General features: G+C 36.0%; 3 protein-coding genes across 3 annotated transcripts; 2 read left to right on the forward strand and 1 right to left on the reverse strand.

Moving 5' to 3' along the window:
• Positions 1–29,134: 29,134 nt before the first annotated feature.
• On the reverse strand, positions 29,135–29,936 carry LOC131644621 (uncharacterized). The gene is made up of 2 exons (XM_058915174.1): positions 29,799–29,936; positions 29,135–29,709 (listed from the first exon to the last, which is right to left on the reverse strand). Exons 1-2 carry the CDS (start codon positions 29,934–29,936, stop codon positions 29,437–29,439), a joined length of 411 nt encoding a protein of 136 aa, XP_058771157.1. The 3' UTR covers positions 29,135–29,436.
• A 153-nt stretch (positions 29,937–30,089) lies between these two features.
• LOC131659060 (uncharacterized) lies at positions 30,090–30,470 on the forward strand. The gene has a single exon (XM_058928304.1). The coding sequence runs from the start codon at positions 30,090–30,092 to the stop codon at positions 30,468–30,470; it is 381 nt and encodes a 126-aa protein (XP_058784287.1).
• Positions 30,471–31,537: 1,067 nt separating this feature from the next.
• LOC131659071 (uncharacterized) lies at positions 31,538–35,158 on the forward strand. The gene is made up of 4 exons (XM_058928312.1): positions 31,538–32,768; positions 32,943–33,709; positions 33,842–34,009; positions 35,033–35,158. The coding sequence occupies exons 1-4, from the start codon at positions 31,538–31,540 to the stop codon at positions 35,156–35,158; spliced, it is 2,292 nt and encodes a 763-aa protein (XP_058784295.1).
• The last annotated feature ends 36,931 nt before the right edge of the window (positions 35,159–72,089 follow it).

A 72,089-nucleotide genomic window follows, 5' to 3' on the forward strand; every position in this document is an offset into this window, starting at 1 on the left:
CAATGCTGAGATGACAGAATTTATTATGGCTGTAGAGGTCCAAGTCGTTGAAAGAGACCCTGTTACTGAACCTTTGACACTCAGGAGAGCTCTCAAGAAAAGGAGATCAAGAAGAAGAAAGGTAAAAAGGCCAGTCATCATCGATTCTGATGATGATGATGATGAAGCAGATAATACTTGGTCAAACTTTCTCTCAGTCAAAGGATTTAGATATGATTAATAAAAAAATGACATTTTTTAATTTTATTTAATGAAAGTTTTATTCTATGGTTTCTTATCTATCAACTTAAGGTTACAACTAATTTAGGGCTTTCATTCTATGATTTCATACACATTAATCTATCAGCTTTCATCCTATGGTTATATGATACTAAATCTGAATAAAATCAAAATATGGTTACAGAAAAACAAAAATAAAGGAAATGTGAATGGCACACTAATGCTTCATACACAAAATCTAAAACATAAAAATTATAACTTACAGTAAATTATCTTGATTTCTTTCCCATATTCATTCTTGTTGTCTTTCCCAAATTCTTGATGCACAGTATTCAAGGCAGTTTGTAGGTTAACCAATATTTCTTCTTATAAAAATAGGCATTTGCATAACCATCTAAAACACCAAAACCAAAACCTAAAACAACCTAAATTTATTGTCACAAAATTTGAATAAGAAATGAACATAGCGAAGATGCTCAACTACGATCCATAAAATAATGCTTCTCAACAACAACAACAAGAACAACAGCAATGGAGAACAACAGCAACAACAACAACAACAACAACAACAATAACAACAATAGTAATGGAGATCAACAAAAACAACAAGAACAATAAGAAAAACAGTAATAGAGAACAACAACAACAAGAACAACAGTAATGGATAAAAACAATATGAACAAGAACAACAGTAGTGGAGAACAACAACAACAACAACACAATAAGAGTAATGGAGAACAACAACAACAACAACAACAATAATAACATACCGCAAAAAATAGTTTTTAGATTAATGTTGAGAGAGTTTTTTCGTTTGCTACGACTGAAGGATAGAAAAACACTTAGAAAGGGGGGGTTTGAATAAGTGTAGCTTTAAAACTTGTAAGATAAAAACTATTTGCACAATGATTTTTATCCTGGTTTGTTGTTAACTAAACTACTCCAGTCCACCCCCTTGGAGTGATTTACCTCACCTGAGGATTTAATTCACTAATCACACGAGATTACAATGGTTTTCCACTTAGACAACTTCTAAGTCTTCTAGAGTATACTGATCACAACCTGATCACTCTAGGAACAAACTGCTTAGATACCCTCTAAGACTTTCTAGAGTATACTGATCAACAACCTGATCACTCTAGTTCTTACAACTTAATGTAAACAAATGCTTTTAAGAGTTACAATGCTTCTAATAAAGCTATTATCACAACTGTGATTTTCTCTTAAGTTTAAGCTTAATCTCACTAAAGTATTACAACAGCAATGTAGTGAGGTTGATGATGAAGTTTGAGAGCTTTTTGAATTTGACAGCGTTTCTACAAGTTGGTTCAAAATTCGTAACTTAGCTTCTCATCAGAACTTCATATTTATAGGCGCTTGAGAAGATGACCGTTGGGAGCATTTAATGCTTTGCGTATTCCGTACAGCATTGCATTTAATGTTTTACTCTTTTGTCAACTGCCTCGAGCCTTGCTTTCGTTGTGTCTACTGACGTTGCCTTTAATAGCTTCTAACGTTCCTTTTGTCAATCAGCGTAGCCTGCCATCTAGTACTTGCTTCTGATCTGATGTTTGTGTGAACAACGTTTAAATATCATCAGAGTCAAACAGCTTGGTGCAGAGCATCTTCTTGTCTTCTGACCTTGAAGTGCTTCTGAGCGTGATACCATGAGAACTTCAGTGCTTCTACTTCTGATCTCAAGTTCTTCTGATGCTTCCATAGACCCATGTTCTGATTCTGCTTGACCATCTTCTGATGTCTTGCCAGACCATGTTCTGATGTTGCATGCTGAACCTTCTGAGTCAGTGCTTCTTGCGCTGATTTTGTGCATACTCTTTATATAATTCCTGAAATGGAAATTGCATAGTATTAGAGTACCACATTATCTCATACAAAATTCATATACATTGTTATCATCAAAACTAAGAATATTGATCAGAACAAATCTTGTTCTAACAATCTCCCCCTTTTTGATGATGACAAAAACATACATAAATGATGTGAATTTGCGATCAGAAAATCAGACGGCTAAAGACAATTACACAGCTATAGCATAAGCATATAAACATAGTGTGTGAATATGTCTCCCCCTGAGATTAACAATCTCCCCCTGAGATAAATAATCTCCCCCTGAAATAATTACTGGAAGAAATTTATAAATCAAGGACTTCCCTGAGTATTTTCCATTTCAGTTGAGACGATCACATATGCTTAGATCTTCAGAACATTCATAACTTCTGATTCTTGCTTCCATAGGACAGCTTCAGAGCTTGAATTTCTTCTTGAATCATTGCATGCTAGATTGTATCAGAACATTGTTGAATGTACCAGAGCATCATCAGAGCATCTCTACATCCTGAAATGTTACAGAACAAACTAAACGACAAAAGTCAAAGCATGAATGAATCAGAACATAAAATATGTATCAGAACATATAATTATGTATCAGAGCAAACAATAATGTTTCAGAGCATATTTTAGAACTAAAAACATGCATCAAAACATATAAGGAATGAGAATGAGTTAGAGCATATTCTATCATCAGAATATCAGAACATTCTTCCTTCTTGCTTCTGATCTTGAAGCTTTACAGCACTCAGCTTGCTTCAATTTTAACGAGCTTGATTCCATACAGAATTGATTTTCCTCATGTCCTTGCTTCTCATGTTGAGCTTTTAAGAAGATTTTCACTTCCTGCAAAACACTCAAAGACATAGAACTTGCAAGTTCTGTTAGAGATGTGGAGACTTTCTCCCAGCAACTGATAATATAAATCAGATCATTTATCACATTTTTCTCCCCCTTTTTGTCACAACATCAAAAAACATAAAAGATTCAGATGAAAAACAAACAATATGAGAGAAGAAAAGATAATTTTCATTGATTAGCAAAAGGAGAATTGTCAGAAGTACAAGGAGAATGCATAGAAAGCAGATGCAAGAAACAAAGAAAAACAACTAAGACTCAAATACTAAGATGACCCTAGCTTAGACATAATCTTGGCCAGCATGTCATGAATCCCAGCATTGCTCTCAGTCTGCCTCTCCATGAAGGTGCGGAACTCAGTGTAACACCCCAAATCTACCCGACGAATATTTAATAAAATCAGAGTGCGGAAATTCAACATACAATTGGGATGTCACATTCAACGTAAAACAACAAACAACTTAATCACATATATCTTAGATACATAGCACATAACTCGGATGAACCGATAAAACCTGTTTACTCTTTTAAAAAATAAAACAACTTTTATTAATAATAATAATATCAATTATTCAACTTCACTTCGCATAATATTTTTATTAAACTAAAACAACTTCACCAACATCATATTACTTCATAAATTCCACTTAAAAGTTAACAACTTATAGTTATAACAACAATAAAAAGACAATCGTTCATCCCCCGAGTGCTACGTATCAGAGCAAGACCAACTCGAACTAACAGTAACCAAAGACTTCATAAAGTTACTTCACTTCCACAGCTATTCTTGAGTACCTGCTCAATTACCCATAATAGGTAACATCATTACAGAAGGGGTGAGATATCTAACAATATAAGCAAGCGTATGATAAATAATATATTAAGATTAGATCATGCAATATCACCACTTCATACTTATTCAAACAACAGTTATAATAACAAATAGTAACAACGGTTATAATAATTATTTACCAACAATAATTATGATAACAATATTCAGTTACAAGTATAACAACAATTAGTAACAACAATTAGCAACAACAACTATAACAATAGTTATAATAATTATTTCACAATTTAAATCATCATAACTTAATGACAACAACCACTTATAACAACAACAACTTACAATAACGACAACTTATATCAACAACAACAACATAATAACAACAACAACGAAACAACAACAACAACTTCAAATGCGACTCAACTGTGCAAATGCATGTGGTATCATTTGGAGTAAAACTCCCAACTTAAACATATGCCAGGTTATCGAGGCATTTCAACAAGGCGTAAGCCTTCAACGTGGTGCCATTAAGGCCAAGGCATAAGCCTTCAACTTTTCAACGTGGTGCCATCAAGGCCAACTTAAACAATGCAAATGTATGCATGCAACAACAACCACAACGTCACAACACAACAATGCAACAACCGCAAACAACTTAATCAACCTTGGTCATAAGACCTGCAACTTAATCAACGCATCATCAATAACTTAAAAAACATTGGTCATAAGACCTGCAACTTAATAAACGTATCAACAACAACAACCAGAACAACAAAAACGAAAACAACAACTTAAACATGCATCAATTGCATCAACTTAATCATTACAAAACAACCCCTAAACATCTAGGTACTAATTCTTCAATTCTACTATTCGTTAATTCTATTATTAAATCCAATTATGCTACTAATTCAGCCTGCTACATATATCATCGTTATTACTACTGCTATTTCTTCTTCACGCCAATTCCATCTTTATACAACTTAATCCATTAACTACATATCTCATCACTAAGAATCATCACTATAGTTTCTACTAATTAAATTAATCAATTCCAACGGTACAATATTCTAATTAATTTAAACCAATTTCTTCACTAATAATAATTATAATTCTTCTCAAGTTAATCCTACTAAGGCTTGATCCTAACAACCAACATAAAACATCAACAGCCAGAAATCAAAACATATTTCTAAAACTCGTATAGCACGCACCGCGAACCTCTCTTTGCGTCGCGAACACCAAATAAACCTTCAGTTCGCGCCGCGTCCAAACCTTGGCGCTTACCTGCGCTGACAGCATCTTCCAACAAAATTAAAACTCAATTTTCTTCCTTCGATTCCAGTACAATTCAATTTCGACCATCACAGAAACATAGCAATATTATAGTTATACTCCACCAACATCTATCAATTTTCTACAACTAATTCCTCAATAATAATAATTATAAACCCTAGGTTAATTTCCCACAACCATTGATTGGACTTTTATAACCTTATTCACAGACATCAATCAATTTCAACATTCAACAATACAATCACAACACACAAAACAGAGGCAATCATACAACCATAACCCCCACATATCATTCATCATAATCCCGTTTATAGAGCTAGAACCCCACCCTTACCTTGGATATGAGATTGCTCTACTCTCTCGGTTGCCATAGCTTATGCCGCCGCTTCCAACTTTTCTCCGAAAATCTTTTCTAACAACGTGCAGAGACGCACCAAAAACCTGTTCGGAAATCGCTTTGGCAGACGAACTTAAAATCATCAAAAAGAAAATCGCTCCGGTCAGAAGTTACCTCTACGAGTCTGGAACATTGTGTCCAAGAACCGCGACGATCCAACGGTTGGATTGGGAGAAACGTCCGTTTTACTAAGGTGTTTCACTGCAGAAACTTGCTGCGAAAATTGGACTTCCTCTAGCTTTTCTCTTCCGCCATGGCTCTCTTCTGCACCTCTCCTCTTTCTCCAACTTTTCTTCTTTCTCCACATCTACTGAGACCTAACTTCTCTTCTTATTTCTTTTATTTTATTATAATTATTATTATAATTATAATCTTCATTTGGGCTTACTAATGAACACCCCCATGATTACTATCACCAACGCAACGTCTAAGCCCACTTAAATAAAACACTCTCATAATCCATAATATTAATTATATTATTATTTCTCTCCACCAAATTGACTAACTACCGACTATAAAATAAATCGTCCGAACCACCAACTTAACATATTCAATATCATTCTCTACGGCTTAAATCAACTTAAATTAATAATAGTCCATTATAGTAATATTATCTCTAATATTATTCTCCGATTAAACCGACTAATTTCTCGATCATTAATTTATCCGCCCAACACAACGTATAATTCCAATTACGCCTCTTATAATAATGTCAATAATTCTAACTTCGAATAATTCCAAAAAATAATTTCCTTATACAATTTAATTAAATAAATAATTAAATTCCGGGTGTTACACTCAGCATTGATCGTGCCTTGCTCGTCCATGCGAGAAGCTAGCTCAGCCTGATTCTTCTGAATCACCTCTAGAGTCTTCGCCAGAAGAGAGGCTTCACCAGAAGAAGCTTCACAACTTCTGTCTAGAGGGAAAACATTCTGAACCGCAGCTTCCATAGTCAGATCATCACCTTGATTTTCCTCAACAGGAATAGTCCCAACAGGATGATCTTCAGCATCAGCTTCTTCCATAGAAGCATCTCCTTTATATTCTGCAGCAGGCAGATCAGAATCTCCATTCTCAAGAGCTTGAAGAATGGCAGCAAGATTCCTTGGGGCAGAAGGACCTTCAACTTCTGGAGGATCAGCAACTTCTGGAATGACCAAGTTAGGGTCTTCCTCAGAAGGATTTTCCCTCAGAAAGTCAAACAGAGATTTGAAGTCTCCAGTCAGAACTGGATACTTAGGTCTCCATACCACAATACCTCTGCAAGGATTGTCCAGCAGCTCATCAACAAATATCTTCTCCTCAAGAACTCTCCTGTTTCTGATGGGATGATAATAGACACCATTATCAACCTCAAGAAGATAACCAGCATAACCAGAAGCAGCAACCACTAGTCTCTTCTGAACAGCCATAGCTCTAACTTGAAAATCCTGGCGAAAGCTTCTTCAAAGGTTTCTAGTAGAAACATCATCAAGATCATTGAAGAAGGCATCCTTCAAGAGATCCAGCCTACTGATAACTTCATTTCTGAACAACTCCAGGTAAATATGAGGTCCAGGTTCAGGAGGGTTGAAGGTGAATTTGTAGTCAGGGTAGAGAAGGCAGTATGGGTTGGATTTTCTGGTAGGAAGGAGATGGGATATCGAAGGTGGAGGTGCTGTGGTTGAAGAAGATGGAATATCTGTGGAGATGGTTGATGAGGATGGTATATCAGTGGGAAGGATTGATGAAGATGATGGGATATCAGAAGGTGTGGGAGGACAGACATTTAGTGGAGTGGGGTTCAAAACAGGTGTAGATAGAGATGGTGGAGGAGGATTTGGAATGGTGAAGGTGTTTTGTGGTTCAGAAGGAGGTGGTTGAATAGAAGATTGAGGTTCAGAAGGAGGTGGTTGGTATACTTGCCTGGAGAAGTTACCAGTTCTTATTGCTTGAAAAGAATCTACTTTAAGAGGATCATAAGTGACCTTCTGCCTCTTAGCTTCTCTAGCAGCTTCTTCTGCAACCTTTCTTTTCAGCCTTGCTTCTTGCTTCCTCTGAGCCTTCTTCTAAAGATCAGCTTGAGAAGGAAGCACTCTTCCACGAATCCATGCAGGATCAACAGAAGATTGATTTCTAACAGAAGCTTCCAAGTAACGCTTAACTGCCTTGTGAAGTTCTGCTTCGAACAATGTAGCAAAGTCTTCCACAGGTGTTCTTCTAGACATAATATCTGGGAAGCTTGCAGGAGCAGAAGTTACATCTCTGATAAGTTGCAGCCTTAACAGATCAACACCATTGAAGACAGGACCTTGAATAATTCCAAAGAACCTAGGTGTTCCAATAGTCCTTAGAGAATCCATCAAATCACTTTCTATCAGAATATCTGAGATCATTCTGGCGAAAGGAATAGTATATCTGGGAAGGTGAGGGTACTTATCACGTTCTTCATCTCTTGACTCTTCAATAGCCAACTTCAGATTCTGAAAAAGAATGTTGGAGATATTCAGTTCAATTCTTCTTCCAATGCAGAAGAGAGTGTATTTGTGATCAGGACTGATGTAAGAGGAGGAGAATGACTGCCTTCTGTGATGAAGAGAACCCAGAATAATTTCAGCCCACACTTGATAAAACGCCCTCAATGTACCGGTTTTATGAGATTCAATACCAGTAGCAAATGAGATTTGTTTTTCAAACTGTAGCCAATTAACTCTACCATGAAGAGGACCAGTGCATCCTTCTTTATCATCCAAGTTATACAGTTTCCTGATCAGTTTCTCAGTTATCACAACTTCATGCCCTAGCACGAAGGAGATGATAGCAGTTGGAGTGACGGTTGCATGAGCCCAGAAGTCTTTCACAAGAGTTGGATAAATTGGTCCAACCAATCTACCAAGATAATTTGACCAGCCTTGTTCCAAGATCCTTGCATCAGGATGGAAACCATTTGCTTTCAGATTATCAAAATCCACAGCAGACTCACAAAGAACTTCCAACTCTTCAGTAGGAATGGAGCAGGTTTTCAACGGAGCAAAATCACGCTTGCTCAGAACCAGTTGAGTGGATGATACTTCTGTTTGGCTTGCATAGCTTGATGAAGGATTCATGGTGAAATGCTTGGTTTCAGAATAAAGCTAGGGTTTGTGTGATGAATGCAAAGAGAGAGACAAATGAATAGAGAGGGAGCGAAAAAGATGAAATGAAGATAAAGCGGGTATTTAAAAGATGAATAAAAGAAAATAATAAATGCAGTATAGTTTAATGAAATGATTACGGAAAAACATGACATCAATTTGCATTTAATGAGAAATGACGTTAGGAGAGATAAAGTGACAAAATGAAATGATTTGCACAGTTACCTAGGGCGGCGTCTCCTCAACTGCACGCATGTTTGTCCAGAAATAGTAAACACGTGTTCGTTTTCTGGAAAGACTGGTGACAGCTGTTTTGCTTTAAAAGAGCTTCTGAATCAACTTAGATAGTGAAACATTAGCAATAACAGAATCAGAACTTCTAATTTATCATTATCAGAACTTCTTATAAACACATAATCCTAACACATTTCAGAATATACCCATACATAAGATCTTCTTATCTTCTCATTCTGGACATAAATCCATACTGATATTTTTCAGAATGAACTTAAACCTATCTTCAGCAAGGGGTTTTGTAAAGATATCAACCCATTGATGGTCTGTATCCACAAAGTTTAAAGAGAGAACACCCTTCTGAACATAGTCCCTAATGAAATGATGTTTAATCTCAATATGTTTAGCTTTGGAATGTAAGATAGGATTCTTTGATAGACATATGGCATAAGTATTATCACAGAAGATAGGAATGTTACTCTCATATATTTGATAATCTTCTAGCTGACTCTTCATCCAGAGCATTTGTGTGCTACAACCAGCAGCAGCAACATATTCTGCTTCTGTTGTTGAGAGAGCAATGGTAGCTTGCTTCTTGTTGTACCAGGAGATCAGGTGACTTCCTAGAAATTGACAACTTCCAGAAGTACTCTTCCTTTCAATTCTGTCTCCAGCATAGTCAGCATCACAAAATCCTACTAAGTTGTATTCTTTAGATCTTCTGTAGACTAAACCAACATTAGTAGTACCTTTCAGATACCTCAGAATTCTCTTAACAGCAGTTAATTGAGATTCTCTAGGATCTGATTGGAATCTAGCACACAAACAAACACTAAATAGAATGTCAGGTCTAGAAGCAGTTAAATATAGAAGAGATCCAATCATACCTCTGTACAACTTCTGATCTACCTTCTTACTTACCTCATCCTTACCTAGAACACACGTTGGATGCATAGGAGTTTTGGCTTCTTTGCTTTCAGAAAGGTTAAACTTCTTCAGAAGTTCTTTCACATACTTCGTTTGATGAACATAAGTTCCATCAGAAGTTTGATTGATTTGAATCCCAAGAAAATACTTGAGTTCACCCATCATACTCATTTCAAATTCAGCCTGCATAGACTTAGCAAACTCTTTTCCATGTGAAGCATTAGATGTTCCAAAGATAATATCATCAACATAGATTTGACAAATTAAGATATCCTTCTTAGACGTTTTACAGAAGAGGGTTGTATCCACTTGTCCTCTAGTGAAACCATTGTTCAGAAGGAAAGAACTTAATCTTTCATACCAAGCTCTAGGAGCTTGCTTCAATCCATACAATGATTTCTTAAGTTTGAAAACATGTTCTAGAGACTTAGAGTCTTCAAAACCAGGAGATTGGTGGATGTAGACTTCCTCATCTATATAACCATTTAAGAAGGCACTCTTAACATCCATCTGATATAGAATGATGTTATGTTGAGTGGCAAAAGAAATTAATAGGCGAATAGATTCTAACCTGGCCACTGGTGCAAAGGTTTCTGTATAGTCAATCCCTTCTTGCTGACTATATCCCTGAGCCACCAGTCTGGCTTTGTTTCTTACCACTTCTCCCTTCTCACTAAGCTTGTTTCTGAACACCCACTTTGTACCAATGATGTTGAATCCTTTTGGTCTAGGAACCAAATCCCATACATCATTCCTTGTAAACTGATTTAGTTCTTCTTGCATGGCAATTATCCAGTCTGGATCTTCTAGAGCTTGATCAACAGAAGTTGGCTCGATCAAAGAAACAAGACCTAATTGACATTCTGCATTGTTCTTAAGGAATGCTCTTGTTCTGATAGGATCATCTTTCTTTCCAAGGATCACATCTTCTGAGTGAGCTGAGGTGAGTCTAGAAGATCTTCTGACTGTTGGCACTTCAGAAATTCTGAGATTTTCTAAAGATGCAGCAACTTGATCTTCTGATCCTTTGCTTCTGAGACTTTCAGCTTCTGAAACTTTTCTTCTTGGCTCTACAGCTTCTGATATATCAATATCTATATTTGCAAAGTTCTCAAACTGCTTTGGCTTTTTAAGACCAAGCTTATCATCAAATCTGATATTGATTGATTCTTCTACAACCAATGTTTCAGTATTGTATATTCTGTAGCCTTTAGAGCGTTCAGAATATCCAAGAAGGAAACATTTTTGTGCCTTAGAATCAAACTTACCAAGATGATCTTTAGTATTCAGAATAAAACACACACATCCAAAAGATGAAAATATGAAATGTTGGGCTTTCTGTTCTTCCACAATTCATAGGGACTATGTTCAGAAGGGTGTTCTCTCTTTGAACTTTGTGGATACAGACCATCAATGGGCTGATATCTTTACAAAACCCCTTGCTGAAGATAGGTTTAAGTTCATTCTGAAAAATATCAGTATGGATTTATGCCCAGAATGAAAAGATGAGAAGATCTTACGTATGGTTATCTTCTGAAATGTGTCAGAACTAGGTGTTTATAATAAGTTCTGATAATGATCAATTAGAAGTTCTGATTCTGTTATCACTAACGGTTCATTATCTAAGTTGATTCAGAATCTCTTTTAAAGTAAAACAGTTGTCACCAGTTTTCCAGAAAACGAACACGTGTTTACTATTTCTGGACAAGCATGCGTGCAGTTGAGGAGACGCCGCCCTAGGTAACTGTGCAAATCATTTCATTCTGTCACTTTATCTCTCCTAACGTCATTTCTCATTAAATGAAAATTGATGTCATGTTTTTCTGTAATCATTTCATTAAACCATACTGCATTTATTATTTTCTTTTATTCATCTTTTAAAATACCCGCTTCATCTTCATTTCATCTTTTTCGCTCTCTCTATTCATTTGTCTCTCTCTTTGCATTCATCGCACAAACCCTAGCTTTGTTCTGAAACCAAGCATTTCACCATGAATCCTTCATCAAGCTATGCAAGCCAAACAGAAGTATTATCCACTCAACTGGTTCTGAGCAAGCGTGATTTTGCTCCGTTGAAAACTTGCTCCACGCCCTTGTGGAGTTCTGAGGCCCTATGAAGATTTCTGGTTCAGTCGTCTTGGAGGGAGATATATCTTTGAAGAGAAGGAATTCACTGATGAGCTTGTAGAAGCAAGGATTGCTGCAGCAATGGAAGCTAATCCCTGCAGAGATATTGTGGTATGGAGACCTAAGTATCCAGTTCTGACTGGGGACTTCAAGTCATTGTTTGACTTTCTGAGGGAGAATCCTTCTGAGGAAGACCCAAGCTTGGTCATTCCAGAAGTTGCTGATCCTCCAGAAGTTGAAGGTCCTTCTGCCCTAAGGAATCTTGCTGCCATTCTTCAAGCTCTTGAGAATGGAGATTCTGATCTTCCTGCTGCAGAATATGAAGGAGATGCTTCTATGGAAGAAGCTGATGCTGAAGATCATCCTGCTGGATCTATTCCTGTTGAGGAAAATCAAGGTGATGATCTGACTATGGAAGCTGCAGTTCAGAATGTTGTCTCTCTGAATAGAAGTTGTGAAGCTTCTTCTGGTGAACCCTCTCTTCTGGCGAAGACTCTTGAGGTTATTCAGAAGAATCAGGCTGAGCTATCTTCTCGCATGGACGAGCAAGGCACGATCAATGCTGAGTTCCGCACCTTCATGGAGAGGCAGACTGAGAGCAACAATGGGATTCATGACATGCTGGCCAAGATTATGCCTAAGCTAGGGTCATCTTAGTCTTTGTGTCTTAGTTGTTTTTCTTTGTTTCTTGCATCTGCTTTCTATGCATTCTCCTTGTACTTCTGACAATTCTCCTTTTGCTAATCAATGAATATTATCTTTTCTTCTCTCATACTGTTTGTTCTTTCATCGGAATCTTTTATGTTTTTTGATGTTATGACAAAAAGGGGGAGAAAATGTGATAAATGATCTGATTTACATTATCAGTTGCTGGGAGAAAGTCCCCACATTTCTAACAGAAATTGCAAGTTCTATGTGTAGCAACCTGCCCTAAAAATTAAATTTAGAGTCGCCACCTATTCTGAAGGGCGAATAGGAAACCCTACGCAGTTAAGAGATCGGGGTAAGATTATTATAATCAGGTCGAGGTCGAGGGAAGGTGTTAGGCACCCTCAACCCTTTCCTATGGCTTTGAATCTAAGGCAACAGTTTATGGCTAAAATATTTAGGGTAATAGCTAAAGAAGTGAAAAGGGCAAAATTGAGATTTTAAGTGAATTGAGATTTTAGGGAGGGGGACTCGCCTTGGTTATCCAAGTGCCTACGTATCTCCTTATGGAGAATCAGAGTCAACGTAGTTCGGGCACAGGGTTGTACGCCTTTGAATTGATATGAGTGTGTTGACGGTATTTTGAATTACCGTTTCGTAGTTTTGAAAAGATATTTTGAGTTACCTTCGTAGTTTCGCAGTATCGAAGAGATGAAAATCCGTGGTTTGTGGTTTGATGTGTTTTAAGTGTTTGGGCGTACAACCCTGATTTAGTATGTCACCGTTAGATGCGATGACCAATGGATTTGGTCAGTATAGCTAACGGATTAGTGGGGCATTGCTGATTACTCAGATCGATAGATTGATCGTCGCGGGCAGCAAATTAAATGTATTTTAATTTTATGTACCTTTTTATCTCTCGTCTAATGCGACTAATAGATTTAGTCGGGTCGAGGAGAGAGTTTAAATAAAGGATTAATTAATGTTTTGCCAAGTGGCAGTGGGATTTGACAAACCCCAATACTTACACCTTCATAGGGTTTTTATGATTTAATATTAATTAATTAAAATTAATTAAATCAATTAAGTAGAATAATCGACATAATCGAATAAATCGGGAGAAATCCTAAACCCTAGTCATTAGCCTAATCCTATTTTATTATACTAATCTAAATTAAAATAGATTAATTAGATTATATACAAACAAATATCATTTAAAATAGATAAACAAATAAATAGAATTGTATAGGAACCTGGCTTGGATCTTGTATTGTGCACCTGGGAGGTGTATGGTAGATGTTCGACTTTATGTGCGTTGGATTAGTCCCCTGTGAGATCTGATGGTCGCTGGTTGATGGTGCATGATGACTCTCCATGGAGCGCGCGCACTGGATCTATGGATTTGTATTTCATCAAAAAAAATAAGGTTGGGAGTGGGGATCGAACCCCTCCCCTTACCATTGAACGCCTTAGGACGCATAGCTCCTTCCACCAAGCCATTGTCTGCGCGCTGTTTACTCAACCATCATCAAATAACATAAGGGTTTTTTTTCAAATTTGAAACTGACGTGCGCCAAGCACTGTAGTCTCGTCTTCTTCACGTTTTTTTTCAGAAAATAATATAAACTTATGGCAACGGTTTTACTCCGTTGCTAAAACCCTGTCCCATTCAAACCTGAAAATCTCCACCAATAAATACCAACCAATAGCCCAGATTTGTTACCCGCGATCTCACAAACACAATAGCACCATTAATCTAGACTGATTTTGCCTCTAATTCAAAAGCCCCAATTCACAAGCTATGAACCCTAACAATGGTGAAATAATGATTCCGCACAGAAACTCCAATTGAGTTATTCTAAAACGTCCCAGACATGATTGTGAACACAAATATATGATTAAAATACGTCCGCAATTCGTGAATAACCGTAATCGGGAAAAAAACGTTAAAGCAAACCGAGGCCCTAAAGCTCGTGATTCTGAATGTTTGGGAATGTTGTGAGGGTTTGGAAAGAATCAGAGGGCTCCAAGGAACGTGATGGAAGTCTTTATTTGGCCTGAATCAGTATAAACCTCCGGCTGCAATTTGCTCGAATCTTACGAACTTTTTGGAGTATGGCTAGGATTCGTGCCTCCGATCTCTGTCCCCCCTTTTCTTACCTGCAAATCCTTATATATATACGGCAGTAGTTTTTTTAGGTTAACAAAATTCAAGGCAATCTTTGGAATTAACATGGAGATTTGATTTGCAAATTACATGAGAATTTTCCTCTTTGGTCAATATTTGCTATGAACGTGAACAGTGACTTCTACAATTGGGCCAATTTGATTTTTTTCTTTTTTCTTTTTTATTATTATTATTATTATTTTTTTTAGAAGTAATAAAAATTACTAATAATAATCCAAAAAAAAATGCAAATGTTAGTAAAAGAAAAATAATATTAACAAATGATGAAACCCTTGAAACACCTGTTAATCGCACCCCATTTATTTCTCAGGATATTTTATAAGAGGGCGGGTTTGACAATAGGAATGTCAAACCCCATGACTCTTAATTTTGACCCTTGATGAATTAAAAGATATAGATCTGATCGGGCAAATTTTGGGGTATGACACTATGTCTTTGAGTGTTTTGCAGGAAGTGAAGATCTTCTTAAAAGCTCAACATGAGAAGCAAGGACATGAGGAAAAGCAATTATGTATGGAATCAAGCTCATGGAAGCTGAAGCAAGCTGAGTGCTGTAAAGCTTCAAGATCAGAAACAAGAAGGAAGAATGATCTGATATTCTGATGATAGAATATGCTCTAACACATTCTTAGTTTTGATGATAACAATGTATATGAATTTTGTATGAGATAATGTGGTACTCTAATACTATGCAATTTCCTTTTTATGAATTATATAAAGAGTATGCACAAAATCAGCGCAAGAAGCACTGACTCAGAAGGTTCAGCATGCAACATCAGAACATGGTCTGGCAAGACATCAAAAGATGGTCAAGCAGAATCAGAACATGGGTCTATGGAAGCATCAGAAGGACTTGAGATCAGAAGCAGAAGCACTGAAGTTCTCATGGTATCACGCTCAGAAGCACTTCAAGGTCAGAAGACAAGAAGATGCTCTGCACCAAGTTGTTTGACTCTGATGACATTCAAACGTTGTTCACACAAACATCAGATCAGAAGCAAGTACTAGCTGGCAGGCTACGCTGACTGACAAAAGGAACGTTGAAAGCTATGAAAGGCAACGTCAGTAGACACAGCGAAAGAAAGGCTCAAGGTAGTTGACAAAAGAGTGAAACATTAAATGCAATGCTGTACGGATTACGCAAAGCATTAAATGCTCCCAACGGTCATCTTCTCAAGCGCCTATAAATATGAAGTTCGGATGAGAAGCAAGGTTACGAACTACGAATTACGAATTCTGAACCAACTTGCTGAAACACTGTCAAATTCAAAAAGCTCTCAAACTTCATCATCAAACTCACTACATTGTTGTTGTAATATATTAGTGAGATTAAGCTTAAACTTAAGAGAAATCACAGTTGTGATAATTGCTTTATAAGAAGCATTATAACTCTTAGAATTTGTTTACATTAAGTTGTAAGAACTAGAGTGATCAGGTTGTTGATCAGTATACTCTAGAGAGTCTTAGAGGGTATCTAAGCAGATTGTTCCTAGAGTGATCAGGTTGTGATCAGTATACTCTAGAAGACTTAGAAGTTGTCTAAGTGAAAAACCATTGTAATCTCGTGTGATTAGTGGATTAAATCCTCAAGTGAGGTAAATAACTCCAAGGGGGTGGACTGGAGTAGTTTAGTTAACAACGAACCAGGATAAAAATCTTTGTGCAAATAGTTTTTATCTTACAAGTTTTAAAGCTACACTTATTCAAACCACCCCTTTCTAAGTGTTTTTCTATCCTTCATAGGTCTTATAGAGATTCTATTCTGAATATAACATGCAGTGTTTATTGCTTCTGCCCAAAAGTGCTTAGCCATATTGGTCTCATTGATCATGGCTATGGCCATTTCTTGTAGAGTCCTATTCTTTCGTTCTACAACTCCATTTTGCTGTGGAGTTCTAGGGCAAGAGAAATCATGGGCAATACCATTTTCTTTGAAGAACTCCTCAAAGAATCTGTTCTCAAATTCGCCACCATGATCACTTCTGACCTTTATGATTTTGCACTCCTTCTCAGATTGAACCTGAGTGCAGAATTCAAAGAACATTGAATGAGACTCATTTTTGTGTTTTAAGAACTTTACCCATGCCCAGCGGCTATAATCATCTACGATGACTAATCCATATTTCTTCCCTCTGACAGATGCTGTTTTGACTGGTCCAAACAGATCAATGTGCAGGTTCTAACGACCTTGAGGAAGAGACAACATTCTTAGATTTGAATTCAGGTTTGGAGAACTTGCCTTTCTGACATGTTTCACAAAGAGCATCTGATTTGCATTTCAGATTTTGGAGTCCTCTGACCAGATTTAGTTTGTTAATCTAAGAAATCTTTCTCAAACTAGCATGTCCTAATCTTCTGTGCCAGACCCATTGCTCTTCAGAAACACACATAAGACAAGTCACCTTCTGCTTCTCAAGATCTGAAAGATCAATCTTATAAATGTTGTTCTTTCTCTTTCCTGTAAATAGGATTGAGCCATCCTTCTGACTTACAGCCTTGCAAGACTTTTGATTGAAGATTATGTCATAACCATTGTCACTTAATTGACTTATGGACAATAAGTTATGCGTTAATCCTTCTACAAGAAGTACATTAGTTATGGAAGGAGAGTTACCAATACTTATGATTCCAGAGCCAATAATTTTGCCCTTCTGATCTCCTCCAAACTTGACTTCTCCACCAGACTTAAGCACCAGGTCTTGGAACATAGACCTTCTTCCCGTCATGTGTCGCGAGCACCCAGAGTCTAGGTACCATGACATTTTGTGCTTTGTCTTCTTTGCTGCTAAGGATATCTGCAACAGAAATTATCTTCTCCTTAGGTACCCAAAATTTCTTGGGTCCTTTCTTGTTAGTTTTCCTCAAGTTCTGATTGAACTTGGGTTTAGCATGATAAGTAACAGGAGGAACAGCATGATATTCTTTAGGTTTGGAAGCATGATATCTTTTAGGTTGTGTCACATGCTTCTTGGTGTGTGTAGTGTGAAAACTCTGTGCATGTGAGGTGAGCCTAATATCATGTGAGTGGCCATATTTGAACTGATCATACAATGGCTTGTATGTGATTTTCAAATCATCAATGGGTTCAAATTTATGTGAGGTATCACCCTCATAGCCAAAACCAAACCTTTTGTTTCCAGAAACACCATATATCATAGAAGCAAGAAGACTTCTGCCAATACTTCTAGATAGGAACTTTCTGAAGCTCGAGTCATATTCTTTCAGAATATGATTGAGACTAGGAATGGATTTTTCTGATTCAGAAGGAGATCCAATATCTTTGGATAATTTTAAAACTTTTTCCTTCAGTTCAGAATTTTCCACTTCCAGCTTCTTAGTTTCAAATTCAAATTGCTTTTTCAGCTTTTTGTATTTGATACTGAGATGAGCCTTGAGTTCCAGAAGTTCAGTTAAACTGGAAACTAACTCTTCTCTAGATAGTTCAGAAAATACCTCTTCAGAATCTGATTCTGATGTAGATTCTGATCCATCATCCACTTTGGCCATCAGTGCAAGATTTGCTTGCTCTCCTTTAGAGTCTGATTCTGTTTCTGATTCAGAATCATCCCATGTTGCCATAAGACCTTTCTTCTTATGAAACTTCTTCTTGGGATTCTCCTTCTGAAGTTTTGGACATTCATTCTTGAAGTGTCCAGGCTAATTGCACTCATAGCAGATGACCTTCTTCTTGTCAGATCTTCTGCCACTAGAAGATTCTCCTCTTTCAAGCTTCTTTGAACTTCTGAAGCTCTTGAACTTCCTTTGTTTGCTCTTCCAGAGATGGTTTACCCTTCTGGAGATCATGGACAGTTCATCTTCTTCTTCTGATTCTGATTCTTTAGAATCTACTTCTTCAGCCTGAAAAGCGTTAGTGCATTTTTTATAATTAGATTTTAATGCAATAGACTTACCTTTCTTCTGAGGCTCATTTGCATCCAGCTCTATCTCATGGCTTCTCAAGGCACTGATTAGCTCTTCCAAAGAAACCTCACTCAGATTCTTTGCAATCTTGAATGCAGTCACCATTGGACCCCATCTTCTGGGCAAGCTTCTGATGATCTTCTTTACATGATCAGCCTTGGTGTAGCCTTTGTCCAGAACTCTTAATCCAGCAGTTAGCGTTTGAAATCTTGAGAACATCTTCTCAATATTTTCATCATCCTCCATCTTGAAGGCTTCATACTTCTGGATTAAAGAAAGAGCTTTGGTCTCCTTGACTTGAGCATTTCCTTCATGGGTCATTTTCAATGACTCATATATATCATAGGCAGTTTCCCTGTTAGATATCTTCTCATACTCAGCATGAGAGATAGCATTCAGCAAAACAGTCCTACATTTATGATGATTTTTGAAAAGCTTCTTTTGATCATCATTCATTTCTTGTCTTGTAAGCCTTACGCCAGTAGCTTTCACTGGATGTTTGTAACCATCCATCAGAAGATCCCATAAGTCACCATCTAGACCAAGGAAGTAACTTTCAAATTTATCTTTCCAGTATTCAAAGTTTTCACCATCAAATATTGGTGGTCTAGTATAACCATTGTTGTCATTTCCATTGTATTGCTCAGCAGAGCCAGATGTAGATGAAGTTGATGGATCTTCACCAGCCATCTTTTACTAAAGCGTTTTTCTCTTCCTGAATATTTTCTAAACACGGTTAAGTGCTTGCACCTTAGAACCGGCGCTCTGATGCCAATTGAAGGATAGAAAAGCACTTAGAAAGGGGGGGGTTTGAATAAGTGTAGCTTTAAAACTTGTAAGATAAAAACTATTTGCACAATGATTTTTATCCTGGTTCGTTGTTAACTAAACTACTCCAGTCTACCCCCTTGGAGTGATTTACCTCACCTGAGGATTTAATCCACTAATCACACGAGATTACAATGGTTTTCCACTTAGACAACTTCTAAGTCTTCTAGAGTATACTGATCACAACCTGATCACTCTAGGAACAAACTGCTTAGATACCCTCTAAGACTTTCTAGAGTATACTGATCAACAACCTGATCACTCTAGTTCTTACAACTTAATGTAAACAAATGCTTTTAAGAGTTACAATGCTTCTAATAAAGCTATTATCACAACTGTGATTTTCTCTTAAGTTTAAGCTTAATCTCACTAAAGTATTACAACAGCAATGTAGTGAGGTTGATGATGAAGTTTGAGAGCTTTTTGAATTTGACAGCGTTTCTGCAAGTTGGTTCAAAATTCGTAACTTAGCTTCTCATCAGAACTTCATATTTATAGGCGCTTGAGAAGATGACCGTTGGGAGAATTTAATGCTTTGCGTATTCCGTACAGCATTGCATTTAATGTTTCACTCTGTTGTCAACTGCCTCGAGCCTTGCTTTTGCTGTGTCTACTGACGTTGCCTTTAATAGCTTCTAACGTTCCTTTTGTCAGTCAGCGTAGCCTGCCATCTAGTACTTGCTTCTGATCTGATGTTTGCGTGGATTCGAGGGAGAACTCTTCCATCTCTGGATGAGTTGAGAAAGAAAGAACAGAAGAAGAAAGAAAAGAAATTGAAGAGAAAGGCCTTAGAAGAAGGACCTAATGCTAAGCCAGCTAAGAAGCAGAAGCAATCCTTCGACCCTCTCAAAGTACAATCTGATGAATACCTTGAGAAGCGCATTAAGAAAGATTTTTGTGCAGATTCTTCTGCCTGTTCATCTCAGAAAAAGCCTCCTACTTCTGAACCCCAAAATTCTTTCACCATTCCAAACAGTTACCAATCACCTCCTTCTACACAAATTCTGAACCCTCAATCACTAAATGCCATTCCCCCAACACCTTCTGAAAATTCATCTTCATCCACCTTCACTACATATTCTCCACCTTTTTTAACCCCTGCTTTGTTCTCAAGAAAATCCAAACCTTATTGTCTTCTGTACCCTGATTATCATTTCACCTTTAATCCTCCTGAACCCTCTCTTGATATCTTCTTTGACCTATTCAAGCTTAAGTTTAGAACAAGGATGGAAACTTTGAGAGCTGCTCATGACTCCAAGTTGGATCATGTTGCTATTCGAAGCTTATGGAATATCTTTAAGAAGGACTTTCAGTTTGATGCTATGAACATCCAAAAGAGATGCGTGGCTGAGGCATCTGGTTCTCCTGGCTGTTTCTTAGAAGTTGATGATGGTAAGTACTATCATCCAATCAGAAATTGGAGATCTCTTGAGGAGAAGAAGTTTGTAGATGAGCTTGAAGATGAACCATGCCTTACAATGGTTGTGTGGAAACCTCAATTCATTGTTCTGACTAGAGACTTTCAGTCTTTGTTCAACTGGCTAAGGGAGAATCCCTCAAAATACGCACCAGATATGGTATATCCAGCTATTGAATATCCTTCAGAAGTTGCTGCTCCTACATCTCCAAGGAATCTGGCTGAGATCCTTCAGGCTCTTGCAAATGAAGATTCTGATATCCCTGTTCCAGAATATGCTGAAGATGCTTCTATGTCAGAAGCTGATGCTGAGAAGCAAAGTGCTAAGAATCATCCTGCTGAGAAAATTCCTGTTCAGGAAAATCAATATGATGTTCTCATGATTGATGTTGCTGTTGAGTATGCTACTCCTTTGAACGATAGCTGTGAAGCTTCTTCTGATGAACCTTCTGTTCTAGTGAATGCCATGAAGGCTCTTCAAAAGAATCAAGCTGATCTTGCTTCTCGTTTGGACAAGCATGAAGATACTCACAATGAGTTTCGCTCATTCATGAAGACGCAGACTGAAAGCACTTCTGAGATTCAAAACCTTCTGGCCAAAATAGTTTCTAAGCTAGGCTAGTCGTATTGTGTCTTGGTCTTAGTTGTTTTCTTGTTTCTTGCATCTGTTTCTTGCATCTGCTTCTATTTTTTTTTGTATCTTCTGATATTTTATTGAATCAATGAAATATTATCTTCTTCACTCATATTGTTTTTCATATGGATCTTTTAAATGCTTTTTGATGTTATGACAAAAATGGGGAGAAACATGATAATTGATTTGGTTTACTATATCAGTTGCTGGGATTAAGTCTCAACATTCCTAACATTATTTGCAAGTTCTATGTCTTTGAGATTTTTGCAGGATTGAAGATATTCTGAAAAAGCTCAACATGAGAAGCAAATACATGAGGAAAAGCAATTCTATAAAGAAACATGCTCTTGAAATTTAAAGCAAGCTTAGTGCTGTGAAGCTTCAAGATCAGAAGCAAGAAGAAAGAATGTTCTAATATTCTCGTGGAAGAATATGCTCTAACACATTCTTATCTCTCATATGTTCTGATACATATTTATTTTAAGAACTTATCAAAGTTTGCTCTGATATTGTTTAGCATTGCTCTGATACATGTTCTCTCTTGAAAGAATGTTCTGATTCATTCATGCTCTGACTTTTGTCATCTAGTTTGTTCTGAAACATTTCAGGATGTAAAGATGCTCTGATGATGCTCTAATACATTCAAGAATGTTCTGGTACAATCAAGCATGATATGAGTCAAGAAGAAATTCAAAGCTCTGAAGTTGTCCTATGGAAGCAAGAAGCAGAAGATCTGAATGTTATGAAGTTCTAGGCAAATGTGAACGTCTCGACTAAAATGGAAAATACTCAGGGAAGTCTTTTATTTATAAATTCTTCCAGTATTTATTTCAGGGGGAGATTGTTAATCTCAGGGGGAGACATATTCACACACTATGTTTATATGCTTATGCTATAGCTGTGTAATTGTCTTTGATCATCTGATATTCTGATTGCAAATTCATATCAATTATATATGTTTTTGTCATCATCAAAAAGGGGGAGATTGTTAGAACAAAAATTGTTCTGATCAATATTCTTAGTTTTGATGATAACAATGTATATGAATTTTGTATAAAACAATGTGGTACTCTAATCCTATGCATTTTCCATTTCAGGAAATATATAAAGAGTATGCACAATTCAACGCAAGAAGCACTGACTCAGAAGGTTCAAGTATGCAACATCAGAACATGCTCTCGCAAGACATCAGTAGATGGTCAAGCAGAATCACAACATGGTCTATTGAAGCATCAGAAGAACTTGAGTTCAGAAGCAGAAGCACTGAAGTTCTTATGGTATCTGTCATACCCCAAAATTTACCCTCCTTTGTTCGTCTTCAAGGGTTCAAGGCTCAATGGTTAAACTCAAGTCACTCTCTCCTAATCAAAGGTTCAAATCAGGGTTTTTTAACTAAAAAGTCAACTCAACTTTGACCAGTCATAACTCTAACATGGTTTGTCAGAAATTGTCCAACCCAAGCCTATTCTCAAGGAAATTATATTATCTACAACTTTGTCTCTCACAAGCCATGCCCAGAAATGCTTCGTTTGAGAGATATAGTGCAAGAGATTATAGGTCCTCAAAAAAGTCAACGAAAAAACACCTTTTAGGTCAAGACTCATAACTTGAGCATGGAAGGTTCAATTAAGATGAAATCAAAAAGGTCATTTAGAGGACTCTTTGAGCTTTCTAAAAGTCCTAGAATGCATTCATATGATTAAAATTGAAGGAGATACAAGGCTTAGAAGTTGGTCGATTTTGGAGAAATACACAAAAGTCAATTTGAGCAAAATCACTTATTTTGACTAATGGGCCTAGGTTTGAGTTTCTAAACATGGTCATGAGTGCACTATGAGCCCATAATTCTATTCTTATCTTTTTTACTTATTTATTTTTATTATATTGGATTTTTATTCATAAAAATCAATATAAACTAAATAAATTATGAAAATAATTAAAGATTGGAATGAGATCTTGCTACTATCAAATTTGGAGGAATATTTTAAGAATAAATCAAGGGAATTTCGTGGAGAGAGAAAGAGATATGATAGAGCCAAAAATAGAAAGTTTTTGTGCAAATTTCACAATCAATGTTCTCATGATTTTCTCTCAAGACCAAGCCCATCTCTCGCCCTAATTTCAAACCACATATATTCTAAACAAAGTCCAAAGGAAAAGGGGGACGAAATTAGAAGACAAGGAACTAGGGTTCACTTTGCAAAAGATAGAAGAAATTAGGGCTTGCGTGAATTTCCCTTGGAGGAGGTTTCAATCAATCCCAATCGTCCATTCAGTTTCTTGAAGGTGCCAGGTACGATTCCCAGTTATTTTTGGACTGTGCAACACAACAGATTGCTCCTGCTCATGTTGCACCATTGGTAAGAACTTCCATAACTACAAATTCACATATCACGAGTTATGCTTCAGATTGAGCCCCATATTTACGCTCAAAATAATGTTTAGAATCATCTACAATCATCGTTTTTAAGTTATAACGCAGAAACCCGATTGTGCCATTGTTGAGACCTTGAGCTTCGGCTTCTTCGTTCTTATAATTACAGGCCGTTTTAGTCAAAACTAATTGCACCAATGGATTCGTAGCACCCAAATCAGTGGATCTGGGTTATTTGTTTGCGTGTTTTGGTTAAGTTTTCGCAGGTGTGCCACCACGGGACTCGTCGGAGAAGAAGCACCAGTCCGGCGCCGGCGGAGGGTTGAAGGGGTGAGACTGAGTCAAAGCTTGCATGGCGCTTCCTGAGATTCTGAGTGGACAATCGTTTCTGCAACTCTCTCTCTTCACACGTGCCGCGACTTCATTGGGGAGTCAAAAAGTCTGAACCACCTCCCCCAATCTCATTGGTTATCGCTGCAAAGGGTGGGCCCGAGTGGACCATTCGTTTACTTTTCCCTATGGTTTTTTTTGTTGTTTATATTTAATATTTGTGTTTGCAAATAAAATCAACAAACGTTGATTGCTTCCCTGGCCACAAGAATTATTTGATAACCTCATGCACCTGTGTTCGATCCCCAGGATTTGCAAGTATTTTTTTAGAAATATTAAAACATTGATCCGGTGTTTCCCCTCTACGCATGGTCACCATACGTCCTCATCTCCCCGTCATCAGATTGTCACATAGTTTGATCTAACGCCCAAGAACGGGCAGGCGCACCATGGACATCAAGGAGCGCAGCGCACTGGATTACTACCAGGTTTTTCTATACATTTTATTATTATTAAATGTTAATTAATTGTATTTGATTTAATCAATTTATTTTAATTAAGATTAGTATAATAAAATTAGGATTAGGCTTTAGGATTTCTCCCGATTTATTCAATTATCTCGACTATTCGATTTAATTGTTTTAATTAGTTTTAATTATTATATCACAAAAACCCTATAAAAGTTACCAATACATTAGGGTTTGCCCAATCCCATTGCCATTTGGCAGAACATTAACCCTTAATTAATTCTCTTCTCGACCCGACTAAATCTATTAGTCGCATTAGACAAGAGATAAAAATATAAAATTCATTCTCTTCTCGACCCAACTAAATCTATTAGTCGCATTAGACAAGAGATAAAAAATATACAAATCTAAAATACATTCAATTTGCTGCCCGCGACGATCGAATCTATCGGTCAGAGTAACCAGCAATACCCCTTTAATCCGTTAACTATAATGATCAAACCTATTGATCATCACAACTAACGGTGACATATTAAATCAGGGTTGTACGCCCAAACATTTAAAACACACTAAACCACGACACTACGGATTTTCATCTCTTCAATACTGCGATTTTCAAACCTACGATAAGGTAATTCAAAATACCTTTGAACTTCGCATTTCAAAACTACGATAGGCCATTCAAAAAGCCTTCAAACCATATCAATTCTAATTCAAAGGCGTACAACCCTGTGCCCGAACTACGTTGACTCTGATTCTCCATAAGGAGATACGTAGGCACTTGGATAACCAAGGCGAGTCCCCTTCCCCAAAATCTCAATTCAGTTCAAATCTCATTTTTCGCCCTATTCATTTCCTTAGCTATTATCCTAAATATTTTAGCCATAAGCCTTAACCTTAGATACAAACCTTAGGAAAGGGTTGAGGGTGCCTAACACCTTCCCTCAACATGATTATAATAACTTACCCCGAATCTCTTAACTGCGTAAGGTTTCCTATTCGCCTTGGTAGAATAGGTGGCGATTCTAAAAAGTCTATTTTTAGGGCAGGTTGCTACAGTATCACGCTAGAAGCACTTCAAAGTCAGAAGACAAGAAGATGCTATGCACCAAGCTGTTTGACTCTGATTAATTCAAACATTGTATCTACAAAGATCATATCAGAAGCAAGTACAAGATGACAGGCTACGCTGACTGACAAAAGGAATGTTAGAAGCTATTAAAGGCAAAGTCAGTTAAAGCAGGAAAAGCAAGGCTCGAGGTAGTTGACAAAAGAGTGAAACATTAAATGCAATGTTGTACGGATCACGCAACGCATTAAATGCTCCCAATGGTCATCTTCTCAAAACGCCTATAAATAGTGAAGTTCTGATCAGAAGAAAGTTTTTAAAACCAATTTACGAACAACTCTTTCAATCTTGCTGAAACGCTGCTGAATCAAAAGCTATCAAACTTCATCTTCAACCTCACTTCATTTGTAATATCTTAGTGAGATTTAAGCTTAGAACTTAAGAGAAATATCACAGTTGTGATTATAGCTTATTAAGAAGCATTGTAATACTCTTGTAAGAATTTGTTTTACATAAACTTGTAAAAGGTTCCTAGAGTGATCAAGGTGTGATCAGAATACTCTAGAAGACTTACAGGGTATCTAAGTGGAAAACCATTGTAATCAAGGTTGATTAGTGGATTAAATCCTCAGGTGAGGTAAATCACTCTAAGGGGTTGAACTGGAGTAGTTTCGTTAACAACGAACCAGGATAAAAATCATTGTGCAATTGTTTTTATCTTAAGAGTTTTTAAAGTCACACTTATTCAAACCCCCCCTTTCTAAGTGTTTTTCTATCCTTCAATTATCAAGAGTAAAGAGTTTGTTATTTAAAAGGGGAGTTGTTTTTCAAAATTTTCTTTGTTGAAAACCCTATTCAAACCCCCCCTTTCTAGTGTTTTTCACACCTGTAGATGTTTTTCATGTTGGCTGCATTTGTGGTAAAACATACTTGAGTGTTTAGTGTCTTGACTGATGTCATAACATGTTTTATATTGTGCTATGCAGGTTGCATATGTGTTAAGCTAATACAGGTTATGTTAGTGAATGTCATGACCGATGTCATGACATCATTGTCTGACAGCAGGAGTTGTTATATTTTATTAATTGTGTTTCCTAATTTCTCTAAATCTACAATTTATGAAACCTTTTATTGTGTGTTGAATATTTTGTCCAGAAGATTTCACTGACAGCACATTCTGTAACAACTAAATGGCGTGTAAATTAGGTTAACTTGGTTAACCCTAATTTGTTTCTAAAAAAGCCCAAGGCCCAAGATTTGCATATAAGAAGACTGCAATCCTAATTTGGAACGTAGAGAGAGTAAATTGTTAATTGTGAAGAACCATAGTTTTGTAGCTGTCTCTTGTACTCCAAGCAATTGTCTCTTGATGATTGTATTGGATTAGGTTGTGTTTGTTAATTGTCACTCTAAGCTTTTAAGCACGAGTGTATGTCTCTTGATTGAAGCTTTTAAGTAGATCAAGGTGTGTTTTTGAAGTGCGTCTTCTCTCTGAATTTGTTTAATGTTTATTTGTAATCACTGCTGTGATTGAGAGGGAGTGAGTGGAGATACTCAGGTCTAGGAATAGATTGGAATTACATTGGGTAGGTTTTAAGTGAGGAGTTGTAAATGGGGGAGTTTAACTCCAAATTAATTCTGCTTATATTGGATTCCCTACCTGGATTCCCTCCCTGGCTTGGTAGCCCCCAGAGTAGGTTGTTTGAAACGAACTGGGTAAACAATTCTGTGTGTTCTTTATTGTTTATGCGTTTCTGTTTTAACGTTTTTGTGTTGTGTAATTGTGGATGTCACAACATCTAGTAAGACATCCAGCGTGAGTTACTAGAATTTTCAACACCTTTAGTTGGCATCGGAGCTCTGGTTTTGAGTGGTGATAAAGAGTTTGAATCTTTATCAGGCACTTAACAGTGTTCAGTACCGATCCAAATTGTGTGAAAAGCAATGGCTTCTTCCACAGAAACTCATATTAACAATGTTACTGTTGATAGTGCTAAACCTCCTATGTTTGGTGGAGAAAAGCTTGAATATTGGAAGGATAGAATTGAAACATATTTCATGGCATTTGACTTTGATCTTTGGGATCTGGTAGTTGATGCCTACAGATGTCCACTAGATGCAAATGGTGTCAAGATTGCAAGAAGTGAAATGAAGATGACCAAAAGAAAACTTACAAGAATCATTTCAAAGCTAGGTCTATTTTGTTATTTGTTATTTCTCATGTTAAGTACGAGAAGATCATTGATAAAGAGACTGCTAAGTCCATATTTGATTCTCTCAAAATGACTCATGAAGTCAACAAATGGGTATTAACATCACGCAGATGAAACAATGGATAGGTATAAACATGCTGACTTCACAAGTTCACCATAGCAATTCCATGAAATGTGTTCCTCATAAATATTTCTGAATTTATTTCAGAAATATATTTTTAGACTATTTTTTTTTTTACCAAAATGAGAATGTAACTCATTTATGCATTAATTTGACGAATTTGGAATGCGTTTAGAGATGTACCTCTGAAATCTATGAGTATTTTTTATTTTTCATGAAAGTGCAGTAACAAAATTTAGGCTGTCTTAAGTAATTCCCAAAGTATATTGGTGGTTGTTTGAGCTGTAACAAACTTCTCTGCAACTTGAACCAACTTGTAACCAACTTGAACTAAGCTATAAATCTTAAGTCAAAAGACACTAAGATAAAAACTACATAACAGAAAAACAAAGGCTATATCTAATACTCATAAATCTTGAATTTCTTCTTTGAATTTAGTTATCATGTTTTCCGTGAATCAACATAAAAAATGTTGTAATGATCTCAACCCTAAGAAATTTTAATGATATTTTCACAAAATTATTACGTGGGGCTTTTTATGTTTGTGATGTATGTTACTGAAAAATTATCTAAATTTTTTTTGTTTTTACATTTTAAACACGTTTGTAGCAGAAAATGTCACAGATTAAACCAGTTAAAGTCTTGAAAAGGTACACTGATAAGGTGAAATTCCCTTATGAGAGAATAGGCCAAACCGTAGATTGTCTATGTTTCTTTCTTCTTCATTTGTTTAAGAAGACATGATTTATTAATGTAGAATGTACAGGTCTTTTTGGGCCTGGTTCAGAATTACATTAGGGTAGTTTTGTTGTCAAATAGTGTTTGTTTCAACAGTAATATCTTGAATCACATAGGTTACCTCTGTTTCTTTGAGGATGAAGAAACAATGGAGTTATCGAGTATGGAACAACTGTAAAGATGGTTGAGAGTAGATGAGAAGAAAATGCAGTGTAATGAGTTTAAGATTTTTTTAGCAAACCTTTGTCATTCAATGGTACAAAAAAAATAGTATCGCACACATCCTAACATGCTACACCAAAATAAGTTCAAAGACTAACAAACTAGTAACTACACACTTGTGTAGTAACTTGTAATGTACTCCAATGAATTACCTATACTATCAATCTATCATCCATTACCCTACTTCAATCAAGTGAAAACATTACATTGTTCAATAGGAAGAAACTGAAGATGTGTCAAGTGTCCGACATATGTGAGAATCCAACATTGGGACGACGTTTTTACGCAGCACACCATTAAATTATTGAAGTTTTAAGATTATTATAGAACATGTACATTAGTTACTACCGCAATCCAACGTTACAATAAAAACATGTATTTCCAAACAGACCTAATAATGTAGAGATCATGCATATCAAGGGAACTCACAATCACGAGTACTGGTTGAAGAATAAAATCAAACAGTTGGTTTGCGTTGGAAACCAGCACCAGGATCATCTTCATCACCGCAGGGGAAAACCTCTAGCCCAGTGACAACAGCTTCCGACGGACCACGACGACACCTCTGCTCCATTTCCTTCACCGCATCAAAACTCCCTGAGAACAGAGCCTCCACAGAACCATCCCTCCGGTTTCGAACCCATCCCTTTAGCCCCAATTCATTCGCATTATCCACTGTCCAGTTCCTGTAAAATACTCCCTGCACCCTTCCCTTTACCACCACCCTCTCCTACACACAAAAAAACAATAACAATCACATTAATCATTTTCACCATAAATTAATTAATAAATTAATTAAAAAGTCTCTGCAATACGCACCGTTTTGGTTGAAGATGAGTCTTGAGAAGTTGCCATAATAGAAATTGAATGTCGACGGAGATGGAAGATTCTAGAAGCAGTGTTATTAGAAATGAATCTGGGTTGCGTGTGAATCACTCTAATAATGTTTGATACCATGGCTATCAATAAAACTGAAGCGATAAGGGATATGATTGTAATAGCATCTTGTTTTTTCTAGAAATTGGTATAGTGGAAGTATATTGGGCCTGGGCCTGGACATGGAAAGGCCCGTGTTTTATATAATGGATAATTTGAGCCGTGGGAGGGTTAATGGCGAGGAGGTTAGTTTTGAAGGTGTATGTATCAGCGAAGCACATGACGGCGAATGTGGTGGATTGGAACCACAAGAGGGTGGTGGCGAGTGCATCCACGGTGGAGAAATCGATAAGCGACGCGTTTGAGTTGGGGAAGAATTGTGACAAGAAGGCGGCGGGTTGTGTGGGTGAGGTATTGGCGATGAGGCTGAAGACGGAGGAGCCGGAGATTGTACTTGGAGGTGGAGGTGGGGTTTATATGGATGTTGAGAAGGAGATTGAGAAGAAGAGTGTGGATACTGGAACTGAGGTTTGGGCTGTTGTTGATGCTTTGAGGAGAAGAGGCGTCAAGGTCTTCGTTGACAATGAGGATAGTGTAATAAGGTCAAAATCGTAAATTCATTTTGCATTTTTAGTATATATTTGTTTGTTTCCCTATGTATTTCTGGGATTGTATTGTGATGACTTTTAAGTTGGGCCTTATTTGGCTAGAATGAAAAATAGCCCAACTAGAATTGTGAAGGAGGATAACTTTCCATAATGTATTTTTAGTTAAGAAAACATTTTCAATTTTTATGGATTGAGATGTAAAGAAGCTGAAATATTGTGAATATGTTTGTGTTATTAAAATTACTTTTTTTTTTCAAAGTCTTGTTAGTTGTTATTCCATAATTATAATTGTTCTAGGTTGTTAGTGATTAATGACTTAACAGTTAATTACGTTAGTTAGTTATTTAGTTGGGTTGGCTATTTGACCAACAAACTATATAAAAGTTTTTTTTTATTTATAAACAAGATTCAGTACTAAACGAGTACTAGGGATACTCGAACCCGCATACAAAAATCGAGGCCGGAACCCGGAATAGGAAGATTTCCTACCAACTGAAACTTATCCTAGATTTTCCACCGGATTTTTTACAAAATTCATAAATCATTTCATCAATTCATAAATCATTCATATTCAGGAATAATCATGGATCTAAAAGAGATGAAGGATAGAAGAATCACACAAATAATTACGACCAAAGTTTTTACACAGGCTTAGTTTAATAACCTAATATCAATATTTTTACAAGTTCAGCTCAATAATTTTAACTAATTTTATATAGGTTCAACTAAATAACCTAAAACCAAAACTTTTACACAGGTTTAATTCAATAACCATCACCCAAACTTTTAATAAGTTTAGCTTCTAATCTCGAAATTATTAAAAAAAATCACTATAGAAGCATTATCCTTTCTGATGATTTAATCGTTTAAAATAATGTACTAATTGGTTAACCAAGCCAAAATAAAAAATTTTAATGTTCTACGTCACTTAATCAATTACTAGTCTCCTTAATTGATTATGAAGTATTACATTTTGATTTAATCGATTAGAAGGACCTCTTAAGCGATTAGCTTGTGTATTTTTGTCTTCCTAATTAATTAAACAAACTTCTAATCACTTAAACGAAAGAAAGTATGTTAAGACTCAAATCTAGGCAATTGTGGTTGAAGGAGGGAGATAAGAACTCTAGGTTCTTTCATAATTCTATTAAAGATAGACAAAGAAAGGGAGCTATTTCGGTGTTGGAGGGAGCCGAGGGTAGGGTGGAGGGATTTGAGGAGGTCAAAAAGGAGGTAAGGGATCACTTTGAAGGTTTTTTCAAGGAAGAAAATCATGATAGAGCTGTTCCGAAGGGGCTGGACTTTCGCTCTTTGACCAAAGAAGATAGAGAGTGGTTGGAAAGGCCCTTCTCGGAGGAGGAAATTAAGACGGCGGTGTGGGATTGCGATGGAAATAAAAGCCCGGGCCCGGATGGTTTTACTTTGGAATTCTTTCAACAATGTTGGGAAACGTTAAAGGCGGATGTGGTGAGATATGTGACGGATTTCTTTGACAAAGCTAAGCTTACGAAAGGTTGTATATCGTCCTTCATTACGCTTATTCCTAAAGTCAAGCACCCTATTAAATTGACCGAGTATAGGCCGATTTGTCTTGTGGGTAGCCTTTATAAGATAATTTCTAAGCTTTTGGCGGGAAGGATGAAGAGTGTGCTTGGGAAGTTGGTTTCGAAAAATCAAACGGCTTTTGTTCCGGGGAGAAACATTGCGGGCGGTGTGTTGGTGGTGAATGAGGTGTTGGATTTAGCCAAAAGAAAGAAGCGGAGGTGTTTAGTTATAAAGGTGGACTTTGAAAAAGCTTACGATCGGGTAAGTTGGAGTTTTTTGAGGTTTGTTCTCATCAAAATGGGGTTCGGAGCAAGATGGTTAAGGTGGATGGAAGGATGTGTGTTCACTAGTAGTTTGTCCGTTATCATTAACGGGAGTGTCACAAAGGATTTTAAGGTGGAAAAAGGCCTTCGTCAAGGAGATCTGTTGTCCCCGTTTTTGTTTGTTCTAGCCACGGAAGTGCTAACGGGCCTAATGGAGAAAGCTATCTCGTTAGGAGAATTTAGAGGCTTTATGATTAAAGACCAAGAAGCGATAAGTATGCTCCAATTCGCGGATGATACAATTATTTTGGCGGAAGGTGATCTTGCGAATATTTGGAGTATCAAATCAATTCTTAGAGGTTTTGAGATTATGTCGGGGTTGAGGGTTAACTTCAATAAGAGCAATATTTTTGGTGTTAATGTGGGAGATTGGTTCATCGAAGCGACTTCGACCTTCCTTGTGTGTAAAGTTGATAAGTTGTCGTTTAAGTTTTTAGGTGTGAGAGTGGGCGATAGTCCAAGAAAGACTTCGATGTGAAAGGACTTGATATCTCATTTAAAAAGAAGATTAGCCGTGTGGAGAGGATTGAATCTCTCTATAGCGGGAAGGGTGTGTTTGATTAACTCCGTTTTAAACGCTATTCCAATTTACTCTTTGTCCTTCTACAAAGCACCTACGAAGGTTCTCAACGAAATTCGGTCTATCCAAAGTTCCTTCCTTTGGAATGGTAGTGAAGACAAAAGGACCATCCATTGGGTTCGATGGGATACGGTTTGTAAAGAAAGAGATGAAGGAGGATTAGGCGTAAAAAACGTTGAGGTGGTGAATTTAGCGTTGTTGAGCAAATGGAAGTGGAGGATATTGACGGATGAGGAGGCGGTTTGGCGCGGAATTCTTATCTCTAGATATGGAGATGTGAAGAGAAAGGTGTTAGTTGGGGATGTTTCCGTTACTGAGAAGGCCGGTTCAATTTGGTGGAGGGACTTGCTCTTATCTGACAATTATTTATCTTTTTTAACTCACAACTTTGCAGGTGCTATTTTCTGTAAAATTGGGAGCGGGACTGACACTCCCTTCTGGCACGGCTGCTGGGCAGCCCAGCAATCATTGGTAGCAGCTTTTCCAGAATTATTTGTGGTGGCTGGCAGCGACATTTTGTCAGTGGCAGAGGCTGGAGTATTCAACAGCCATGGCTGGACATGGAATGACAGTGTCATCTTCGACACTCAGGCATCGGTGGATAATGATTTGCGGATAGAATTGCAGCAGCTTATCCAGAATTTTGCTCCTTGCGATAATGCTGCAGACGTGTTCCATTGGACCCCTTCAACGGATGGAGAGTTCTCGGTTAAGTCATGCTACAAGAGATTCTTTGAAAAGCTGTCCGGACCACCTCTAGATCCTAACATAGTCAAAGCGGCTGCTCTCTTATGGAAGGTAAAAACTCCGTCTAAACTTCTTTTATTCGGATGGAGAATCATTCATAATCGTATTGCTACCAAGGACCAATTACATAAGAGAGGTATTCTGGATTCTAGTGAATTGCTCTGTGTCTTTTGTAATGAGTAGGAAGAGAACTTATCTCACCTTTTAGGTGGTTGCGAGGTCGTGAAGGGTGTGTGGGCGAAGGTTTTCAAGTGGATTGGTACTATCGATGACTTATCCTACAAGGATTTTGTTAGGTATCCTTTTGCCATGCACAAAGTGAAAGGTTCGGTTGTTAGGGACACGGTAGCGGTAATTTGGTTAGCATTGGTGTGGGGAATTCGGTCTGTAAGGAACGCTATCATTTTCAAGCAGGAATCTTTTATTTTTAACGATTGTTGGGCCGAGGTGGTTTCTAATTCGTGGAGGTGGCTTTGTTCTTTCTATAGGCTCAAGTCTTGTTGTAATTATTACACTTGGAATATTCTTCCGCTCTCTTGTTTTGAGCGTTAGAAATTTTCCGCTTTGTATCATCGGGTGAGCACCCCTTATGCTCTTTAGTTATTCCATTGCCTATTCAAAAAAAAAAAACTTAAGCACTTGCCAGGATTGATTTTAAGAAGTTTTATCAAGAGTAAATAGAAGTTCTTAAATATTTTGTGTGTGCACATTGTCTTAGTACCTCAAGACTAAATCTTGTTTCTTTTAAAATTAGCTGATTAAAATTAGGTAAAATGCTAAGCGCATGAACATGCGAGCTTTCATATCTTTGAGGTCACAACTTCAAGACTTCAAGTTCATTTTCTTGATGAAACTTTGTCTATACCCTTCAACTGGAACTTGGCACATTTGACTAATGAGGCTTATGATATCTCTTCTTGTTCTAATGTCATCATCATGAACTTTTGAAAGAGTTGTCGTGATCAAAACCAATTGATAACTGTCATCAAGATAATCATTTTGACAGTTGTCATCATAAAAAACATTTGTTGATATTACATGCACAACACAGAGAACCACATTCTCCTCTTTATTGATAATGCCCAAACATCTCTCAGAGAGTTGGTAAAACAGAAAGATACTTGCAAGCAATTTCGACTAAAGCGGTGAAACTATGAGCAAATGTCAAGCCAAATGATGAAGAAGTGAGCAAAAATAACCAAAGGTGAAGAAAGTTGGGACTTAGAAAAATGAAGAAGAAAAAGGAAGAAAAAAAGAATATTTTTCTCTAGTTTTCTCGCGGTCGCGATGCCTTCTTCATGGGCGCAATGAGCTCACATCGCGATGCTTGTTATAACAATAACGATGACGCGTTTTCCTGAAACACATGTGCAGCTTTTTAAAGGGAACTTTGCTACTTTTGGGGGGTTAGGAATTCTAGGCAGAGAAAGTGACGACAAAGAGCTTCTATTAGCGATTTTGGAAAGCATTAGAGCCACTGTAAAGCTTATTTTGTATTGATTTTGATTATTACTTCTTATCAACTCATGGAAATTGTTAATTTTACAATGAGTAGCTAAGCTATTATAGATTAGGTTTTTAGAGATGAACATAATTTTACTCTTGTTGGATCATATGAATGTTTGAGATTATTTGAATACTTTATGTTATAGTTATTATTCAATATTCTTGTTTTTACTTCTCTTTGCGTGTTGACGAGCACACAAAATGATTTTAGATGAGTACATATTATTGAATGTAAGTCTGATGATCTGAATTAGAAAAATTGTTTAACTTAGTAATTAACTAGGGATAAGTAATTATAAATTGCGGTTGTAGAATTAACGAACTTAGAAACGCTTAGTTTTGCTTTGAATTCGCCTAAGGAATTAGGAAATTATATGTTAAATTAGTGAGTTACACACCGAGGAACTGGGTACAGTGATCTTGTTAATTTGTCGTGTAATTATCGCGTAATTGTTATTCATCTTATACACATTCATTAAAAGGTATAATTAGGGGATCGGAAAGAAAGATCTAATCGCTTTTTTTATCGAACTTTACTCTAAAAAATTTCTCGTACTTGTTTTCGTACTGATCCTAATTGAAAATTCCCATTCTGGTTTAATTTAAATCGCATTATTATAACCTTGTTTAAATTCGCAATCCCTATGGAGACAAATTATTTTATTACTTTGACAAGACAAGTACACTTCCTAGTTTAGTCAACAAGTTTTAGGTGTTGTTGCCAAGGATTGTTGATAATTTCAAAAAGGCAATATTGTGTGACGTTTTGAGTTTAGTTTTTATTTTGTTTTATTTTGTCATTTTTATTTTAAATTTTAAATTTTAAATTTTAATTTCTACTCTTATTATGTTCGGTTTGGTGCAAAGCTACTAAGGTATTATTTGTTTGTTTATGCAAGGTTCAAATTTTACACTGATATCGTTGGATTCAGAAATTGAAAGAACACCACAAGAAATTTGTAAAGAGAAACAATAAGCACCACAAGTTATGCAAGAACCCAAAGAAGAAAGATAAGGGATGGCAAATCCACCACGACAAACATTGGGGGATTATTCTAGGAGGACTGATGCTGGACTGATATCCTTAGAATTTCAGTCAGCTAACTAGATTTAATATTAAAAATGTTATGCTTTCAAGTTTGTGACATAACGCATTCGATGGGAAAGCTATTTGAGACCCTTGGGAACATTTAGCTAAATTTTATGAGATGTGCTCGATGTACAAGCCAAATGAGGTTACTGATGATTAGGTAAAATTATGTTTGTTTTGTTTTTCTTTTATACGTCGCACTAAGGATTGACTGTAATGCATTCCAAACAGAACTATTCAGACGTGGAAGGAATCGGAAGTAAAGTTTCGTGGAAAGGAAAGTTGAATTTTCAAACTTTGATCAAGGTGAATCTGAGTCATTATCTAATGTATGGGAGAGGTTCCAATTGATACTTTGAAGGTGTCCCAATCATAATATGAGTGGTATGAAACAGATGACACACTTCATTAACGGTCTGAAAACTCCAACAAGAATGCTTCATGATGCCTTAGCTAGAGGTACCTTGAGAAACAAAAATGAAGATGAGGTAAAGACACTATTTAAAAGTAGGTTTAAATTCACTTTTGGTCCCTGTAAGTTAACGAAATTTTGATTTTCGTCCTTGTAAGTTTTTTGTTTGTTTGAGTCCTTATATTTCACTTTCGCATTCGTTTTAGTCCCTAAAATCAAAATCCGCAGGAAACCTCCAAATTTTCCTGCGGATTATGACTTTAGGGACTAAACCTCAAGTTAAAAGTAAGATATAGGGACTCAAACAAAAAAAAACTTACAGGGACGAAAATTAAAAACTCGCTAACTTACAGGGACCAAAAATGCATTTAAGCCATAAAAGTATGTGTCACAATGAGTATCGCTCAAGTGATCGGGCGGTGAAACAAAAAGGTGTTCTTAATGTTGATTAGAATACAACATTATTAGCTTAGATTGGGGTACTTTCTAAATAGATGGCTGCATCCTAATTAACCCCAAGAGAATGTGAGTCAATTTCAGATACTCAAGTGTGATTTCAGTGGGGAAAGCCATGTGAACGGAAACTCTATGCTAAATGTTGAAAGTGTTGAAGTTCAATATGGAAAATTTCAGAAGAATAATCCATATTCTAACACCTACAATACTGGTTGAAAATATCACCCGAATTTCAAGTGGAGCAATAATTTGACTTTGAACACCGACCAAGGAGTTCAACAAGCTCCTCAAGCATCACCAAGAACACCATCACCACTTGAGAAAGTCTTAGCCAAATTTATGAAGGCTACCCAAACAAGTTTCGAACATGTTGGGAAAACACAAGAGGAAATTTATAAAACTCAAAGAGAGATGGCAAAGAGTTAATATACCATGAGCAAGAACACTAAAGCTTCAATAAAGAACTTAGAGATGAAAATTTGTCAATTATTTTAACAAGTGGTAGCATAAGCTACTTCAAGTGAGGGATTTATTGGTAACACTATCAATCACCCAAAAAATGAGAGTTGCAAGGCCATTGAGTTAAGGAAAAGAGTGGTACCTTCGAAACCAAAGGTGAGTGAAGAGAAAAAAGAAACAAGTGAGTAAAAGAAGGAGTGAGAAATAGGTAGTAGTTGAAAAAGAGGTTGAAGAAAAATCAAAGGGAGAAAAAATTAAGAAGTTGGGCGAAAATGAAGTTAGAGGATACACCCTTGACTAATTCATAGACAAAAGCTCACCACATAGGAGTGTCATACCCTAATTTTTAATCCTAAGATTCCTAAATTATTCCTCATTCATGCAATGCATCTAGATCACAATTTTAAGAAGGCTATTAGCTTTTACCCTCTCTAATATTGCCTTTGAGGGATCAGTAAGCACCCATTTTTTTGTTAATCTTGTTAATACATGTTATTTTGTTATACTAATCTCTAACCAAGATACAAAAAGATGTTTTGTTTCCCTTGATACTTTATACATTTTAGGTGTTCAGCCAAATACATCCATCTCCTCTCCCAAATTAGGGCTTTGAGGATTGATGTAACGCCCCGAATTTAATTAATTATTTAATTAAATTAATCAAAGATTTATTCGTTGGAATTAGTCGGATCAGTCGGAGAAATACAAATCGCGAGTTGGTATTATTTGCGTTATGGATCAATTGTAGTTGTGGAATATTATTGGGAATAATATTCGTATGTTATGTGATTATTTATTTATGTGTGTTATTTGACTTAATTGAGTAATTAGAGGAATATTATGAATTGGGCCTAAGTGGAAGAAATATAACACAATGAGATTGGATTGTGAGTTAAGCCCAATTAAGGAAAGAAGGATAGTAAGAGAGTTAGGGTTTTAGAGACATAACTCTCATTTGAAAAAAATAAGAGAAAGAATAGAAAGAAGGGAAGAAAGAGGAAAGCTATGGCATGAAGAGAAAGGACTCCATTAAAGAAGGTGAAGTTTTGCTAAGGTAAGGGTGGGGTTCTTACTCTCTAAGGGTTGGCATGATGATGGGTATGGTAGAGATTAGACTTCATAATTGAATATCTATGTTTGTGTGAGAATTGTAATCTTGATGCTGTTGATGAATGACTTGTGGGGCATTTGGTGGAATTGATAGAGGTTTATATGATGGGGTTTTGATTGTATGTTGTTATCCATGATTGTGTGAAAATTGAATGTGAAGTTGTTAGGATTCATACTAGATTTCTATGAAATTGTGAGTCTAAGTATGATTGATGATGTTTGTATGTGAACCCATGAGTGGAAATGTGTTTAGGAACCTTGTATGTGTGATAGTTTACTTTCAATTGATGTATGGATTATGTATGGGTTAATGGGTGTTGTATGAGGGAATTAGGGGAGAAAAATGGTGAATTCTGAGTTTTCACGCAGCCTGGGTCGACCTACATAGAGCCTGCGTCGACCTAAACAACCCAGAAAGGCAAAAATCTAGTTTCCTTCAGTTTACGTCGACCTGAAGGAGTTTGCGTCGACCTGAGAGATATTTGCGTCGACCTAAGCAGCATCCAATTCTTGACAGATTTTTGTAAAGGCCATAACTTGAGTTTCCGGACTCCGATTGATGCATCGTTCGAAGCGTTGGAAATCTAACGTAATGAACTATACCATGATGCAATGAAATTATTCATAGGTTATAGTCTCCTATTATGTTTATTAGGATTAAGTGATGAACTATGTTGTGTTAACATATGTAGTATGCCCTTTGCTATGAATTGACGTAACCATGTTGTGGTATAACTGGATGTGTGTTTTCTTATGACGATACAATTCTATTGAGATAATGATATGAACTTTCCTTATGATGAGATAATGATGCTTTGTAATGAATTAACAATGAAAATACTTTAATTAAGAAGTTGAACTAATCATGTTATGTCGTTACTTGAATTGTGTAAGTTGTGACGTTTGTTGTTAACATGATGAATTTATTGATGTTTGTTGTTAACATGATGAATTATTGATGTTCGTTGCTAATATGATGAACTTGTTGATGTTTGTTGTTAATAAGACAAATTGTTGTTGCTGTTGTAACATGATGAATTTGTTGTTGTTGTTGTAACATGATGAATTGTTGTTGTTGTTCTAACATGATGAATTTGTTGTTGTTGTAACATGATGAATTGTTGTTGTTGTTGTAACATGATGAATTTGTTGTTGTTGAAACATGATGAATTGTTGTTGTTGTAACATGATGAATTTGTTGTTGTTGTAACATGATGAATCGTTGTTGTTATTGTAACATGATGAATATGTTGTTGTTGTTATAATTTGATGGATTTGTTGTTTTTGTTGTAATATGTTGAATTGTTGTTGCTGTAACATGTTGAATTTGTCATTGTTGTCGTAGACCCAATGGTCAATGTTGATAAGTTGTAATTGTGACGTGATTGTGAAGTGATGCATTCTTATGAATGATGATGATTTTTGTTGTTGAAGTTCAACATTTAATTGATAATGTTCGATGGTGGTTTAGACGATGTTGTGACGTATTGTTTATGTGGTATTTGTGGATGTGCATCATTGAGTCGCATCCATTGTATACAAGAGACGTGGACTTAATGGCAAAAGTGACGTGGCCTTAATGGAAAATGGCGACGTGTGCCCAATGGCAAATTTGAGACGTGGGAGTTTTACTCCAAATGGTACCACATGCATATGCATAAGTTTGAGTCACATTTGAGTCGTATTTGAATTTCATTTGAATTGTGTTTGTATTGTTGAGATGATGAGGTGTTTGTCGTGATGTGTTGGAATCTTACTTGTGAATTGCATATATCATCATGCTGGATTGTTGCCATTTCATAAGTTGATTATGTGAATTTGAATATGTTGTCTTAATTGATTAATGACATTGTTACCGTTTTGAAAATTGTATTATATTGATATGTTTTTTTGCGATGAAAGTTGTTGTAAGATGTTATATGATGAGAAATGGTGAAATTATGTATGATATATATCTCCTATATTATTTATCATGCATTCCTTTATATTGTAAGATATCTCACCCCTTTGCTGATATTTCCCCTACCATGGGAAATGGGCAGGTACTCAAGATTAGCTGTGGATGTTCGAAGTGACTTCTTGAAGTCTTTATATTGCTTTATGGCAAGTTGAGTTGGTTTCTATTGCTCTGATACATAACACTTGGGGGGATTAGTCGTTATTATTTAATTGTTGTATTCCATGATGACATTTGTTTTAAGTTGAATTGAAAGATGTTATAAGTTGAAATTGGAAGTTGTTGGATAAAGTTTTGTTTCCGAATGCTATGTATCTTTATGAAATGCAATATAAGTATGTTGTTTGGTTAAGTCGAAATGTGACATCCCATCTTAAGATGAATATTTTTAAATGCACTATGATTTTTGCTTAAAATTGCGGGGTAGAATTGGGGTGTTACAATAGTGGTATCAGAGCAGGTCGGTCTGTCCGGCTAATGTTGTCTAATGTTGTTTATACTCGTGTACTCGACGAGTGTGTGAAACACTGTTGGTACTTGTTGTTCTTCTGATAGTTTGTCTGTAGGAGTTGGTTTGAAGCTAAGTGGGGGAGAAGCTATGCTTCTCGGATATGTTTTGTTGTAATGTGTTAGTATATTTCTGCTAGCGGCAGTGCAAGTGTCAAGGGAGTTTGTTGTTTCCCGAATCGAAGGTGACTTGGATTTAAGATTTTGGTTGCTAGTCAAGTTGGGATCTCTTGAGGAAGAGGGTGAGCAGGAATTGTTGATGTTTACTACTCGAAGGATGAGGAGTAATGTAGTGATTGGTGATATGCAAGTGTGGTTCAAGTTACGGATGTTTTTGAAGGTAACTGTTAAGTAACAAAAATAAATTCTAGAAGATGGAATTTAGAAGTTGTGATGTTCCAGCGCTACTGATGAACTGTGAAGCCGTTGGTTGAGCAGCCATGCATTAGATGTCGATGTTGGATCAGTGATTTAGTGAAGTATTGTGGTAGACCTTGCTGTAGGATTATTGTAAGTGATTGAGACAGTGGTATAAGCTATTGAAGTTGTTGAAACATTCTGAAATGCGAGTAAGAGCTGAAAGTGCGCAAAGAGAGTATGATTTCAATAATAAGAAGTGTTGATAATGGCGTACGGGAATTTAGTTCTGTTGTAGAATTGGGGTGCTACAATTGACTCTCGATCAACTAGCATTCATGGAAGCTTAATGGCTTAAAATTTAAAGTAACACTCCCTTAATCAAAGTGTTATGCCTTGAGCATCTTTTAGCTTCTTTTTAACAAATTCATCCCTAGGTTTGGAGGTTTAGTTCATCAAGAAATTCCATAAGTTCATGTGTTTATTTCCATGCCTTCTTCATCAAGTTTCTTCAAGCTATGAGCCTCATTATCAAGTTTGATTCAAAATAGCATCATATCAAGGTCCAATTTACTTCATCATGCATTAGATTGCAAGCAAAGTTCAAAAGATTCAAAGTTGATTCAAGATATTTGACCTAATTTGGCAAGTTGTTGATTCCATAAATACAAGGGCATAACTCTCTCAATTTTCAACATTTTTAGTGTCTCTTTTTGCAAATGACTCTCCTTGACATCACCAACAACTTCTCTTCACAAGTAAAGAAGTAATTTTTTCTAAGAAAGTAATCAAAGATGTGAAGACATTATAGGGCATTTTGAAGATTCAAGTGACTTTTGTTCATTTTTCCAAGACCATAACTTGTTCCTTTCTCAACATTTTTGGGTGCCTCTTTTTGCTATGAACTATTCTTGATGTGCTCTACAAATCATCTTCAAAGATCAAGAGCTCAATCATTGAGAAATACCATAGAATTCTTTGAGACATTATAGGTCACTTTGGGTTTTAACTTAGAAAATTTTCTAAGTACAAAAGGGGCTTATTTTTTCTCAACTTTGAAGCATCATAACTTTCATCTCAAGCATCCAAATGTAACCTTTCCTTTCACATTTCAAAGCTTGTAGCAAGGTCTAAACAATGCAAAAAGAATGGATCCATAAAGCATCCATAAAGCCTCCTACATTGTGAGTTATGCAGTGATGAACAAGGCACCATGGAACTGAATCTTCCATCATGATCAGTTTTCAAATTCATTTGTAACTTGATTAATTGGGCGAATTAAGGTGCCATTTTGGTTTAAACAAGTTTATCCAGCTTCCATAAGTTGATTAGAACCTTGAAACGTAAGTGTTGGTTGAGTTTTGATGGTTTCCAAATTCACACTTCTCATGCTTTTAACCTTCACACGAATTTATCAAATTCTCAATCATTTGGCACGTATGAAGATCCCTTGAGCTCAGCTATAAATAAAGGATCATTTTCCCTTCATTTCCCAAGCTTTTGATAGCCAATTGAGCCTTACCAAGATCCCATATGTAACACCCCATTTCTACACGGCAATTATAATGCGGAAAATATCAGAGTATTTAAAAATTTCTCGACAAACAAATGAGGCGTCACATATTCATTTAACAATAAATCACATCATCGCATTTAGCGGATACATAGCACTTTCTTTAATCAATCAAACAAATACTCAACATATAATACTTTTCAAACAGAACAACTCCTTCCATTAGAACATGGCGGAATCATAGTTCTCAATCTTTAAATCAACAACATCTTATTCAGCTAAGATAAAACAATAAACAACAACATCATAATGTCATAAATCGTTCCCCCCGAGTGCTACGTATCAGAGCGACAACCGAATCGATTAACGGCAACTAAATCTTCATACTTGAATACCTGCATGTTACCAATATAAAGGCAACGGCGAACAAGAGAAAAGGGGGTAAGATATCAAATCATATAAGTGAGCGCATGATAAATTGTATATTAGGAGTCAGACATATAAAACCATTACATCGCAAGTATCAACAGTTACCATACACATCATACTTTCACAATTTATAGATCTCGCATACTTGTCATCGCACAAGAAGTCACAATATTTCACATTCACGTCATTTATATATCTCCTTCATTTACTTCGCAAGCCAAATCATAACACTTCACAACATCACAAAACATCACGTATAAATCACCCATGTATTCACAAACATCGCATATAAGTCATACATACATTCACAAACATCGTATATAAGTCATACATATATTCACAAACATCGCATATAAGTCAAACATATATTCACAGTCATCGCATCATAAACGTCACAAATGAAATCACCAAACATCGCAGCATATACATCACAAAAGACATCATGAGACACGACTCGTGCATATGCATGTGGTACCAATCGGAGCTTCAGCCCCCGTCACCAATTGCCCAATTCAGAGGCACAAGGCATAAGCCTTCGTCACTAGTTTGCCAATCCAGGCCGTCACAGAGTATGCATATGAAATGTGACTCGACAAACAAGACAACACACCATACTCATCACAATCACATATCGTCACGAGGCATAAGCCTATATCACAATCAATTACCATTAAACGAGGTAATTCACGTCACCATAATATTTCATCTTCACTTAGTCACAAAATTATCATCACAAATATATACAACATCACATATTATCAATCATCACAAACATCGTCATATTTCGACACATCGTCGCAATTATACAACTTCTTATATAAACAAGATAATCACAATTATCATAATGTTCGACACGTCATCACAAATACACACTTCATTAGAACTATCACAATTATCGTCGTAATCGACTAAATAACGACAACTCGCTAGGGTTCATGCCATAAGGCTAACCACATACAATGCACATTAATAAACATATTGGCAATCACAACATTATTCGCAACAAAGGCATTTAAACCGAAATCACAATTTTCGGTCGGTTCGTAAAATAATCTCAACATGCTAATTCATCAAGTAAACCGAATCAACTTCCAATTAACATTTAACTAAATTAGATATCATGTTAATTATCAAAACGACATTTTCATGCTTCGGTATATCACGACAAACATATAAGTTCACATGTTAACAAAATTATCACAATATCATCATGTTTCGGTATATCACAACAATTCGACTCATCAAGTCAATTCAAATTAGTCTCATAATCCTCTATAAATTAGTCTTCTAATTAACTCACTAATCCACTATCAACTAACCAAAATTATTCACAAAGCATATTTCAATTAATTGTGCAAATTTCGCGTCGCTACCGGTTATCTAATTTTCGGTTATATTCTTAATATTAACGACTTTATGAGTCTTCGGGTTACACTTCCAAGTCACCAAAATCACAACTCAACCGGTTAATTCGGATACAATTCTATTCTTTACCGGTTCTTCGATTCGTTCGATTAAATTCTCAAGATATCGTAATTTACCGACAAACCGAATAATTAATCTAAGTCTAAGTGTTTTTCAATTAAATAAACTAATGGAGATTAATTCAACCATTAATTTAATCGATCGATTAACATCACAATTTCGACAAAAGAACACCACCACGTTAATGTACTAATTAAACTTAGCTACCACGTAAATTTTCATCAAATTCAAACAACTAAATATACCGCTTAATTCGGCTATTTCGATCAAACGGGACAGTTTAAAATGCATTGATTCTATAATTCCTACTGCTTCACAATTTCATTTTATTCTATTCATGTTACTGTTTCATCACCAAAAATTCTACTATTTCTATCATATACTTATTTCACATTATAATTTATTTAATTGCATCATACATTTCTTAAAATACTAGTATACAAAAACATGAGACATGGAATATAAGATGTCCTTCAAGGCATGTTCAAGGCTACATGCCGAAAGTCACAGGCTGAGAAGTGCCTCCTGTCAAGGCTAGCTCTCGTTGCCGAACGTCATGAAGCGGCAGCATCCGCGTTTTACATTCCAATTTCCAGAATCAACTAACAGCAACATGAACACCATTTTAACACAGCAAATTTTCCAGATTCCACCAACAACAACATGAACATAACAGTTTCATAATTTCCAGCACCATTTTAACACAGAAAATGCAATAATCTAAACCCTTAATCCCCAACATACAAGGTTTCATGAGCCCCATTATAGGAAGAGAACCTCATCCTTACCTTATCAATTGAAGCAACTCAATGGGTCTCTGATTGCACTTCCGATTGGGCACCGTGAATGGAAGTTTCTAAGCTTTGTTCATCTTCTCCAAGACTTGTCTCCTTATCTTCACAATTTATTTTCTCCCAAATGACAACACTACACTTCATATCTCTAAAACCCTAATTTTATTATTCAATTGGGCTTAGCTAACACTTCCTCTTCACAACCAATTTTAGGCCCAACAAGATAATTAATCTAAATAACCAATATATCACTTTTAATAATATTCCATCAAAATAATAAATTCCAACTTGTAAATAATATCATTCTTAATATTATTTTCCGACTATCCGACTTTAATTTAATAATTTCAAATACGCTTCTTAAAATAACACCGACAATCCAAATTCAACCAATTTATCATATTTCCAGTCTAATCTTAATTACTCAGAAAATTCTCAAAACTTCAAATATTATTCCAATAATATTTCTAATACTGAAAATATCAAAACTCTTGATTAAATATCGATCCTCTATCCCGAACTAATACCGACTAAATCGTCTCAAAATACAAAAACTTCATTAAACACTCCGAACGTCTAGATTAAGCGAATAATCAAATTTCCGGGCGTTACAACTCTCCCCCACTTAGAATATTATCGTCCTCGAAAATCTACTTGACAACACCATCGCAACCAAATCTCGTATCCAATTCTCAAATATCTAAATCGTGTTTGGTAACACTTCAATCACTACTTCTTCGGCACAACAACGATTCCACAAGAACACAAACACATTACTATTCTTACCAGATTCACAATAATCTTCGACCCAATGCAGCATCCTGGCTCATCGCACTTATTCCAACAGTCTATCAATCCAAACATCAAGATAACTCCACAGTCTTCTGACATATCGTCCTTCACTTCTTACAAGTCTTATAACAACAGCGCAACACAATGCTTCCGCTGCGCAACTCTGATAATTCTTCTTTAAGTCACTGCCTTGTTAAAACTCCGTCAACTGTATGGTTCACAAACTTTCAATCCAACGCAGACTTTCCTTAATACTCAATTGTTTCACTGTTACTTCCAAATCTTTCCCCTGCGACATTCGCTTGTACAATACTCACTACTCCGAATTGTTCATTTCGTCAAACTCTTACTCAACCACTCCTATTATCAAGTTACACAAACTGGTGAGCGACTACATTCGCGAAGTAACATCAATACTCTTTCTCTACTATTAAGATAGCAAGACAGATCTATAACATTCAGTACAATTGTCATCTACCATTAACAATGGATTGAGGGTGATCAGTTCCCCAATTTGTCAATTAGTATTCGACAACCATAGTGGAGTATAAACTGTCGTTACTTCGTAATAGCGTCATCTCTGAATTTTCTCTCAAATCCATTAACACGTCATAATCCAATGATTCACCTTGGGTTTTTCACAACTCTCGCAACCTCCTACTCGTTCGATCTTGTCGATAAGACACCGCCGTTCAACATATTACAAAGTCCACTTCATAGTCACTTAGCATCACACGATCGTCAACGTCTTTCCATCGCCAAAATTACTTCTATACTCGCACTTCACAATTCATCTCACTATCCTTCTTACGCTTCAAACGGAACTCAAATCGGATATCCATAACTCAAGTTATGAATTTTTAAAGTTTCACAATGATTCTGAATTTTCTGCGACTTGCTTACGGAGATCCTACTCCGAAACTCACTTTTCTTCGACTCAAGCAAGTTCCAAACAACCCTAGCATAAATTCTCATCTTTAAAATCTTTATAACTCGAAAGGTGCATTCTTTCATCGAAATTTTAGTCTTGATATCACGGAGACAACAATTCTTTTTACAAGCTACGCGCGTCCTCGAGTTTCCAACTCGAACTCGCGATTCACAACTCCAAGCATCGACCACATCCGACAGTTACTTATGCGAGTCCAACATAAAGCCCACTGCAACTTCATTACTTTATCACTTTTCAAACATCGGCATTTCACACAAAGGTTACCCGCATCGACAACTTCACAGTCCTCAGCCGTGTTGAACATCGCAAATCACTAAATGTTGCTTCCCAAAATCATTCTTAACTTCAGGTCACCTTCGAATCCGGGTAATATCCAAAACTCTCAACAACACTTGCATCGTCGCTTATCGACAGCATACCAGACTTTTTCTTACAACAGAAACCTCTTCAAGAAGCAAGGCTTCTCCCCCACTTATCGACAAACTACTTCCTGCAACAAAACAAATAAGTACCGACAGTGCTTCACACACATGTTGCGTACTACAGGATAAAACACTGACAACATTCAACTGTCTTACAAACTCAAAAGACTCGACAACTTGGCCGGACAGACCGACCTGCTCTGATACCACTAATGTAACACCCCATTTCTACACGCCAATTATAATGCGGAAAATATCAGAGTATTTAAAAATTTCTCGACAAACAAATGAGGCGTCACATATTCATTTAACAATAAATCACATCATCGCATTTAGCGGATACATATCACTTTCTTTAATCAATCAAACAAATACTCAACATATAATACTTTTCAAACAGAACAACTCCTTCCATTAGAACATGGTGGAATCATAGTTCTCAATCTTTAAATCAATAACATCTTATTCAGCTAAGATAAAACAATAAACAACAACAGCATAATGTCATAAATCGTTCCCCCCGAGTGCTACGTATCAGAGCGACAACCGACTCGATTAACGGCAACTAAATCTTCATGCTTGAATACCTGCACGTTACCAATATAAAGGCAACGGCGAACAAGAGAAAAGGGGGTGAGATATCAAATCATATAAGTGAGCGCATGATAAATTGTATATTAGGAGTCAGACATATAAAACTATTACATCGCAAGTATCAACAGTTACCAAACACATCATACTTTCACAATTTATAGATCTCGCATACTTGTCATCGCACAACAAGTCACAATACTTCACATTCACGTCATTCATATATCTCCTTCATTTACTTCGCAAGCCAAATCATACCACTTCACAACATCACAAAACATCACGTATAAATCACCCATGTATTCACAAACATCGCATATAAGTCATACATACATTCACAAACATCGCATATAAGTCATACATATATTCACAAACATAGCATATAAGTCAAACATATATTCACAGTCATCGCATCATAAACGTTGCAAATGAAATCACCAAACATCGCAGCATATACATCACAAAAGACATCATGAGACACGACTCGTGCATATGCATGTGGTACCAATCGGAGCTTCAGCCCCCGTCACCAATTGCCCAATTCAGAGGCACAAGGCATAAGCCTTCGTCACTAGTTTGCCAATCCAGGCCGTCACAAAGTATGCATATGAAATGTGACTCGACAAATAAGACAACACACCATACTCTTCACAATCACATATCGTCACGAGGCATAAGCCTATATCACAATCAATTACCATTAAACGAGGTAATTCACGTCACCATAATATTTCATCTTCACTTAGTCACAAAATTATCATCACAAATATATACAACATCACATATTATCAGTCATCATAAACATGGTCATATTTCGACACATCGTCACAATTATACAACTTCTTATATAAACAAGATCATCACAATTATCATAATGTTCGGCACGTCATCACAAATACACACTTCATTAGAACTATCACAATTATCGTCGTAATCGACTAAATAACGACAACTCGCTAGGGTTCATGTGTTATACCCCAAATTTTGCCCGCATATTTTTCAAAAAGAAGACAACAGGCTTCTGTCTAAAAATTTGGAGTTTCATATAATCTTGGATTTTATTCCATAAGTATCCTGATTTTGTGAATACTTGGTTTTTAGAATTTTTCTTATGCGGTATTTTTGGTTCGCTGTTGAATTTATTCTTACACAAACGCCAATTACTGTTTATCACTTCACACACGCTGTTTATTTGAGATTTATTTGCAGATAAATAGTACTGACGCAATTGGTACAGAATTAAATTTTTGCAGGCGCAGAGTCCGGGGATTCAGACTGTATTGGTAACGAGTAAATTATTATTAGTTTTTGTTTCCCACTAATTTTTGTACTATATTCTATTATTTTCAAAATCTTTTCCTTTCTTTTCAAATCTCTTTATTTCAAAATCAAATCCTAACTTTCTCTCTTTTCAAACCCTACCATACACTTTCTTTCAAATCCTACTACCACTCAAATTTTCCTTTTTTGTACGGAATCACTTCATTCCCCAACGTCTCTATCCTTCTTTTCACTCTATAAATACCTCTCATTTTTTTTCATAAATTCTCACATCAAAATTCAAACTCATCTCTCAAATTTCTACCTCATAATTATTTTCTCTTCTTCCCCGGCAAAAATGGCAAAGTGGATGGATACGTTTTTTCTTCTGGTTATCACTGTCTTGGTGGTGATCATGTCCTTTTTCTGTCTGCATAGTCCTGAAAAATGCGGACCTGGGTTGTTTACACTCCCAATCATCTATATGTTGTTATTTATAGCATGGGTTTTTAATCGTCATTTTTAAAGTTTGTCGTATCTTTTGTTTTCAAATAATGTACCGTTTATTTGTCGTACTGTTCATTATATTATGTAATATTTATACTGTCAGTATTAAATGTCGTACTATCTGTCGTACTGTAGTTTAATTACCCAGATAATATTATGTGTGTTTTCTGCTAATTAAATATTTATTTTTCTGCGCATTAAATATTTTTCAAGGTTATTATCGGTAATTTCGTTCGCGTACGGTATATTTTATTTATTTATTATGTTTGTGTTTTCCTAACAACTCATGTAAATAAATTTTCACCATTAACACAACAAAAAAACAAAAAGAAAAAAATTAACTTTAACTGTTGAATTTTCACTTTAACTGTTACGTTAATACCCGGACAGCCAATTGACAGTCAAGCCCGCTGACAGTGCAATTCTCCGTGTTTTGTACCATCAATCAAATCAATCTTTTGCATTTCAAAATTCCAAGATTTTTGTTCTAGAAGTCTTCTGATAATCACATGATCAGCAGAGACTCAGCACTGCACAAAAATCAGGTACGCTTAACTGTCTCCTACACAAACAGTCCCTAACTACGTTTTTTGTTTTTTTCAGGAGAACAAGTTTTTTGAGACCTCAAATGGATTTCATGGACCTCCATATGTCTCAAATTACCACCATACAAATTTTCAAACTTCAATTCGCTCAGACGTACAGTCAGCAACTCAAACAGTCAATAGACGACCAGTTTGACCGAAAAGTCAACAGACAGTCAAAAATGAAATTTTTTGTCAACATCCATATTTTGTCAAAATATTCATCATTTGATCATTGGTTGATCATAATTCATCAAGAAAAGATCAAAAATCAACAAAACCCTAAGTTTCAAAATTAGGGTTTTCTCCTAAAAAGTCAACTGAACTTTGACCGGCCATAACTTTCTCCTCGTTCATTCAAAAAATTCCAACCAAAGCTTATTTTGAAGGAAATTCAATTATCTTTCAAATGCAATTGATCCCATGGTCATAGGATTCACCATTTGAAAAATATGAGCTCAGACATTACAGGTCATTTTCAAAGTCAACAAAAAGTGGTTTTTTGTCAAAGGCCATAACATCAAGATAACTTCTCCAAATGAAAAAAAGTTTCCAAAGTAACTTGTAGAGGACATCTCGAGGTTTCTAAAAAGTACAAGAACTCCTTCATATGATCAAAATTGAGGGATTTATGCCTTGTTGAAGTTGACTATTTTTTGGGAAAATGCATGAAACCAACATTGATCAAAAATGTTTTTTTTCCAAAAGGGGCCAAGTTTTCATGATCCAAACATGATTCTAACAATGTTAAGGGCCTCCCACGACCAACCTAAGGCCCATAACATTTTTATTTCTTTTTTGGTTTAATTTTATTACATTTAAAGTTAAATTGAAAAAGAAATGGTGAAGGATAATGATACAATGCTTTGATCTTAAGCTAAAGCCATCAAGAATGATTCAACTCTGCAGCATGAAGGTACATAGCAGGCCTAGAGCAAGAGGGTGAAGAAAATTCAAAGCCATGGCCAAAGAATTCAAAGGTTTTAATATTAAAAAATTCAAAGATTCAAAGATCATCAATGCAAGATAGCTTAGCTTTGTAGCACATCCATGGCTTATAAATGAAGTAGGACACTTCAGTAACAAAGAGACACGAATTCAGAGCCAATCCTATGCTTATACCACTCTTGTAACAACTTGTAATTTTGAAGAAAATTTGAAATTCGAATTTTAAATTCAAGCTCATTTCAATACAAACTAAACACTCAAACACGTTCCCTGACCTCCACTGAATATAACCCAATCATTTGCAGCAAGCAAAGCACTCAAAATCATCCACCATAGCTCACGGTTTGCACAAATAAAAACTAACTCGAATTCAATCATACATGCATGTTTAGCAAGATGTAAATGCATATTTATGTTTAGATAGATGCTCTAAACATTTCTGGAAACTTAATTGGTGTTTGGACACCTGTATGAGGAACCACCAATTTAGGGTTCTTGATCTCAAAATTAGGGCTTCACGAATCATGCAAAATTACAGGTTCTAATTGATACCAGTGAACTCGTATGAACAAGACGAGTTGATTTGTGGCCTCGCGCCAAATTTATTGTGTTTTACTTGTATTCGTGATACACAGGTATAATAGGGTTAAGCTTTTTACAGCTCTCTGCAAATGAGCGCTGTAAAAAGTGTTTTGATGAAGAAGATGAAGACGTGGCTCTCTCTCATTGGCTGGGGGACGCGCGTGTTTCAGTTTAAAATTTATGGATCCTGTGCTTTGCAGTCTACTCTTTTGCCATGTGCCTCACTCCATTCACCATCAGATGCATCTGATCCTCCATCCAACGCTCTAGCCTTGCCAGTCCATACCATAGACTCTCTCACTAACCACACAGGATCACAATTTAATATTTTTTTATTTTATTTGATTTAACTTCTAAAATTATTTAAAAATAGTTTTAAAAATCAAAAAAATATAATAAAAATATTTTTAGGTTTATAAAATAATATATTATTTTTTGATACAAAAATATTTTATTTTTCTGAATAATTAAAATATTTTGTTTAATTAATTAGTATATATTTATATATTTGCTTTTTAATTATTTCAACCTATTAAAAAATCAGAAAAAAATATGTTCTTTTTAGTATATTTAGTTTATATATTATAGACTAATTTTGTACATAATTAGAATATTTTTCTCATTAAGTTTAACTTATGTGTATAATTGTTTATATAATTATATGTTAATTAGCTTAATAAATTTCTAAAACAACTTCAAAAAATCCAAAAAAAAATTAGTTTTTATTTTAAAATTAATTAACAAGCAATATGAACATATTTTAGACTTAATTTTTAGGTTTAAATTTTATTTCTACCTTTTTTCTCATTTAATTAAATTAATTATGCATTAATTCTAATTAAAATCAACCATCTAAAAAATCCCAAAAAAATACTTCCTTTTATCTTATTGCAATTTAAATTCCTAGATAAAGTGTATAGGTTGTCAAAATCATGTAAATTGCGTAGTTTACATTTCCCGCACAATCGATGTAATAGCGTAGATTTATTTTCCGCATTTTACATTCCCGCACTTTAAATTCTGTACATATAAAACTGTGTGTATGTCAAAGATAATAATTGAAGCGTTAGGTCACTAACTTCAAAGATAAAAATATGTGAATCAAAACACAATCACACTTGCACCTCTTAGGGTAATCCCTCTGTTACTCTTTTCAAAAAATCAAATTCTACTGTTTCAAATGCAAATCCAAACTTTTGTTTACATCCGGTCAAAAGAGAATTTTCTAAAAGAAATGGGAAAGGACCTTATAAACTTAGGGTAGATCTCCTAATTGCTTGCTCAAATCAAAACAACAAATGTCTCACATATTCATTGCTTTTCAAAACAAAACTTTCAAAAAAAAAAAAGACAACATTTTGTATATATCCAAACAAGGATCATTACGAAATTAAAGATCTTTTTTTTTTCAAAACATCTTTTCGAAAGATAAAACACTTTGTATACATCCGCACAAGGATCATTACAAAGCCAATTTACAAAGGTATTTTAAAACCACATACAAGCATTTCAAGGCAAGACAAATGATCCAAACAAGTGAGCTAAGCAATTAAAGAGTCCATGGATAACCATGGATACAAAGGGGTGCTAATACCTTCCCTTTGTATAACCTACCCCCAAACCCAAAATCTCTTAAAGGTCTTTTTCTGTTTCTTTTATAAACCTTTCCTTAATTGGATAAAATAGAAGTCGGTGGTGACTCTCTGATTTTCAAAACTCAAAAAATAAAAGAAGAGTCAGTTCGTATCTCACGCGAGATAAAAAAAACCGAGGGCGACATCATGCCATAAGGCTAACCACATACAATGCACATAGATAAACATATTGGCAATCACAACATTATTCGCAACAAAGGCATTCAAACCGAAATCACAATTTTCGGTCGGTTTGTAAAATAATCTCAACATGCTAATTTATCAAGTAAACCGAATACTCTTCCAATTAACATTTAACTAAATTAGATATCATGTTAATTATCAAAACGACATCTTCATGCTTCGGTATATCACGACAAACATAAAAGTTCACATGTTAACAAAATTATCACAACATCATCATGTTTCGGTATATCACAACAATTCGACTCATCAAGTCAATTCAAATTAGTCTCATAATCCTCTATAAATTAGTCTTCTAATTAACTCACTAATCCACTATCAACTAACCAAAATTATTCACAAAACATATTTCAATTAATTGTGCAAATTTCGCGTCGCTACCGGTTATCTAATTTTCGGTTATATTCTTAATATTAACGACTTTATGAGTCTTCGGGTTACACTTCCAAGTCACCAAACAACTCAACCGGTTAATTCGGATACAATTCTATTCTTTACCGGTTATTCGATTCGTTCGATTAAATTCTCAAGATATCGTAATTTACCGACAAACCGAATAATTAATCTAAGTCTAAGTGTTTTTCAATTAAATAAACTAATGGAGATTAATTCAACCATTAATTTAATCGATCGATTAACATCACAATTTCGACAAAAGAACACCACCACGTTAATGTACTAATTAAACTTAGCTACCACGTAAATTTCCATCAAATTCCGGACAACTAAATATACCGCTTAATTCGGCTATTTCGATCAAACGGGACAGTTTGAAATGCATTGATTCTATAATTCCTACTGCTTCACAATTTCATTTTATTCTATTCATGTTACTGTTTCATCACCAAAAATTCTACTATTTCTATCATATACTTATTTCACATTATAATTTATTTAATTGCATCATACAATTCTTAAAATACTAGTATACAAAAACATGAGACATGGAATATAAAAGATGTCCTTCAAGGCATGTTCAAGGCTACATGCCGAAAGTCACAGGCTGAGAAGTGCCTCCTGTCAAGGATAGTTCTCGTTGCCGGACGTCATGAAGCGGCAGCATCCTCCTTTTACATTCCAATTTCCAGAATCAACTAACAGCAACATGAACACCATTTTAACACAGCAAATTTTCCAGATTCCACCAACAACAACATGAACATAACAGTTTCATAATTTCTAGCACCATTTTAACACAACAAATGCAATAATCTTAACCCCTAATCCCCAACATACAAGGTTTCATGAGCTCCATTATAGGAAGAGAACCCCACCCTTACCTTATCAATTGAAGCAACTCAATGGGTCTCTGATTGCACTTCCGATTGGGCACCATGAATGGAAGTTTCTAAGCTTTGTTCATCTTCTCCAAGACTTGTCTCCTTATCTTCACAATTTGTTTTCTCCCAAATGACAACACTACACTTCATATCTCTAAAACCCTAATTTTATTATTCAATGGGGCTTAGCTAACACTTCCTCTTCACAACCAATTTTAGGCCCAATAAGATAATTAATTTAAATAACCAATATATCACTTTTAATAATATTCCATCAAAATAATAAATTCCAACTTGTAAATAATATCATTCTTAATATTATTTTCCGACTATCCGACTTTAATTTAATAATTTCAAATACGCTTCTTAAAATAACACCGACAATCCAAATTCGACCAATATATCATATATCCGGTCTAATCTTAATTATCCAGAAAATTCTCAAAACTTCAAATATTATTCCAATAATATTTCTAATACTGAAAATATCAAAACTCTTGATTAAATATTGATCCGCTATCCCGAACTAATACCGACTAAATCGTCTCAAAATACGAAAACTTCACTAAACACTCCGAACGTCTAGATTAAGCGAATAATCGAATTTCCGGGCGTTACAACATACGAACTTGTAACTCGGTGAACTGACTTTTATTTTTAAGATGCAACAATGTTGCGGTGAGCATGAGTCGCCACCAACTTTTATTTTGTCCAATGTTAGGAAAGGTAAAAAGTACAGAAAAAGACCTTTTTGAAAGAAAACGGGCTCGGGGGGTAAGTTATGAAAAGGGAAGGTGCAAGCACCCTTTTCATCCGTAGTTATCTATGGGCTCTTAACTTGCTTAGCTCATGTTTGTTTGTTTGTTTTGAAAGAAGGCATAAGGACTTTAGCGTAAACGCGTAGCCTTTGTTTTTTGAAATAGTAGTGAAAAGATGTCTTTTATTGAGCTAGGCAGGTTAAGAGAACTACCCTAATTAATTGGTCCTTTTCTATACTTTTTACGATTTCCAGGATTATGCATACTATATAGAAGTAGGAAATTCTTGTTATATTGGACGTGTGGATCATCGAAGGGTCATCGAGGTCGTTTGAAGGCAACAAGTAGAGGTACCTTTAGTAAATTCGAAGGGACGATCGTCACTTTCTCGTAGGCAACAATCGAGGGTCATCGAGGGACATAGTGACGATTTTATCTTGAGGGGCCTTTGCTAATAGGTACCTCTACATTTCGAGGGACACAACCTTATTTCGAAAGGCAACCAAGAGGGGCATACCCTAGGGGTCAGTGAGTGCAAGTGTGTTAGATTCGATTATAATTTATCTTGTATTTTTATGTGATCTATCGTTCGATTCGAGCTTGTCATACAGGTCTTAGTTTAAGCATACATCTAACACAATAAAAAATACGGAAATTAAAGGTGCGGGAAAGTAAAGAGGTTCACTATAATATTTACATTTAACCTATGTACATTCTAATACCCAAAGTAATAAAATAAACAAGCACGCGTCATACAAGTGATTTCGAGATGAGAGAAGAATCGGGAGTAAGTGAAATAGTGGTCAATTAGCAAATTAAAATTAAATTAAGACTACTTGATTAAATCTTAAATTTAAGCTAATTACTAAATTAATTAAACTAAATCTATTAAAATAAAAAAAGTTATATTTAAAATTATTAAGTCCTAATTTACTAACTTATTTAAATCCTAAAGGTTAATTAATTTTTTTTGTGATTTTCTTTGGTTATTTTAGTGAGTTAATGATTGGTTGGAAAAAAAAACAAACAAAAGAAAAAACAATAACAATAATAGATGAAGAAAACAGGCGTTTGATCCCCTGTGCCACTTTTCTGTACGCCTACAGTGGGTCTCCATCCCAGTTCGTTAGATCTGCGTTCGTTGAAATCCAATGGCAGGATCTGAAAGTGCATCATAGACGCGCATGGGACAAGGCGCATCTGATCTGGTAGTTACCATTTGCTAACAAAAATAATGAAAAAATTGACTGGCGTGAGGATCGAACCCACTCCCCCATGGTCAACAGCATTGCCTCTCACCAACTCTTCTGCAAATTTAATTCGTTGGATAATGGAACGAAATATAACATAAAGACTAAACACAGAACGTGAACCAAAGGAAATCCACGCGCAGCCAATCAGAATTCAGATGCGTGGATGACCTTTTGACCAGCCCCTTACACAGCGACACGCGTCCCATCTTCTTCAACTTCTCCATCTCCAAACCTGCATATTTTTTAGCTACAAAACACACGCGTATTTGCTACGGCTCCTGCAAATACATTCCGTAGCAAACGGCCACGATTTCAAAACATGTAAAATTTAATCAATAAAAAACCAAAGGCAACCCAGAACCATCAAGTGAGGGCCGATAGACTCAAATGCGGGGTTTTTTTGGCACGGCACAGTCTCTACCATGGGGTACGATCGTGAATCATAACCATGCCCTAACCATGGTACTTTCATGTTCTTGCGACCATGCTTAGTTTCAAGGGTTCCAATCCTTCTTAAACATCACAAAAAACTCTTATAAAGCATTAGATCCAGTTAATATTCATGAAAACACGATTAACGAAAATACAATGCATGAAAGTGGAAGGAACGTGAATCCATTGTTCTATACGTCATGGGGCTGTATTAATCATCCATGGATAATATATGTTACCTGATAAAGAAATTGTGATGGTTGTTTGATCCTGGAAAAGCCTCCAACTAGGAATACGAAATTTTTGAAGTCTTTGAGATTTTTGTAAGCTTGAAGCACTTGTGGAGGCTAGGGTTTTTTGTGGTGAGGGAGGCTGCACACTTTAGGTATTTATATGGGATGATTTAGGGTTAGGAGTTTTGGAAAGAAACAATTTGATTCATTGCAAAGATTTTTGGTTTGAAAATCAAATGAAAACTTTCTTATTCAAGCTTCACTCTATTTTTCCAACTTTTTTGAACGTGTATTTTGGCCTTGCTGAGTGGATTAGGTCTAGATTCAATGAATGGCAAGATTTATATGATTTTATTTCATTTTATTTTGATTTTATTTGATTTATTTTGATTTAATGTGAATAAAATCAAGAATAAATGAAATAACATCATAAAATAAATAAAATTTGAATCTTGGACCCTCTATATGCTTAAAATCTCGTGGGTGATTGAAAAAATATGGCCCATTACTTAAAAATGCAAAATACTTCACTTAGGTTATTATGCCATTTCACAAATTTCCCCAACTTCTGACGATCATAACTCGTTCAATTTTTATCCTATGAAGATGTTCTAGGACTTTTTGGAAAGCTTAGGATGTCCTCTACAAGCTACTTTCGAAACGTTTTTTCATTTGGAGATTTTATCTTGATGATATGGCTTGTGTGAGAAAACTGCTTTTTGCGAGTTCCTAGAAGGACCTGTAATGTCTTGGCTTATATCTCTTATGCGGAAGCATTTCTTGACCTCGGGCCCAACATAAAAGTTGTAGAGAATTGAATTTCCTTGAGAATAGGCTTTGGTTGGGCAATTTTTATGAACCATGTGAGAGTTATGATCAGTCAAAGTTCAGTTGACTTTCCCCTTAAAACCCTAATTTAGTAACTTCTTCCTTTGATGATTTTGGACCTTTTTCCCGATGAATCATGATCAAATTTTGATCAAATGATGCATATAACATAGAAATGTTGATGTTGCCCAAAAATCGGGAGTTTTGACTATACTTTGACCATAATTGACTTCTAGGTCAAAAATTGTTGACTGTTGATCGTTTGAGCGATTGATTGAGCAATCTTGTGAATTGAAGCTTGAAACTTGGTATGGGGGGTACTTTGAATCATATGAGAGACCAGGGAATCCACTTGAGGTATCAGAAGTTGATTTTGCTTTGAGAGATACAAAACCCTAGTTTGAGGGTTGTTGTTTAGGAGAGTGTACAGTCAGTTGAGTCTTGAGCTTCTGAGTTTGAGTAAGGATGTGGTGGGCAAATTTTGGGGTATGGCAGGTGCCCTTGTTCAATTTTCTTAAACCTGAAGATGTAGACTTGTTTGTGCCAGTTGGAATCTGAAGGTAGAAGAGGATTGAACACTAGAATACCCAGGAATTTGCCCTGGCTGAAACTAGGACTTTTGCTGGAGACGGGATTAAGGATGCCGTCCAGGTGTATGAGACGGGCTTAAAGATGCCATCTGATCTGATAGATACGAGATTCAGAATAAGTCGTACGTTAGACTATATCCGAGCTCGAAGTATTGAGAAGTGTTTGTTGGTGATGGGCTTAAAGATGCCATCTGGATATTGGGAGTGTGAAGTGAATCAATTGTAGTGACTCTATTGTCATGACTCCATTGTCATATTGTCGTGACTCGATTGCCATAATTGTTTCTGAACTAAATACCAGGATTAGATATATGACTCAATCGTCGTGACTCCATTGTCGTGATTTCATTAGGGTAACTCAGTTGTCGTGATTCCATTATCGTGACTCAGTTGTCGTGATTCCATTATCGTGACTCAGTTGTCGTGATTCCATCATCGTGACTCAGTTGTCGTGATTCTATTATCGTGACTCAGTTGTCGTGATTCCATTATCGTGACAAAGTCGTCTTTTTTGAATTGAGCGTCATGATTAAGTATGTCTCTTTCTTTGATCGTGTCAGTACCGTTCATAGTAACCGAATTAGATCTCCGGAGGATGATTAGATCTTGGAATATTGACCGTGTCAGTACCATTCGTAGTAACTGAATTAGATCTTTGAATATTGGAGATTTTGTTCATCTGCTTGTACTTGTATCCTGAAAAAGGTAAAGTTAATCTTTATGTAATGTTATGATTCATGTATTATGCGACGAGTCTCTCAAAATAAATGAGAAACGTGCATGTTATGAATGAACTCCTTATGAGGTAATGTATGCAATGTATGAATGTGTTTATGACATATGTTATGTGAATATGATTTATGTTGTCTTGATTGAGAAAATAAATCTCTATGTCCTTGTGTTTTTGTTGTCTGATCTTGTCTTGAAGATGCTCGGCTGGGGATTTATGATTTTTGCTTGGGGATGAAAGCGATCTGAATGATTGATCTGGATGTACCCTGACCGGGGATAAGGGAGATGAATAACCCTGTTTTTTGGAGAAGAGAAAAAGTATCGGGGAACCGACAGTGTTGAAGATGTAAATTCTGTTTGGGAGCCATGTCTTTGTCGGGACGAGAGCATTTGAAGATATCTTCTTTGAGGATTACTCTGTGGGGATATGATCCTGTGAAGTTGACTCTGTGGGGAGGCATGGATGCCTTGAACATTGCCCCCAGTGTTTATAGTAACTGTCATTCCTAGACTTGTATTGATTGGAACACAACGATGAGTATTGATCGAAGCGTTGAACGTGCTTTACATAGTTTTGCCCCAGTTATTAGGGAAATTGAAGAAATTTGCCTCGCGAGGACCTTATGAGATGTGTGCTATGGGTGAGATGCCCCTAGTACTTAGTATGATGCCCCTAATTGATCGGGAAGCAGCTTCAGACCCACTAGGGTATATGCCTCTGATTGTTTGGCATTTTTTTAGAGATTCTTGGAATCTTGACCTGATTGCCCCATATTGATCGGGAAAAACGTGTCACGCCCCTTTGCATGCGTAGGAGATATCGCTTCTTGGAGTAATCTTGCCTGTCGGGATAACTTTCATTCATTAGCTGTACCCTGTGCAAATTCTTTCTGATGCTAACATTTGAAATTATGTAGCAGAATATGTTTAATAATGAATTCATGAGATGCAATGCATACGTCTGTCTTGAGTTTTTGAAAAACATTTAAAACAGGAGATGCAAAAGAGTGATATTTGTAAAAACATGATGTTTGTAAAACAAGATAACAACTCAGCATTTATGGAAAATCTTAAGGAGTCAGGATACCCTTGTTGTGACAGTACACTTTCGAACTAACCATGCTTCAATTAGGACTTTTAAGGGTTGTATCGTGGCTTGGTTCACGGTTTAAAAAACAAAGGATAAAGGCTCAAAATCTTATTTATACCCATCCCAATCTTCGTGATGTCCTTCGATCCTATGCTCAGTTAACTTTGCATTTCAGCTTTAGCGAATCTTGAAGTATTTGATGGTGGTTGAAGCACCAGAAGTTTATTCGGACAGTTAGTCATCCTTCTTTGTAATTCTTTTTGCTTTGGTCGAGGATTTGTAGTGACCTATTTTTTTTATTTTGATTTTTGTTATCCCTAACTTTTGCCTGAATTGCTTATTTTGTGATTACAGTCAGCGGGATGTTTCGACTTTTCGATAAGTCTCCTTCATAGGTTTTGGTTTAATAGCTTTTTTTTTGGTGGATACTGACTGCATGACTTACTGGTTGCGGGAACTCATCATTATTTGTATAAACACCAGCTAGTACAATTAAGTTAACTGAGTAACTAACCTGCCCCAGGTTATGATTAAGGGTTTAATTTGTATGAGAAAGAAACTTCTACTTCTTAGGCTCAAAGGGGTTGACGAGGGATTAACATCCTTATATCTCCACTGTTTAGGAATTGAAATAATGCCTGTACATCGTCAGCATAGTCCGTTCAAAAGCATACTGTATGAGGCTGCGGTATCGTTTTCGTCATCCTCCCTCAAAAGGCTTACAGCTTAGTAGGAGTTGAATATCACAAAATATATGCAAAGTAAAGACGCAATTTAAAATGAGTGATAGCGAAATAATTTATTCAAGACAAACATATGCAATGCACTAATGATGATTATTAAAACAAATAATGTCTATCATAAGTCGAATGTTTAAACAAACAGAATAGAAATCAGCAAATGAAAAAGTAAAACTAATGATCTGAAAGTTCATCCTTCTAGCCATCCACAGCATTAGCAGTTACATTAGGAGTCTCAGGAGGATCAAACTCAACTTCCCCAACATCGATTATGTCTTGGATTTTGTTCCTCAATGTCCAGCAGCTATTCGTATCATGACCAGGACTATCAGAGTGATATGCACACCTCACTTTGGGATTATAGCGACGAGCAGAAGTACTAGGATTCTTAGGGGGATCCTTTAGAGTGATTAACTCTAACTTCAACAGGTGTTGTAATGCTTGAGCCGGTGACATATTGATCTTTGTGAACTGACGCCTAGGCATGTCTTGCGTGTTTTGACGACTTTTCTGAGGTGCCGGTGTGGAGATCAGAACTGCCCCAACAGATTGGACATGGTTATCATTTGAATCTGACCTCCCATTGAAAGGTTTATTTGCAACACCTGAGGATGTAGCAGCTTGAATCTTACCGCTTCGGATGCCATTCTCGACATGTTCCCCAGTCAGTATAAGCTCAGTGAATCCAGATGATGAACTTCCCAGCAAATGACTATAGAAGGGGCCAGTCAGTGTATTCATAAACATATCTACCAACTCTCTGTCAGCCAAGGAAGGTTTGACTCTTCCAGCTAGATCTCTCCATTTTTGGGCATACTCCTTGAAACTTTCCTTAGGTCCCATAGACATGCTTTGTAGTTGCATGCGAGTTGGTGCGAGATCGGAATTATATTGGTATTGCTTGTAGAAAGCAACAACCAAATCTTCCCAAGTACGGATGTTAGTACCCTCCAGTTGATAGTACCATTCAAGTTGAGTTCCAGATAAGCTTTCTTGAAAGAAATGGATCCAGAGCCTCTTATCAGCAGTGTGAGGCTGAATCTTTCTTACATAAGACCTCAAGTGTAGTTTAGGACAGGAGACTCCATCATACTTAGCAAAGGTGGGAGTCTTGAATTTCGGAGGAATAACAACTCCAGAGACGAGTCCTAGTTCTTCAAAGTCTAGTCCAGGTACCTTCTGAACTTCCATGGCTTTCATACGTTCCTCCAGCAACTTGTATTTGTCATCAGGATGTTTATCCTCATGGTGATAGTCCTCTTTTTCTTTAGAGGGCTTGGCAGAATCATGGTTACCTTTTGCCTCAGTTTTGATACTAGCATCATCATCTTGCTCATCTTCGTCACTGTCTCCAGAGTCTTCGGCTTCCCTGAGTTGTAATATCGGTCTAAGCTTTTTCCTCAGAGTCTTCTTGCCTTTCTTCTTCTTGATCAGGAGCGCTTTCAATTCATCTTGCCCCTTGGACAAGTTCAGGATCAGATCTTGGAACTGGGCATTCTGAGCTTGAAGGTCTTTGACTGATTGTTCAAGATTCATGATGCTGAAATAAACAGCGAGGAGGTGAGAAACCTGCGACGGAAACCTGTGATGCAATGTTATGAATGCATATGCAATGTTTTCAAGGATCTTTAGGAATTTAGTTAGCAATATTTAAATGTAGTTGCATCTTCGTCTGAAGAATTTTCATTTTGGACGTCCTTCTATGAGAATCAAGCTCACCATGTCTAGTGGGTCATAGCCTCTGATTTGGGATACCTCTGAATTTGAAGGCGTATGGCTAGAGGAAAATAAATCCTCTTGCCCCTTGATAGGTACTGTGTCTTTGAATTGGAAGACGTGTGGCCAGAGGAAAATAAATCCTCTTGCCCCTAGATAGGAATTGAGTCCTTGATAAGAGCACCTGAAATTACGCGCCCTAAATCCCTAAGATCCTTGAAAGAGTTAGTAAACATGCAATGTTATGATGTCATGATGTTATGCGGATGCAATGCATCAGGCAAAGCGTCGGATAGTAAGGACAAAGGAGTCCTAAAAAACCTGCAAGGAAATCGAAGGGTTAGATAACAGACAAGTCACACAAGAGTCCTTAAGTTTAAAGGCTGGTATGAAGTATGACCAGGTGACTACCCTTCCCCAAAGGTACTTCTATGGATAAAGAGATTTCAGCAACGGGTTCTACCAGTTACTCAGCATTGTCAGCCCCTTCTAAAGCACCCTCGAACATGGTACATGCATACCACACAATGATACTCTAGGAAGAAACCTATCTGAGCTGTAGTATCGGGTCGCGACCATAACTTGGCATGCACCAAGAATAGCCCTCCCACTACGTTCCTAAAAGTTAAGATGGGTTAAGGGTGACTAAAGGTCCTTGAGCTCCGACGCACCCAAAGATACATGCGTAAACCTCTCTCATGCAAAAGAGGTACACAATAACCAGTGGAGGCCTAACTCAAGCGCGAACTTCATATTGACCAATCCCAAGCAAGCACAAGGGAGGTCTCCATGACTATGCCGCTCCTATCTTAAGGTGCACTCGAGTCCGGGTGTAGGACTCATCTTCTGTTCAATACCCAAAGCAACCTTGAAACGTAAAGCAATCAAAACAAACAAATTAGTGATCTAAGCCCTAAGGTAAACCCCTCTTTAAAGACTCCCCAGCAGAGTCGCCAGTTCTGTAACTCGGTGAACTGACTTTTATTTTTAAGAGGTGAGCATGAGTCGCCACCGACTTTTATTTTGTCCAATGTTAGGAAAGGTAAAAAGTACAGAAAAAGACCTTTTTGAAAGAAAACGGGCTCGGGGGGTAAGTTATGAAAAGGGAAGGTGCAAGCACCCTTTTCATCCGTAGTTATCTACGGGCTCTTAACTTGCTTAGCTCATGTTTGTTTGTTTGTTTTGAAAGAAGGCATAAGGACTTTAGCGTAAATGCGTAGCCTTAGTTTTTTGAAATAGTAGTGAAAAGATGTCTTTTATTGAGCTAGGCAGGTTAAGAGAACTACCCTAATTAATTGGTCCTTTTGTATACTTTTTACGATTCCCAGGATTATGCATACTATATAGAAGTAGGAAATCCTTGTTATATTAGACGTGTGGGTCATCGAAGGGTCATCGAGGTCGTTTGAAGGCAACAAGTAGAGGTACCTTTAGCAAATTCGAAGGGACGATCGTCACTTTCTCGTAGGCAACAATCGAGGGTCATCGAGGGACATAGTGACGATTTTATCTTGAGGGGCCTTTGCTAATAGGTACCTCTACATTTCGAGGGACACAACCTTATTTCGAAAGGCAACCAAGAGGGGCATACCCTAGGGGTCAGTGAGTGAAAGTGTGTAAGATTCGATTATAATTTATCTTGTATTTTTATGTGATCTATCGTTCGATTCGAGCTTGTCATACAGGTCTTAGTTTAAGCATACATCTAACACAATAAAAAATACGGAAATTAAAGGTGCGGGAAAGTAAAGAGGTTCACTATAATATTTACATTTAACCTATGTACATTCTAATACCCAAAGTAATAAAATAAACAAACACGCGTCATACAAGTGATTTCGAGATGAGAGAAGAATCGGGAGTAAGTGAAATAGTGGTCAATTAGCAAATTAAAATTAAATTAAGACTGCTTGATTAAATCTTAAATTTAAGCTAATTACTAAATTAATTAAACTAAATCTATTAAAATAAAAAAAGTTATATTTAAAATTATTAAGTCCTAATTTACTAACTTATTTAAATCCTAAAGGTTAATTAATTTTTTTTGTGATTTTCTTTAGTTATTTTAGTGAGTTAATGATTGGTTGGAAAAAAAAACAAACAAAAGAAAAAACAATAACAATAATAGATGAAGAAAACAGGCGTTTGATCCCCTGTGCCACTTTTCTGTACGCCTACAGTGGGTCTCCATCCCAGTTCGTTAGATCTGCGTTCGTTTAAATCCAATGGCAGGATCTGAAAGTGCATCATAGACGCGCATGGGACAAGGCGCATCTTATCTGGTAGTAACCATTTGCTAACAAAAATAATGAAAAAATTGACTGGCGTAAGGATCGAACCCACTCCCCCATGGTCAACAGCATTGCCTCTCACCAACTCTTCTGCAAATTTAATTCGTTGGATAATGGAACGAAATATAACATAAAGACAAAACACAGAACGTGAACCAAAGGAAATCCACGCGCAGCCAATCAGAATTCAGATGCGTGGATGACCTTTTGACCATCCCCTTACACAGCGACACGCGTCCCATCTTCTTCAACTTCTCCATCTCCAAACCTGCATATTTTTTAGCTACAAAACACACGCGTATTTGCTACGGCTCCTGCAAATACATTCCGTAGCAAACGGCCACGATTTCAAAACATGTAAAATTTAATCAATAAAAAACCATAGGCAACCCAGAACCATCAATTGAGGGCCGATAGACTCAAATGCAGGGTTTTTTTGGCACGACACAGTCTCTACCATGGGGTACGATCGTGAATCATAACCATGCCCTAACCATGGTACTTTCATGTTCTTGCGGCCATGCTTAGTTTCAAGGGTTCCAATCCTTCTTAAACATCACAAAAAACTCGTATAAAGCATTAGATCCAGTTAATATTCATGAAAACACGATAAACGAAAATACAATGCATGAAAGTGGAAGGAACGTGAATCCATTGTTCTATACGTCATGGGGCTGTATTAATCATCCATGGATAATATATGTTACCTGATAAAGAAATTGTGATGGTTGTTTGATCCTGGAAAAGCCTCCAACTAGGAATACGAAATTTATGAAGTCTTTGAGATTTTTGTAAGCTTGAAGCACTTGTGGAGGCTAGGGTTTTTTGTGGTGAGGGAGGCTGCGCACTTTAGGTATTTATATGGGATGATTTAGGGTTAGGAGTTTTGGAAAGAAACAATTTGATTCATTGCAAAGATTTTTGGTTTGAAAATCAAATGAAAACTTTCTTATTCAAGCTTCACTCTATTTTTCCAACTTTTTTGAACGTGTATTTTGGCCTTGCTGAGTGGATTAGGTCTAGATTCAATGAATGGCAAGATTTATATGATTTTATTTCATTTTATTTTGATTTTATTTGATTTATTTTGATTTAATGTGAATAAAATCAAGAATAAATGAAATAACATCATAAAATAAATAAAATTTGAATCTTGGGCCCTCTATATGCTTAAAATCTCGTGGGTGATTGAAAAAATATGGCCCATTACTTAAAAATGCAAAATTCTTCACTTAGGTTATTATGCCATTTCACAAATTTCCCCAACTTCTGACGATCATAACTCGTTCAATTTTTATCCTATGAAGGTGTTCTAGGACTTTTTGGAAAGCTTAGGATGTCCTCTACAAGCTACTTTCGAAACTTTTTTTCATTTGGAGATTTTATCTTGATGATATGGCTTGTGTGAGAAAACTGCTTTTTGCGAGTTCCTAGAAGGACCTGTAATGTCCTGGCTTATATCTCTTATGCGGAAGCATTTCTTGACCTCGGGCCCAACATAAAAGTTGTAGAGAATTGAATTTCCTTGAGAATAGGCTTTGGTTGGGCAATTTTTATGAACCATGTGAGAGTTATGATCAGTCAAAGTTCAGTTGACTTTCCCCTTAAAACCCTAATTTAGTAACTTCTTCCTTTGATGATTTTGGACCTTTTTCCTGATGAATCATGATCAAATTTTGATCAAATGATGCATATAACATAGAAATGTTGATGTTGCCCAAAAATCGGGAGTTTTGACTGTACTTTGACCATAATTGACTTCTAGGTCAAAAATAGTCGACTGTTGATCGTTTGAGCGATTGATTGAGCAATCTTTTGAATTGAAGCTTGAAACTTGGTATGGGGGGTACTTTGAATCATATGAGAGACCAGGGAATCCACTTGAGGTATCAGAAGTTGATTTTGCTTTGAGAGATACAAAACCCTAGTTTGAGGGTTGTTGTTTAGGAGAGTGTACAGTCAGTTGAGTCTTGAGCTTCTGAGTTTGAGTAAGGATGTGGTGGGCAAATTTTGGGGTATGACAGAACTCTTGAGCTTGAACTTTGATTTTTTGCTTTCCACCCTTCAAACACTAAAAAATTCCACTTAGTTAGCTTCACCAACATTCAATGAAGCTAACCAACTCAAGAGCGAGAAGAATTGTGCACCAAATCGAGTTCACCAAGTCAGAGATCAGAGCAAATTTTCTCTACTTCTTTCAAATATAATTCTCCATATAATCAACTCAAATTTATTGCTACAATGTAGATCTCAGTTCACTGATGCTCATAGCATCGTTTGTTTTCATTGATTGATCTGTTTGGTATGATTGTATTTTTGTTTTTCAGTTCCAAACTTATCTGGTTTTTTCCAAAACAAAAAAGTTATGGTTAATATAAAATTGGCACGAGGATATGGTTGTGATCGTCTTGATGAGATGCATCTAATGATACCACTATGAGCGTCTAGTTTTACTGTTTTTTAGATTAAGAGTTTCCCCTAGTGGTCGACATCTGGAGGTTGAAGATGACCTACTGTTAGCTGGGGAGTTCGAAGGACGAATGGAGGTTTGCTGAAGAAGAGATATTTTGAAGAAAGACATAAAGAATGGCTCTTTGAAGGATATTGGAAGTACCATTAGATGTAAAGTGGGTTTCACCTTGTCGAAAGGTATTCAAAGTAAAATATCCTTAAAGATAAGGATAAAAGACTTAGCATATTTTCGGAGCATTTGGAGAGCAAGCTTCGACAGCCACGTGTGTTGAATTTTGGTGCCTCTAACGAAAGGAGATTCAAATTCAAAATAATATTTCTTATCCACGAGGACATGTGGAAGCCTTAGGGATCGAGGGGCATGCAAACAGAGAACGTGGCATTCCGTTAGGACCGAACTAGTATAAATTAGAATCTTAGCAGTAGATTTTAGTGTGTTCAAATCTATACAAAACTCAATAATACTCAAAGTATCAAAGCGTATCGAGAAACGAGTGTGGAGAATGTATGTATGAACTAGCAATTTATGTTAATTGAATTACATTACCTTTTACCAGTTTATATTTATCTTCAATAAAGTCTTTTATCTTTCTTTATTGCTTTCGAGTCAAAACCTTTTATCATTTTTGCATCTCGTTTTACCTTTCAACACATTTTCCTTTCACTTGCAAATTAAACACAAAACCAAACCAACAATGAACACAATCCATATATCAAAATCTCGAAACTTAGACCATGTCCTAGGATCAATCTAGTCGATCCTGTGAGCAACTAAGATATTTGTTATTTTTTAGGACTAGCGGTTGTTTACTAATTTTCACTGTAAACACCTACGTGTCATCTTCAACCAATGAGAGTGTCACTTTTAAAATATTTCAATTGGTGTTACTTTTTTAAATCAGATGTGTGCGCTTTGACTTGTGTCCACCATACATCTTCAGCTCTGGTGTGTTTGATGTGTCAGCGTGTTTTAATGATCCAGATCTAACGCCTCATGTTATTTCTGATTTATTTTTATCTTCCAAATTTCCTTTTATCTTCAAAAGTTCATAACTCTTTTGTTTTTTATCCAAAAATTATGAAAAAAAATACCAAAAGTACTTTGAATTATTTCTGATTTTATGAATATTTCTCTATTTTTTTATTTTATCATTTGATATTTTTAATATTTTCTCTCATTTTCTTAATGTTTTAAATGCTTTAAAAATGTTTTTTAGTATCTAAAAATTTTGAAAAAATTTGGAGATGATCCAATGAAGGTCCTTGACCTATGGTGATATTTGGTTTGATTTTATTTGATGTTTGAATGTGTAGTTTGAATTTTGGCTTTTATTTTCATTTTGAGATTCATTTAAATTGTTTTAATTACTTATTTTGATTTGATGCTTTGTGATCCACTATGGTGAAGGCCTTTTTGATATGATCTCTCTCTCTCTCTCTCTCTCTCTCTCTCTCTCTCTCTCTCTCCTTTCTCTTGTCTCATGGGTGCAAGCCTTGAGGAATTCATTGTGTGAAGGTTATGGTTTTACCATTCCTTTAATGAATCTTCAAGGTGAAGTCATATAATGATTACGGGAAATTCTTCTTCATTTGTGATTTTGTGGTTGATCTATTCCCCTCCCTCTTCATCTTAATCTCTTTCTTCTTTTGCTTTTGATCAATTGAACTTAAAGATTCATCTAGTTCAATTAGGGTTGGATTGCTATTGTTGAACTTTCATCATTTCAAATCTACTTTAAGGTGATCATGAGATCACTTTGAGTACTTTAGATTGATGATAAGTTTTTCCTAAGTACTAAGAAGGCTTTGATTGATGTAAGGATCTTATAAGCTCCTTGACTTTGTCTTGATCATCTTGTTTGTTCTTTTGCATGTGTTGCGGGTTTTAGGAGAATGATCTTCCATATTCTTTCTCGAACTTTTTCTTAAAAACATAAATTACTATTGACATATAATGATTACGGTAAATTCTTCTTCATTTGTGATTTTGTGGTTGATCCATTCCCCTCCCTCTTCATCTCAATCTCTTTCTTCTTTTGCTTTTGATCAATTGGACTTAAAGATTCATCTAGTTCAATTAAGGTTGGATTGGTATTGCTGAACTTTCATTATTTCAAATCTACTTTAAGGTGATCATGAGATCACTATGAGTACTTAAGATTGATGATAAGTTTTTCTTAAGTACTAAGAAGGCTTTGATTGATGTAAGGATCTTATAAGCTCCTTGACTTTGTCTTGATCATCTTGTTTGTTCTTTTGCATGTGTTGCGTGTTTTAGGACAATGATCTTCCATATCATTTCTCGAACTTTTTCTTAAACACATAAATTACTATTGACTGGCCTCATATAGGTGCAACTTCTTCATAAGTTCACTTACGATTGCTTAATGTAGCGCTAAATTTGTCGTGAATCGAATTACTAACATTAACACTAATAATTGACCACATAATTGTACTAACCTTTACTTTAATGCAATTTATTATTATGCACTTTATTTTTACTCTCTTTATTTTATTGCCATTTACTATTCATTGCATTTTAATTTTGTGCCTTTTTTCTTTTGCTCACTTGAGCACTTATTTTCTCTTTGCTCAGTTGAGCCTTTATTTTGTTTTGTTTGTGTAAAGACACTTAATAAAGAGAAAACATTAAAAGAATTAATTGTAGACTTTGGACTATGACTACTATCCTCTGCTCAACGAGTTGGACCTCTGAACTTAGAGTTAGGACCATAACCTTGGAACCTTCATCTGAGACCAATTCATCTGAGGCCCTTGGAACTTTTGATATTTTATTTGTCTGTTCTGGTTGTTTTGTTTATATGCAATTGTTTCATTGAGTCAAAAACTTTGAGTGCTTATCTGAGGCAAAAACCAAGATTCTTGAGACAATGCTTAAATGGGAATATTATTTTAGAAATCTCGCTATTTGTTCAATTGATTTTATTGTTATGATTTGATGTTAATCCAAAGGAAATGGATTCTTATGTTAACTTCATGTCAAGTGCTGGCTTCTTTTTGGTTAGATTGTTCTTGTCCTTAGATTTTACTTTATTCTTTAGGATAGTCTTTTCATCTCATGCCCATCTTCTTAAATTTCCAAAATCTTTTCCCTCCTTTTCAAAAATCTTCTTTGTTTTCAAACTAAAACTCTTTTGCAATAAAACTTGACTTTTATCAAGTGATCATGTTTTTTTCATTCAAATATTTTTCCATTTAGATTTTCCTTTTAAATTTATTTTTCAAAAGATTAGGCATGAGTAATTATTATAGTTGATATGTAATTCTTCTATCTTCATGATATTGATAGATATGGTTTTGATTCTTTTTCGTTTGAAAGAGTTAGTGGCATACTTGTTGATTTCTATCCAAGTTGGAGGCCTTCTTTCACTTATGCAAAGATCCATTTGTTCTCATGTTCATGACTGATGATTGAGTTTTCTCTCCTAAGATGACAAAGTGTCA

Source organism: Vicia villosa, linkage group LG1 (genome assembly GCF_029867415.1).
Source record: "Vicia villosa cultivar HV-30 ecotype Madison, WI linkage group LG1, Vvil1.0, whole genome shotgun sequence".
Classification (NCBI taxonomy): domain Eukaryota; kingdom Viridiplantae; phylum Streptophyta; class Magnoliopsida; order Fabales; family Fabaceae; genus Vicia; species Vicia villosa.

What these genes read in the sequence shown, in the direction of transcription:
- LOC131644621 (XM_058915174.1), bottom strand. Translation starts at nt 29,936, where the DNA reads ATGGTATCAAACATTATTAGAGTGATTCACACGCAACCCAGATTCATT. An exon ending in ACTCATCTTCAACCAAAACG is followed by an intron (nt 29,710 to 29,798) that starts GTGCGTATTGCA and finishes TTTTGTGTGTAG; the next exon opens with GAGAGGGTGGTGGTAAAGGG.
- LOC131659060 (XM_058928304.1), top strand. Translation starts at nt 30,090, where the DNA reads ATGGCGAGGAGGTTAGTTTTGAAGGTGTATGTATCAGCGAAGCACATG.
- LOC131659071 (XM_058928312.1), top strand. Translation starts at nt 31,538, where the DNA reads ATGTTAAGACTCAAATCTAGGCAATTGTGGTTGAAGGAGGGAGATAAG. An exon ending in GTTGTCGTTTAAGTTTTTAG is followed by an intron (nt 32,769 to 32,942) that starts GTGTGAGAGTGG and finishes CCTTCTACAAAG; the next exon opens with CACCTACGAAGGTTCTCAAC. An exon ending in TTGTTAGGGACACGGTAGCG is followed by an intron (nt 34,010 to 35,032) that starts GTAATTTGGTTA and finishes ACACATGTGCAG; the next exon opens with CTTTTTAAAGGGAACTTTGC.